At 37.1% G+C, this 72,089-nt stretch overlaps 3 protein-coding genes across 6 annotated transcripts in view; 1 reads left to right on the forward strand and 2 right to left on the reverse strand.

The window, feature by feature from the left end:
- Window positions 1–313: 313 nt before the first annotated feature.
- On the reverse strand, window positions 314–45,249 carry SCYL2 (SCY1 like pseudokinase 2). 4 transcript variants are annotated; one of them, XM_074902666.1, is made up of 19 exons: window positions 45,083–45,249; window positions 40,162–40,366; window positions 31,975–32,132; window positions 27,973–28,117; window positions 27,228–27,377; window positions 26,389–26,610; window positions 25,396–25,512; window positions 23,103–23,228; window positions 21,503–21,679; window positions 17,712–17,834; window positions 15,736–15,849; window positions 15,159–15,291; window positions 10,520–10,638; window positions 9,803–9,903; window positions 8,575–8,641; window positions 8,358–8,447; window positions 7,130–7,249; window positions 5,850–6,542; window positions 314–3,120 (listed from the first exon to the last, which is right to left on the reverse strand). In XM_074902666.1, exons 2-18 carry the CDS (start codon window positions 40,336–40,338, stop codon window positions 5,892–5,894), a joined length of 2,790 nt encoding a protein of 929 aa, XP_074758767.1. In that variant the 5' UTR covers window positions 40,339–40,366; window positions 45,083–45,249; the 3' UTR covers window positions 314–3,120; window positions 5,850–5,891. The 4 variants fall into 4 exon arrangements, with proteins under 4 accessions (XP_074758767.1, XP_074758768.1, XP_074758766.1 ...); XM_074902667.1 differs by adding an exon at window positions 17,964–17,975 and having other exon boundaries at window positions 314–6,542; XM_074902665.1 differs by having other exon boundaries at window positions 314–6,542.
- Window positions 45,250–45,330: 81 nt separating this feature from the next.
- Window positions 45,331–59,328, forward strand: DEPDC4 (DEP domain containing 4). Its single transcript, XM_074901469.1, has 9 exons — window positions 45,331–45,440; window positions 46,325–46,751; window positions 47,280–47,434; window positions 47,964–48,147; window positions 50,490–50,716; window positions 53,313–53,455; window positions 53,709–53,834; window positions 56,060–56,138; window positions 59,111–59,328. The coding sequence occupies exons 1-9, from the start codon at window positions 45,356–45,358 to the stop codon at window positions 59,326–59,328; spliced, it is 1,644 nt and encodes a 547-aa protein (XP_074757570.1). The 5' UTR covers window positions 45,331–45,355.
- A 4,606-nt stretch (window positions 59,329–63,934) lies between these two features.
- Window positions 63,935–72,089, reverse strand: part of ACTR6 (actin related protein 6) — a 9,410-nt gene continuing 1,255 nt past the window's right edge. The window contains exons 3-11 of the mRNA XM_074901470.1: window positions 70,691–70,759; window positions 69,232–69,355; window positions 68,301–68,436; window positions 68,154–68,210; window positions 67,354–67,452; window positions 67,089–67,167; window positions 66,237–66,408; window positions 65,197–65,335; window positions 63,935–64,423 (exon numbers count right to left, since the gene is read on the reverse strand). Of these exons, the coding sequence (XP_074757571.1) occupies window positions 64,294–64,423; window positions 65,197–65,335; window positions 66,237–66,408; window positions 67,089–67,167; window positions 67,354–67,452; window positions 68,154–68,210; window positions 68,301–68,436; window positions 69,232–69,355; window positions 70,691–70,759 (1,005 nt within the window). The 3' untranslated portion in view covers window positions 63,935–64,293. The remainder of the gene's footprint in view (window positions 64,424–65,196; window positions 65,336–66,236; window positions 66,409–67,088; window positions 67,168–67,353; window positions 67,453–68,153; window positions 68,211–68,300; window positions 68,437–69,231; window positions 69,356–70,690; window positions 70,760–72,089) is intronic.

Genomic DNA, 72,089 nt, shown 5'->3' on the forward strand with positions numbered 1-72,089 from the left:
TCTTTCTTCTACTCTCTCTCCTCAGCTGACAGTGATGGTTCTAAGCAGATCAGAGCTCGTATGTCTCATACTTGATCAATTTATACCATACAAAAAGCTGAGAACTAGCTTCCTGACAGCACTCGCTGGCAAACTAATCCTGACAAAGCTGTGTATCTTGAAATTCAGGTTTAGAGAAAGGACTGGTTTCTGGGTAAATGAGCCGTGAAAATGCAAATTGAGATCACTATGTGGCATCAGAACCCCAGATTCTAACATGGGTTTAGTGTGCTTTCAGAAAAAGTAAATGCTAATTTTAGAGACATCTAGTGCATCAGGTTTTCCCCAGGACTTTTATTATTTGCATGAAATTCGTATGTGATCACATTTTACAGATGTCTGGACAGCAGCAATCACTCTAAGAAATGAACTCAAAATTCCGTGAGATAAAATGTATTTCAAACAAAATATACAGTGATAAAGTTTTCTACATAAGTTACTATTAATTTTATGGAAATTTAAAATAAAAATACCTTCCAACATGAAAATATGAAAAGTTCATTTATTTCCATAGGCAACTTCATTCAGAGTACAAAGTGATATGAATTTCTCAAAACTGTCACTGTACCTTTTATATATTAACTGATCTAAAATAAGATACAAGAATAAATTTGCTTTTGAAGAGCTGTCCAATAAACCAGCTATGCACTAATGCCATGCTATGATAGTTTTATTTATGAATCACAGCTGACACTACAGTAACAACACTTTATAAACCTCATGAGAATTTTAATGTTTTACAATCAAAACATAAAACTGCCACTAGTACAGAGACTGTATGATTAGACAAATAAACAAGTATTAAATATTATGCACAAGGCCTGAGTTCACTATAACACATTTTGATTTACAACTTCATCTCAGAAATCTGTACAGCAGTTAGAAGTGTTTCAGAGAACTTAAAGACAATACAACTTCAGGGGCTTATTTGTTCTGTCGATACAAGTGTGAGGCCTGGAAGGCAAGAGGATTTGGTGTATGAAACTAAGGTTTTACTGCCTTGTGTAATTTCCTTGTAAAGCAGTCAAAACCTAATGGAAAGTAAGATACAAGGCAGGACCTCACTTGAAAATCAGCTAACTCATCTGAAATTCTCCAGATACGTTTCCTCACAGCTACTTCAGAGTAAAAGTTCACAATGAGTATATAAAATGCAGCATATCTCTTAACAAAGAACAAAAAAGGATCACATATACAACAGGGTATTTTTTCTGTACTCCCCTCTCCCTACATTTCTTTTATTGGAAATGGCACAAATCAGCGACATCCCACCCACCCCCAATAAAAAACACCTAATCAATAAACAAAGGTCACTCGAAAGTCCAAAAACTTCATCTGCAATGAGAGATCCAGTGTTCATAAACTTATGTTTTAAAAACTTTCCTTTTCTGCTCCAGTTATGTAGATATAGGCAGATTAAGCATGTAAATTTGGAATAGATAACAAAAGTATCATACAATTGTTAGCCTGTATGGAAGCCTTGTGGAATTTGATTCAAATCTAACTTCTCATTTAATCCTTGCTTTTTTGGTACAACTGAACTGAAAATATCTAAAATCCAGTAATCTATACACACACTTATCTATATACAGACACAGATAACATTGTAACAGAGGTTATAACACAATAGTTAACACACATTTTTCTTAGTTTAAAAGGCCATTGGGGTGTTAAAGTTCCACATAAATGTGAAAAAGGTGTTGCTAAAAATACAAAACTTAACAGAAAAGGAAAGTTTCAAATAATAAGACTTGAAATGTTGTGCACCTATACATCCAAAAATTCGGCCTTCTACTTGGGGTACTCAGCATCTGTACAGACCTATAAGGCCACAACTTTGACAGATTTCTAATTCACATCATCATTGAGAGAGGAAGACAGAGTATCTTCATTAAAAAAAACTAGGGCATTTTACCCATGTTATTAGTAAAATTTCTCTCCCCATCTCCCAGATAATTGGTGGACTCCTTTACCTTTCAAAAGACTCCTCTGATACTGTTGTCCTCCTGCATAAGCAGGTTCCACAGGCTGTTCTGTGCCTTACCGGTAACACTTGTGTGATGGAAAGGAACGAAAATCTGCTCCCTCCTCCACCCCTGAAATGACACTTGTGCCATTTCTCTGTTTCTCTCCTCTTGTGAGATTACTCTTATGACCTAGGGGCTTCTAAGCTTATCTGTAACTTGGTAGTTTCAAGGTTTCTCTGTCAGCCCCAGCAGAGAAGGTTTTTCAAGCCTCTTTAATAAAATCTTTCCAGCTAGCAGGATTAGTTTGTTTTCTGAGTTTTCAAGGATGCTTCAAAATCCTTTATACTTAAAAGCAAATAGAACCAACAGTTCTAATATGGAAAACACTGTCGTCTTGGTGCGGTCACGTTCATTGAGCATACACCAGAGCAGCCAAAGCACAACTGATGCTTATACTTAAGATGGGCAACTATATCCGCTTCTTTTCTCCTTCTGTAGTACACATAATACAGATAAATCAATTAAATAGGAACTTAGACCCTTCTCTTTACTTCTCTTTTACAAATTAATGTAAAGTAAACCAGGTGGTCTGGGCAGTTCAACCCAGACCCTGCTCTGATTTTCCCAATAGAATAAGGATCTGCTCGCACTGGGTAAGCACAGTGGGGGCACAGGCTGGAGGCTGTAAGATGATGATATAACCTGCCAGGCTTCCACATTTTTTCCTTTAAATTAGGTTGAATACAAAGGGAAGAAAATTTGTGTCATTTACAGTATTGTTCAAGGCATTGTAAAAAGAACGTATCAGATTACTTTTTCAGCAATTCAATTTCTTAATTTCTTTTTCAGTAATGCAATTTCTTAATCAGATACCAATTTCAAACCTATGTTGACCATTTTGTTTTGCATTAGGGCTAGAAAGTCCTGCTTCAGGCCAAGCTAGGTCTAACACTGCTTTCCATCCAAGTCCAGAAACAGAAGGCCCCTGGAATGCTCACATTTTGTAACATTGCCCCTTCTTCTTACTCCTTCCCATACAACTCGGATGTGAAGTACAACTGTTGCTCTCAAACAATGGTATTCACTCTGGCCACAGGATGAGTCTTCCAGCCTCCTGCAGGGACTCAGAATGATGACTTGTAAGTGGAGAGATCAACTGGACAAGGCTTCCTAAAGAAAAACTATTGTAGCAGGAGCCAAGTGGCACATGGTGACTTACCTCTTGCAACTCCTTTTTCCTCTAAGTTAAAAAGAAATAATCAGAAAACTTCACACCCACCCAGCTTCCTGATACACTAAGCAGGAAGCATCTACAAGGAAGAGGGATTTGACCCTCTCATTTTAACTGAAGTTATGTTTTTCTTTTTTATTCTTAAATAACTAGAAAATTTTGTTATAACTTAAAAGCAGCCTTTTCAGTTTTCATTGTTGTTATTCTTCTACTCTGGCCATTCTAAAAATTGCGGCAAACAAGAGAAATCAAAATAATGTTCGCAAATCTAAGTAGAAAAAAAAAAAGTATTACTTGAACCAGATAAAGATCTTATTCCATCACATTACCACCACAGAGAAAAGCCTCTCTTAATTTGAACTTGTAGGATTTTTTTTTGACTTTGTTATTACAAATTAGATTATGTTATCAGATAGCTCATGCCAAAAGCACATACCCCAAACCCCATAATTTCAGAGGTCTAGCATCTAAAATCTGTTCTTTGTTTTATTCCAGTTAATTTCCCCTCCAATCGGTTAAATTAAAATCCAGTTCTGAAAAGGCCCCAGTCCAGGGGGATCAGGGACTGAAACCCAGATCAAGACGCTGACATTCAAGACTGCCTTTATCATAGATGTATTAATTTAATACATTCTAGAGTCTTAACAGATGTTAATTTTAAATATAAACTTATCTTCCAAATAATTTAGAGGAATACAGATTCAAGTAATTCTTCAAAGGTTTGCCTTAAGTTACCCTAACAGAGTTGACATAGAAGAAGACATTAGTGTGAGAGTGTAGCGTACTAGTAAACGTAAATGAACTTAAATAGTTTAACAGTTCCAGTATCGTCTTAAGTTTACACAGATATCTTAACATAACCTACAATATCATGAATATTAACAGCACATAAGCATCACAATGTGTTAGGTATTTTTTTCTAAACCACAATTTCACTGGTCCCAGGTACTTTAAAATAATAGGACTAAGGCAGCAGCTATAATACATAAACAATTCTTTAAGAAATATGCTTAATGCTATTACTGCTTAGAACTGTGGAAATATAACAAAATACAAGTCATGTTTACAGCATAAGGCCCTTTGGTTTCTTAAGCAGCAAATGAAAGAACAATTTCTTCAGTGAAAGGCTTTGAAAAATAAAGCATGTAGGCTTTCAATAAAAAAGGTAACTAGTTCTTTCCTTCTCAAAATAGCCAGATAATTTTCAAAATAGTAGCTAAGAAAGCTCCTGAAATTCCTAGGAAAGAAAAAGTTAAAACCCAACAGAGGTGCCTGACAGAGCAGAGATTCTATCATGGGCAAGCTGAACATACACCTTCTGGGAAGTAGAAAAAACTACTGTTTGGTTTTCTGGAGAGCTTTATTAAATTTGGACTAATACAACAAAAAGGATATGAAATACCTATTTACCATATATTTTAGAGCTTATGAATCAAATTGAGAACCCACTTCATATTCCTCTACCCTTCACAAGAACTTGAGTTAAAACAAAATTAAAATGAAATAGTTTATTCTAGTCAAGGCAATTTATGGCAGTCTGCTTTTTCACACAACTATGAGCAACTTCAACGAGGCAACCCTTTTCCATCTTCTCAATGGAGCCAAAATCTATGAAGTAATTAAAGATATTTCTGTGTAACTAAACAGAGTCTGTTTAGCTACACAGAACTACTTAGTTACACAGTTGGGGCACTCAACATCCGAATTTTACAGAGAACATTCATTTTATGAGGTTCCATAACTACACATATTCATTTTTCACACCAGTTAGAAGCAGTATCAAATTAGTGAAAACACTGGAATATACAATAAATGTGATCAAGCCACCACAAATATTTGAAAATCCTGCATAAGTGGTATACTGCTTTTGCTATGGGACTGGTAACAAGTATTTGTCATTATCTAACAGGTTGTAAACCAGCACAACCACTGAAGCAGTGTTCTTACTCTGTCCTAAACTTGCACAAAACTTTAAAACAACTTCTTATGTCTCCTGAACCTTGTTGTAGTTTACTAGCACATTAATTTTAATTATCTTGTAAGAGAAGAAATACAAAATATTTTCTCTTCTTAGCCTCTTACACAGTTACTGGTTAGAGGTCTTTCTACGTAACATGGCTAACAAAACTTTCTGAGGCAGCGTAAGAATCTATGTTTTGCAAACTGTCATATGGCAAAATGACAGTCGGTGCCAAATTCAGGCAACACAAATCATCAATAAGACTTTAGCAGACATTGAAAGGACTGGCCTGCAGGATTTCATTCACTAGAGTTATTACCTCCTAGGAATTTTTGTTGAATTTAAGAAACAAAATTTTGTAGGAAATTTCATAGGAGTTGATTGAGTACACTTCTGAATAATTTTGCAATACTTAGGTGCTTCTTTTTTGATTGAATATATGCATCCTACCTTTAGTGCTCTGCTGTTCACTAAAGAGACAGGAAATCTTTAGCATGTAAGATGACTTTGCACTTACGCAATTCCACTGCAGTACCAGGTGAATGAAAAATCAAGTCTTTTTTCCAGTGCAAAAGTCTTTACTTTGCTGGGTTGAAAAAGTTTCCCCACGTCATGCTTTCACTAATCAAAAATAAGATGTTAATCAGCTTACCCATGATCCAAATTTCACTGATCTTTGAAAGGAGAAAACATTTTACCCAAAAAGATCTTTTAAGTCATTACTAGCTGAGCTGCTGTTTGTCATTGTGTTTGCTGGTTGTGTAAAGTTCTGAGGAGCAAAGAAAGGATTACCCTGTATACCAAAGCCAGGCTGTCCTATCATGTTCATCGGAGGTCCCAAGACCGAACTGCCCGCACTTGGGGACCCTTGTGGGGGTACAAACTGGTTAACCCACTGGCTTGATTTCTGTTGAGCCAACTGTTTCATACTAACTTTGGGTTTTTGAGGACCAAAAAGATTATCTAAAGCAGACATATCTGGAGGTCTGTTCTGTTGTGTCAGTGGAGAGATTGCAGATGCAGCATTCATAGGACTGTAATTTGGCATATTGGCAGTTGGTACAATGTTCATCTTGGTCGCTCCTGTTGCACTTGGACCACTGAAGAAATTCTGAGTTGTGGGACCAGCTCCCATACTGAATCCAGCAGTTTGAAAACCCATATTAGTATTTAGTCCATTTGTTATATTTCTCTTTGTGTTGTCAATAGGTGATGAAAACCCCATTCCAACACCCATAGAAGGGACAGAAGCGAAGCTGTTAGAAGACGCAACTTTAGCTTTGTTGATAGAATGGCTGGTCAAAGATGACATATTATCTATCAAGGTATCTGTCAAGTCTTTTGTCTGCAAAATACATAAAATGCAGTTAAATGCTTTTCCTGTACAAACACTCTAGCAACAGTCTTCATCACTGCTCCTGCAGAAGTGACATTAATTTTTGAGAAATCAGAATTTACTGCCTGGAATTGGGCATGAAATTTAATTGTACACAAAACCAATTGGGTTATTTTCATTCTTTGCTACTTAGAACTAATTGTTATGCAGCTTTATTTTGACAACTAAGACAACATATGAAGTACTATTGTGACATCTGCTTACATGTCCTATTCCTATCTCCAAGCCCCTTATATATTTAGTTAATACACTCTTGAGAGCAAAACCCTTTTTAATATGTGCTTTTTCCTTATCTAGAACAATGACCTTCCAATAATAATTATACCTTTGGAAACTCCTGCAATTTGAAAAATGGGAAATGTTGCTAATAATGCAAATGGAAGGCAGATTAAAATTTATTTCAGTTTTTTTCAGCTGTGCCATTGTGAAAACAAAGGTGACTTGCAGGAGAAAAAAATGCTAAATGCATACAGCACTTGAAAGGAAAAAGCATCACAAGTCCCATAGAAACACCGCAGTAGTTTGTTCTTTCTCACCTGCTTCACTGGAGGTGTTATTGCAGTTGCTTGTGGCTTAAGAGGTTGCTGGCTTTTAAGTTTCTGTGCCTGTTCTTGTTCTTTAGCTAACTTTTGCTTCTCTTCAAGTGTAAGTGATGCCTTTGAAAGGAAAAGTACTGACACTAAGTCACACAAAATGGTTATTCTTACTTTGGTATTTTTATTTCATAAATAGGTCTGTCATTTCAATAATACGTGGCAGAACAACACTTATTTATACGAAAGAGAAAGTGGATAAGCACAAAATCTATTACAATATTTATCAAATTGCTAAAAAGTACTTAAAGGAAACAAATATTAAAAGTAGCATAATGATAAATTTGAGCAGATCTCAAAGAGGTAACACAACAAAACCATTTTAGCTTTATTGTCTTATTGTTAGGCATAAGAAAAAGTGTTTTTCACAGGTTTTTTTATAGTTACCAACTAGCACATGATATAGAACTGCAATTGACCATGGAGTTGGAATGGGAATTTTATTTTAAGATTGGTTAAAAGGCTTTTCAGGATTTTAACTCTACTTTTGTTAATGATGGATAAAATCATAGAATCATTCTGCCTTAGTCTAAAATTAGTGAGAGGGTTCAGATAGCTAGAAACGTAAATGATAAAATGCATAGATTCTGGGGATCTATTTACATAATTAATAGCATTGAAATAATTTTACAGTAGTTCATGCTTACGTTTAATATTCTATGTCATGTCATGGTTTTTTCTTTGCTTCTTGTATTTATACTCATATTGACTGTTCATTTTCACTTAACTTTGAATTGTACTGTAAATGTTAGTCTCTGCTACCACAAAAAATTCTACATTTTATCTTCATCTCTGTAATTTTATCATAATGTTGCCTATTTGGATTTTCCTATCTAAATCTACTGCTTGTAGATTCACTACTGCTGTATTGAAATCTATAATTAAGGAGAATGAAAATGATCAAAAATTTATCATCCTAACTCCTGCCTTCTTTGTACAAAGCTGTTTTCAAGGAAAGGCTTTCACAGAAATTCAAGGATATGATTTGAACATTTTTCAGTGGACCTTCACAAGTGACTACGTATGGTGCTCTGCTATACAAATGAGGAGTTAGTTTTCCTTTAAAGCTTTAAACATGATAAATATTTACACGTACTCTTTTTATGCAAACGTATCAGCCTTGTATTAGATGAATGGACGTGACAGGATTCCAAAACAAAGTAAAACACACCTTTTTCTGTTTTGATGACATCTCATTCTCTTTACTATCAGATCCACTAGTTAAAAGATCAGTTCCACTAGTATTAAATACCTTGTCAATCTGTTTAAGTTTAAAGAAACAAAACTTAGTTATTTGAAACGTTGTAATTTAAGGTAACATAAATATTGACTAAGTAAATGTACATTTCAAATTTCTGTACATAACACAATAAAATATTGTCGCTTACCTGATTACTTGTACTATTAGATCTTGCCTCTTCAGACGCACTCATTTGGTTAGCTATATCCAAAGATCTATACAGTTCAGAGTATACATATTACAAAAAGATAACTATGTAGTCACATCCACAACACTAAATCAGCAATGCAGATTACTCTTCTGCATTTAAATAATACCAAAAAATTGCATTAGGAGAGCACTGCCATTTTAAAGAATGTCTGTAGGAGACTGGAAAAATGTTAATATTCTAAATTGTAAAGGTTTCCTAATGATCATTTCACATGGTCTTAGTTCCTCCTTTTTGAACTGGGTGACACAGACTCCGGGTAGCCCAAGTTAATTCCACTCAAAAATCGCACCTCATAATCAGACTCCATAAAATAGCTCTAAATGTCTTCAAATATTGCTGCCTTCTAAAAGGCTGCAATATTTATGTTTCTCCAGTATGTTTAATGTTCTCAAAAGCTACAGAAAAGCAACTTAGCATATAGAAGCAAGACATAAACTGTAAAAATTCATACTGAGCTCCACTAGTACATTTAATGAATTAATAAAAATTATTACAGAATCACAAAATCAGCTAGGTTGGAAGCGCTGACAGTTCCCAACTATACCATATCCCTCAGCGCTATGTCAACTCAACTCTTAAACACCTCCAGGGATGGGGACTCCACCACTGCCCTGGGCAGCCCATTCCAACACCTAACAACCTGTTCTGGAGAGAAATGCTTCCTAATATCCAGTCTAAACCTTCCCTGGCACAACTTCAGAACATTCCCTCTTGTTCTAGTGCTTATTACTTGCTTAAAGAAGCTCATCCCCAGCTCTCTGAAACCTCCTTTCAGGTAGCTGTAAAAGGCGATGAGGTCTCCCCTCAGCCTCCTCTTCTCCAGACTAAACACCCCCAGTTCCCTCAGCTGCTCCTCGTACGACCTGTGCTCCAGACCCTCTTTTTATTGATTCAAAAAAATAAACTGTGATTGAACCATATAAAAGTAAAGGATTTTACTCTATAAAGCCACTGACATCACCATACTATTATCACTCTAGGACTAAAAAAAAAAATCTTTGCTGACAACTGTGCTTATTTGAGGCTATTCTCAACTACTGAAGTAAGAATTACCGAGATTTTTTATTGTTGTGGCTAGAGTTTTCTCACTTTTGTTAAAAACTTAACTGAAATTTATCTCTGCTCACTTGTTCCTTCTTTAATACACATGTAAATAAACACTTACTTCTGTTGCTCTTGCATGACATGAAGTTGCTCAAGTTTTGTTTTATGCTCTGCCTCCAATCTGTTAAGCATATCTTTTATAACACAAATAAAAGAATTGAACTGTGAAAGAAATATACAAGAAGTTTGAATTTTGCAGTGATGTAATTCAGGCATGTATAACCTAAAAGGTTGTAATAAAACTTGTAATACACAGTGTCAGATAAACCTTAGATTTTTAAATAATTTATATTCCACCTTCACTATCTTCTGTTAGATACCCAACTACAAGCAAAGTATATACTGAAACAGTGAAAAGTATATGTCACTAACAAACAAGTGGGGAAACGCAGACAAAAAACCCCACAGATTAACATTACCAGATTAGATTGCACTTCTACATTATCTGCAACATTTACAAACAAGAACAAGGGAAGAAACATTAAAACTGTACTTTAGCTTTTAATTTGGATTTTAATTATATTAGTAGCTAACTGCTTTTGCAGGGTATTTGGAAGGTGATAGTATTAATTTTGAAATTTTAAAGTGAGTCAGTTAAATCCACTGAAAAATAACAAGATTTAGACATGCAAATACAGTAATACTGGAAGTTTTTTGGTTTTGTTTGTTTGCTTTTACAATAGACACAAACATATAGTAATGTATTAATTTTTCTCTGACAACAGTTTAAATCTCTACCAATTTATCAATGAAAAGCATGCAACAGTCACATTCCTACCTGATTGAGATTAAGATTGTTCTCAATACTAAGTGGAATCAGATGGGGCAATACTTTTCCTGCAAGCTGTTCTTTGGTAATTCCCAACTTCTTATGAGTAAACGTACATTTGTAAATACCTGACATACAACATCAAAACAGCAAAAATTGTTAAGTTTAGTACTCAATGTGAACAAAGTAGCACACTCTATATGTATAGGTCACCTGAACATACATTGTCTCTGTGTGCAAGCAGGGACAAAGATGATCAACAGAATCATAAAAGCTAAGTACTCATCCTCAGCACAAACATATTATAGCAAGAGGCTTTGCTAAAGTTCAGAAGAAGAGGATGTTCAAAGTAATACTTTGCAGCTCTGAAACCTGATATTAGGCAATGTATTGTCCTGGTCCATTATCTGAGAATATGCATCTTAGAATCTATCACAAGCAACTGAGTTACCACAAATTGACAAATCGCCACTAAAATATTAAACTGCATTAACTAGGGATGCGTTCTCTCCTGGCATACTTAAGTTTCTAGGAGTAACTATCACACTACTCTCTGATTGCATTTTACAAAGATTCTTACCTAAATGTTTGGGGCTGTGTTACACATAGGATCAGAAATCATGCATAGCCTTTATCTGTTCTAAAATCACAGAAAAAAGAATACTGGCAGGCACGAGGGACCCAGTGTTAAGCTTATAATTTCTGTAGCGTTTCTGACAGGAAGATTCCTCTAAATAGATTACATCTGGTGGCAAACACTGAACATACTAGTATAAAAGAAGCAGCAGCTTTCCACACTTTCTATGGTTAGTATTAGAACAGACCTGGCCAAAGAAGATTATCACACACAAGATGGAAAGTATTATGATTCCAGAAAAAAAGGAGAGCCAAAGTATATAAAATTGATTTCAGAGCATCATTTCCAAACTAAAGTTCACTTAGTCACGAGATACAAGTAGAATTCAGGGGTATCCAACTACAGTGAAAGATACGCTGTCCTCAGCTATAAATTAGTACTGATGGATGCCCTCTTGCTGATTTTGAGCAAACCAAAATAATGCTACCATCACCTATTACAGAATCACAGAAAAATCTAGTTTGGAAAAAACCTTGAAGATCATCCAGTCCAACTATTAACCTCACACTGACAGTTCCCAACTACACCAGATCCCTCAGTGCTATGTCGACTCTACTCTTAAACACCTCCAGGGATGGGGACTCCACCACCGCCCTGGGCAGCCCATTCCAACACCCAACAACCTGTTCTGGGAAGAAATATTTCCAAATATCCAGTCTAAACCTTTCCTGGCACAAGTTGAGGACATTCCCTCTTGTTCTAGCACTTATTACTTGCTTAAAGAGACTCATCCCCAGCTCTCTGAAACCTCCTTTCAGGTAGCTGTAAAAGGCGATGAGGTCTCCCCTCAGCCTCCTCTTCTCCAGACTAAACACCCCCAGTTCCCTCAGCTGCTCCCCATACGACCTGTGCTCCAGACCCTGCACCAGCTTCGTTGCCCTTCTCTGGACACGCTCGAGTCATTCAATGTCCTTTTTGTAGTGAGGGGCCCAAAACTGAACACAGGAATCGAGGTGCGGCCTCACCAGTGCAGAGTACAGGGGTCAGATCCCTTCCCTGTCCCTGCTGGCCACGCTATTGCTGACACAAGCCAGGATGCCATTGGCCTTCTTGGCCACCTGGGCACACTGCTGGCTCCTGTTCAGCCGGCTGTCAATCAACCCCCCCAGGTCCCTCTCTGACTGGCAGCTCTCCAGCCACTCCTCCCCAAGCCTGTAGCCATGCAGGGGGTTGTTGTGGCCCAAGGGCAGCCCCCGGCATTTGGCCTTATAGAAACTCCTCCAGCTGGCCTCAGCCCATGGCTCCAGCCTGTCCAGGTCTCTCTGCAGAGCCTTCCTACCCTCGAGCAGATCAACACTCCCACCCAGCTTGGTGTCATCTGCAAACTGACTGAGGGTGCACTCGATCCCCTCGTCTAGATCATCAATAAAGATGTTAAACAGGAGTGGCCCCAAAATCGAGCCCTGGGGGACACCACTCGTGACCAGCCACCAACTGGATTTAACTCCGTTCACCACAACACCTTGGGCCCGGCCATCCAGCCAGTTTTTTACCCAGATTTTTTTGCCCATCCAAGCCTCGACCAGCCAGTTTCACCAGGAGAATGCTGTGGGAAACGGTGTCAAAGGCCTTGCTAAAGTCAAGGTAAACAACATCCAAAGCCTTTCCCTCATCGAATAAGCAGGCTGCCCTGTTGTAGAAGGAGTCGAAGTTTAAAGGCCTGTAATTTCCTGGATCATCCTTCCGACCCTTCTTAGAGATGGGCATCACAGTGGCCAATTTCCAATCAGTTGGGACCTCCCCTGTCAGCCAGGATTGCTCATAAATGATAGAAAGTGGCCTGGTGACCACCCCAGCCAGCTCCTTCAGCACCCTCGGGTGTATCCCATCTGTTCCCATAGACTTGTGTACATCAATGCAGCAGGTCACTGACTATCTCCTCCTGGATTGCGGGGGGGTCATTCTCCAGTCTCTGTCTTCTGGCTGAGGAGGCTGGATTCCCTCAGTACAACTAGTCTTGATATTAAAGACTGAGGCAAAGAAGGCATTAAGCACCTCAGCCTTTTCCTCATCACTGGTTACCATGTTTCCTCCTGCATCTAGCAGGGGATGGAGGCTCTCCCTGGTCTTTTGCTGCTCACATACTATAGAAACATTTCTTGTTGTCCTTGATTGCTGAAGACAGATTAACCTCCATCTGGGCTTCAGATCTCCTGATTTCCACCCTGCATAGCCTCACAGCATCTTTGTAATCATGAGTGGCCCCTTCTTCCAAAGGCTGTAAACTCTCCTTTTCTCCCTGAGCTGCAGCCAAAGCTCCCTGTTCAGCCAGGGTGGTCTTCTCTGCCACCAGCTTCTCTTACAGCCCCTGAGGACAGCCTGCTCCTGTGCCATTAAGACTGACTTCTTAAAGATTGCCCAGCCTTCCTGGACCCCTGTACCCTTCAGGACCGTCTCCCAAGGGACCCTTTCAAGCAAATGCCCAAACAAGACAAAGTCAGCCCTCTGGAAGTCCAGGATGTGAGTTCTGCTGCCCCCTCTCCTGGCCTCTCCAAGAATAGAGAACTATATTACATCATGACCACTGTGCCCTAGTCAGCCTCCAACTGCCACATCATCCACCAGTCCTTCTCTGTTCACAAAGAGGAGATCCAGCAGGGCACCTTCTCTGGTTTGTTCCCTCACCAGCTGTGTCAAGAAGTTCTCCCACACATTCCAGGAATCTCCGGGATTGGTCCTGCTCTGCTGTGTTGTATTTCCAGCAGATGTCTGGGAAGTTAAAAGTCTCCCACAGGAACAAGGGCAAGTGATCGTGAGATTTCTCCCAAGTGGCTATAGAATATTTCATCCACCTCTCTGTCCTGGTTGGGTGGCCTATAGTAGACTCCTACTACAACATCTGACCTGTTGGCCTTCCCCCTAATTCTAACACAAACACACTCCACCCTGTCTTCACTACACTTGTGTTCAAAGCAATCATAACAGTCCCTAACATACAGCACCACCCCACCGCCTCTCCTTCCCTGTCTGTCCCTCCTAAAGAGCTTGTAGCCATCAGTTGGCACACTCCAGTCATGGGAGACATCCCACTGTATTTCTGTGATAGCCACGACATCATAATTTTCCTGTTTCATCACTGCTTCAAGCTCCTCCTGTTTGTTACCCATGCTGTGTGCATTGATATACATGCACTTCAGATGGGATGGAGTTTTGCCCCCTTCCCCTTTCAAATCTAGTTTAAACCTCTGTCAATGAGCCCAACTAACTCCTGCCAATTATTATTAGCATATTTGATGAGGGCTGCTGCCAGAACAGCTCAGAGTGTTACAAATGGTCTTTTGTCTAGAACTTTCATGTCAGTAAGAGAAACAGCTGCTGTCTTCCAGACTTGGCCATGCATTCACAACTCTTCCTTGGCAGTAACTCCGGTCATCTGGTCTCCCTGAGCCCTTTCAAGTTGTTAAAATCACACATCCTGAGTTAGGCAAGCAGCAGAGTGGCACTGAGTGTGAGGCCTCTCCTTCCAGAAGTAACAAGCCATTAGGTTTTGTTAACTATTTTGTGAAACCTCAGGCAGACTAAGCTCCATTTCAGTGCAAAGGCAGCCATGTTTGCTTAAATGTCCAAGAAAATGAGTCTAACAAAATCTGCAGTGAAGAGTAGTAGATCTGTAGACAACCACTTATAGTATCTGACAATTCAAGAGTAGTAAGAGAATGAAGCAGTAACATCTTAAAAGTTCCACGAGTATCTAAAAAAAGACAGATCATGTAATCTTCTGTGAAAAACAGCATCTGTCTGTGTGGACCACATGGTCTATGAAAGAGTCACAGCCCATGAACTGCAATGAGTACTCAGGACTGCACTGGGCCTTGAAGCCTATAAATATATATGTACTAGTGTTCGAAAGTACCAACAATATGAACAGGGGCATACTTAAGAACCAGAAACAGGAAGTTTTTAATAGTAAACTTTGTAAACACTATGTAAACACTACAATGATAATACAGAAAGTGTTCGGATTTACAAGATCAAAGCACAAAAAAGGAGAAAGTTGAAAGTATTAATTACCTAAAATTCCCATTAGCACTGCAGGTTCCTTGGATGGAATTTGTTGTAGAAAAGGTAAAATATCATCAAGCACAAACCATTTATCCAAGTACTCCAAAATCTTGCCTAAGCACACCAGTGAATTTACCCGGACCTGTGCAGTATGATAGGAATTAAACAAACTCTTTACTATATTTTTGCCTAAGAAAAAAATACAACCTCACAAACTCATACCTAGCTGAAAACAGGTGCTACCAAAACTACAACATTCATATCAGAAAATTCAAGACAAGCTAAAAAATCCCTCTTGTATCACAAAATGAAGATACATATAGTTACACACTGCTCAAAAACCCATTGGTTTTCTGCAGAACATTGTTAACATTATTGTGGAACACACTTCAATAATTTTTACAGTATTATTAACACAAGAATTTGTTAACTTTAAAAAATTTTTAAGAATAAAAAAGCAAATGGTGCTTTTGTATTTGTAAAAAGTAAAAGAGATCTCAAAAAGAAACAGAACACACTGATGGACTTTTCTTTAAAGACACAACAGCAAAAGGCCAAAGTAATTAAAGGTTATTAGGATACTTACAGCAAGAGAAGAAGTTTGCAAACATGCATTTTTAATTCTTGGAATTAAGGAATTTTTCATTGATGGGTAATCTATTAAATTGGCAAATGTAGGAATTATGTTTAGGCAAAGCTCCTAGAAAAAAAAACTCTGCATAAGTTTAAAAAGAAACATGCATGTTTATTATAAAATTAGTACTAATATTACTCAAGATCAAAATTAGCTTAAAATGTCTTCTTAAGTTTTCCTTTTAAAGAAATATTTAAGGCAATATGTGCAACTACACTGACCTTAATCTATCACACTCACTTAAAAATAGCTAGAATAATAAAGCATTATGATATGTATACAGAATCTTGAAAAATGGATTAAAAAGAGTATTCATAAATTTATAATAAAATGTTTGGATAGCATGAATATCACAAAACACATTTATATAAAAAACTTTTATTACATCAGACTAACATTTTCCTACGTAAGCCAAACAAATCTGAATGAGTACTATCAGCATCACTGCAGCAGAACAATGATAGGGTGAAAGATAAAAGAGCATATCAAGATTAAACATACTTAAGTAAGAGAGAAAAAAAAAATCCCATTTCAGTCCAATCTCAAAAAATAAGAGAGCGCAATATTAAGTATATGTTGCAAGTAATACCTGAGTAACCAAACTACTGACACAGGAAAAAAACCCTCACACTAGGTGTTTAGAAACAAAACCTTTTCTCCATAATATGCAAAGGCTTTGAAAGATAAAAGTCACATCTGTTTATCCAAATCCTTCTTTAAGAAATACTTTATTTATCTCTCCCTCACACTCCTGAATGCTTCTGGGAACTGGAAGTTAATTCCAGTAGAAGAATGGTTTAAAAAAAAAAAAAAAAAAAAAAAAGAACCTTAGAAAGCTAATGTACTGGTTTCAGCTGCGATAGTTAATTCTCTTTCTAGAAGGTGGTACAGTGTGTTTTGAATTTAGTGTGAGAGTAATACTGATAACACAGTGATGTTTTAGTTATTGCTAAGCAGTGCTATCCTAAATTAAGGATATTTCAGTTTCCCATGCTCTACCAGCGAGCAGGTGCACAGGAAGTTGGGAGGGAGCCCGGCCAGGACAGTTGACCCAAACTAGTCAAAGGGATATTGCATACCATAGAACATCATGCTCAGTATAGAAACTGGGGGGAGCTGGCTGGAAGGAGCAGATCGTGGATGAGGAACTGTCTGGGTATTGATCAGCAGGTGGTGAGCAACTGCATTGTGCATCACTTGGTTTTTTTTTCTTTGGTTTTATTTCTCTCTCTTTTTGTTATATCCCTTTTCATTACAAATATTACTATATTTTATTATTATTGTTATTATATTTTATTTTATTTATTAAACTGTCGTTCACGATTTTTTTTTTTTTTTTCTGATTCTCCTCCCCATCCCACTGAGAGGAGGGAGGAGTGAGCGAGCAGCCTTGTGGTGCTTAGTTGCCAGCTGGGCCTAAACCATGACAGCTAGAGAATGCATGAAGAGAAAAATGAAAATATGGATACATAAAAGTATTACCAGAAGGTGTATTAATATGATTTTACACCAAATCAGGTCTTCAAAAGGTAACTGTCAACACACATGTTCTTACCAGTAGGACCTCAGAACAAGCCACCTCTCACTGACTGGTAAGAGAATGCATGCCTGCGTAGTTTCTGCTGAACAGGCAATGTAGTATAAATGCACATGCAACTTTTTGCAATGGTGGCTATTAAGAACTTAGGATAAGAGCATTAGAACAACAGTCAAATGGGTCCTCCCTGGAAAATAATAGAACTAAATTTTTTTTTTACTAAAATAAATTTTCTTTAATAAAACACTCATCTCTTTCAACATTCAGAAATATTATACAGCTTTACACTTTCTCTTCCAAGTAAACAAACACATGAGTGTACAAAAAGTTGGCATGCCAATTTAAAGAAAAGAGAAAAAAAAGTTTTAAATAAAGGATGCAATTACTATACCTGGATCTGAATTGAAGGTGCTTCCAACGCTCTATAAACCATTGGTAGAACACTGTTCTTTATTTCATCTGGTGGAGTCTTTGTTAGAAGCAAGTCCATTTTTTGCAGGAAGATCAACAAGATCTATTAAAAAAAGGGCAATTCACAAGTCAAATTTTTAACTCCAGAAACATATACCGACAATTTAAAGCGTGTTTATCATATCATAAAAATTTCAAGTTTTCTTTTAACTTAGTAAATGTGATCACTTACCATGTTGCTTGCCTGAAGGCATGGAAGACAAAAAACACTGACATATTACTGCATTTTAAAAACAGCAAATATAAATCAAATGAAGTATGCATGTTCTAGACTAATCCTTCTGAAATATGAAATCATAATGACTAAGGAAGGAGTCTTGTTTCTATTTATAACATGTTGTTGTAAACAGGTCTTTTGTTAAAATCCACCCACAGAAAATCTTTATACACATCACTAAGCTAAACGTTCAAAAAACTATGGCTCAAATTCTGCCCTCAAAGCATTTGATCACAACTCCGTATATAAAAGCTGTATTCCACCTGTATCTAGAATCAAAATAGGGGCACAATGAAAGGAATATTACAGCTACTATATGGACACAAAATACCTGCATTCTATTTTACATGGAAATTCTATAGCATAAAATGAAAAATCCCAAACAAAAAAAATCCACACCGTGTTAACCTAAAAGGGAACACTAGAATAGCACATTTACATATTGGGATTCACCCTGCTTAGGCTTAGCCATCTAAAAATTAGCTGCTATTCTAAGTTACTCACCCAGACTCAGTCTCCAACAGAGAACTATGTAACTTGTAAGACTCAGGTCTCATCTCAGACAGGTGAGACAACTTGATACAGGTGATATTGACTATCCATTGACATCTAGACTCCTTTTAGAAAATAGGTTAGACTAGATGGATAAATTGTGGTGAATAGTATCACATTAATAATAAAGCAAAGTCTTTCTCATGAGGAAAGGATTTCAATTTTTAAGTCTAAAAATATGTAGCAATCTGTGCTTGTATGTCAAATAAACAGAAGCATCAAGTGTAGAAATACAAGTGTACCGAGACCACATTACAGGTTTCTTCCTTTCACCTGCTCTCCTCTACAGGGAAGAAAAATAAATTCTCTTAAACTGCAGCTAATGTGTGTTTTCATATTGTATATTTATAATTACCTAAACTGTACACATACATACAAACTCATTCATTCATTCATTCATTCCATGAACACTGATTCTGATGCAATATCCCCAAAATTGGGAGAATTAGGGCAAGATGGATGAGATCAGTTTTAAAGTTAAGATTTTATAATTATTCTTGAATAAAGAATTTTATTTATCCTAAACTTGGCTTTTTGAAGCATGCATGTGCTCATAACACTATTCTCTTGTCTAGCAACCCTGTAGTACTGTGGCATGACAGTTTATATGTTAAATATATAATAGTTTTGGAGAAGGATCATTTGATTGTTTTTGCAAGTTTGAAGAGGACATGAATAAAACCTGTTATTTAACAACTAGAAAAGCTCCTTTAAAATAAGAACCAGATGTCTGAACATGTAACACTACTTTTAAGTTAAAAATTATACGATATAGTCATTTAGATTTCACAGAAGCAGTTCAGCCTTTTTCCACTTGCTGTCAATGCTCTTCAACTAAGATAACATGAAGCTGAATCATTTTTTATTTTTCAGTCTTTAACTAGGATGTACTTCACACTGTTCCAATGAATCCCTTTCATTTTTAGTTTTCTAGGGTCATATGTGATAGTTCCTACTTAAATAGATAAAAGGTAAGATGTTATAGTCACAGACACACATGCCATCTAATAAGCAAGCAGCAGAAGTTGCACTCTAAATAATGCTAAAGAGGTGCTCATTCACTAATACAGAGCCCAGTGTTTGTTTGTCAGGGTACACTTTGGTATTAGAATAAGAATTTACAGCAAACTATAAGCTAACTCTCTATGGATTCCCCTAGATATAAATTAAGAATTTCTCTACACTGGGAAGCTATGTCAGCTAGGACGTTAATTTACAGGACGTCTCTTACTCCATGCTAACTCCAAGAGTACAATATGAATGAGTAGCTTAACTAAATACTGCATTTTCATATTATAAATTCCCTCATACAAAGACACTGTGAACACCGGATAACAATTTCTTCACACCGAATTATAGCAGCTTTCCTATGATACACTGACTCCCTAACTCATGTATCTATGAAAGCCAAGAAACAGGCCCCTTCTACAAATCTAAAACATCTTAGGAGAGTGTTTGGAAGAAACGCTGGCACCTTCCCCATTCACCCCTCTCCATGAGTTACAAACACACAGGAATTGGATGTTTTTGCCTTGCACAGTCAGACCTGGAATTCTGTCCTCTGAACCTTTATATTTTTTTCCTGAATTCCTCATATATTAACATTGAACATCTGTCCTAGATTACTTAAATTTTGCCATATAAAAAGACCACAGAAATAGCAGTGGAATAAGCCATCTAGTACTTAATATGCATTTAAAATGTCAATGTAACAATTGAATATATAGTATCTAGAAAGTGACAAAAAAACTTCACAAAGCTTGTTCTTTACAAGCTGACCCTAAGTCTGTATTTATCTTCCCTCATTTTTCAAGAAATAAAACAGCTTTTGTGCCCTTTATGTTCCAGATACAATTTTGTGACAAATTTTCTGAGGTTAAAAGTAGCAAAACACAATGTTATCTTTTAGGATGAAGCAGCACGAATAAGATGCTCACTGGCTTTTGGTTAGTTAGACATTTAATTTTTTTCAAAACAAGAACAAAGCTAACATAAAGCCTCAGTGTACCAAAAGTAAACAGCATTAAGTAGTTTTAATTTTCTGAGGTATTCTCAGTTACACTATTGTTCCCCCTTCCCCCTCCCCACTATAATGAGAGTTCTCTGATCCGGTTTTCTGAAACCCAGAAATAAAAGGTCTACTTATTGATTCCTGTGTTTATCTTGTCCGTTAAGTGCTCTGCAGAGAAATAACAGCATCAAGCAGTAAAACAAGGTGAGCTAGAAGGAATGCATAGCTACCTTTTATCTGTGGAAGCACAATGCCTAACTGCAACAAAATTCTCAGGAATCATCATGCATATGGTGTTGACAAAAGGATGCTTTGCTCATTTACAGTAATGATAATGTCTTACTACTTTTATGCAACTGAAAAAAAGTGCATTTTACTTACACAATACATTTGTCAAACGAAACAAATTTCACAAATTTGTCCACAGCTCTCAAATAAAAACTATTATCATCATCAATAAACAGCATTTTTAAGAGACTATCAAAGTTATAACTTTTTCCACCCCATGATCTCAGTGTCAGCAATATGAACAAGGTTCAGTTACTGGCAGAATATGTGCAAATATTGTACTGTACAACTCTGCTCAGATTGGCCAAGTAAGTGATAAAATGCTTACAAATATACCTTCTACAACCAACCAAAAATAAGAATTGAGTGGTAAATTAAATGTTTCCTTTTTTGCTAATCTAATCTCGGCTATAAATGCAAATATACCTTCAGAAAACCTATCTAAAAAAGCAGGGGTAGAGGCTTTGTGAATTTCCTGGAAAAAATCTTTTTTGTATAAATCAAGACTGACTGCCTGGAGAACTACAGAGCAGGTTGAGCAACCTGTGTGAAACTGGAAAAGGGAAACAGAACAATTAGTCATTTTTCTGGGAAAAAAAAAAAAACAAAGAGAAAAATTGTGATCTGAACAACATTAGCATACCTGGATTGGTTCTTGCTGCTTAAAAACAGGACCAAGATCAGGCAGAATGAGCCTGATATATTCTTCTTTGGTGCATTCCTCAGCAATTAGGAGAACATTAGGCAAGACAAAGGGTACCATATCAGGATTCACAAATTCAGAAGTCAAGCAAGGCAAAATTCGCTGAATTATAACACGCTAAAAGAAGAAAAACAAGCATGTATCACATTGTACTGTATTACAGTAAGTTACTATTGTGCCAGTTCAACAGCTTTTGTATTTACCTGATATTTATAAAAAAGCAGACAGATAATGATCAGTTGGGGACTCTTTATTTTCACAGTACACTCTAGCTAATTTACACTGTGCTACTTTGCTAACTTTTTTCTGTTTGCACTCAAAACATAACTGGAGACTATAACTGTGAAGGTCAACAAAAAGCAATTAACTGTACAGAAAATAAGACTTTCTGCCACATACATGATGAAAATCTATCTGCCTTCTGTAAAAAAGACCCTAAAAAGACCCTCTCCCCCACCCCCCCCATCAATTTTTCAGTATTATATCACTCACTGAACAAACATATAATCCTACTATACCTTCCCTGTAAAACTCCAAGTCCCCTAAATGGAATTCTTCTGATAACATAGGTATTTTACACTGTGGATGTCTACTGTAGAGTTAGACATCCTTAAATGCTTTTAAAATCAATAAAGAGAAATACACAGTTCAAGGGCACATGGTCCCTTTCCTCCTAAAATACACTTTCAAGACATAAAAAAATGTCCTAAAGATTAGGTTAGTCAGTGGCTGCCTAAAGTTAGGTGAAATACATCCCATCTATTTCCAAATTCAAAGCATCAATGATTTCTGATCAAAGAAAAATATTACTAAATTGGAGTATTAAATATGAAGTCTGAATTTTGCACTGTGTAGTTCAAAACAAAATTAAAAGAAATCAAATGCAGTGGTTGAGAAGCTCAGCTATTCTATTATGTAGCAATCTAATACTATTTTTATCTCACATATGCATTATGCCTTATACAAATTAAAAAATACCACAAAAGGAAGAGGAGTCAGACTAGACACAGTGTCTAACACTACACAGAGGAAATCTGTAACAACAGACATTTGCCTTTGAGGCTTCTGGGCACTGCTAGCACAAGAAAGTCTTTTGACGGAAGGAAGCTTTGCATCATTCAACATCAAAGTACTGCCTTGCTATGAAAAAACTTGAAGTAATCTTATTGGGAGAAAAGGTGGCAAGATGACATCAAAGAGCTACGATAGCATCTAGAAACAAAGGGAAAGCCTTGTAAGTGGAGAGAAGACAACACCCTTTCAAAGTGGGATGAACTACAAGAGGACATGCAAATGGTGGTTCCTTACACATACTGATAGCACAATTTGCCATTTTTTGTTTAAAGAATTATTGACAGCTGAGGAGTATTTCCACACCAACTATTTTGTAATCTCCCCTTCTTTTCTACTACTCTATTCTGAAGGTCTCATGGCAGTCTACTATGGTACAATGCTATAAAAAGTTCAGCATTCCAAGATTCAGAATGTTCAGTGATGTTCACATATTTTTAAACTATTTCAAGACATCATACAGACATACCTTAGGTAGCTTTGGCAGAACCTTTGGTAGCCCTTTAAAAAACTGTGATTTCTGAAGGTTATCCCTTTGGAATAATGAATCAAAATACTGAAGTGTCATTGCTCCTACATCATCGAAGAATGGTATCTAAAAATAAGATTAAAAGCTTTTGATCTGGAGGGAGACAACATTGACACTGTTACAAAGATTCCAAACTATAATCATCTATGTTTTCAATGCCCTATAGTAAACCTTGACAAAGATGTGCCTGCAACTAACAGTTAGAAAAGTACTTTTTAACATATTAAGTAGCAGAATATTCACAGATAAAGGTTGATTACTAAAATGTTTTCCTAGCATTTTAAAGAAACCCATGCATGTTATGTGTACCCAAGTTAACTTACTGTAGATTAAATAGTTTTTTGTCTACAAAAAAATGGAATGAAAAGTAAAAACCTTGATTAAAAGTTCTCCTAGGAATAATTATGCTATTTAATATTACAACAAAGGATTACCTCCTAGGCCATCCAGATCTGGCTATCATCTCTGGAAACTTATAATGAACCAACAAGCATTTATATGCAACAAATGTGTAATTATATAAATTTCTCTCTGCTGTTCAGACCCACTTGTAAATCCTGTCCACTATAATTTCTCACATGATCTCCCATGTTTGCATTACTTCAGCAAAGAAGGTACAGGCCTTCTTAAGTGTTGTGTAACAGGAAATATACATAGACCAGGCTTATAAAGATGGGACCAAGAAAACACCAGGGGGTTTCATTTATAGCCTGGTATATCATATTAATACTGATAGAGCTGCTTCATCATTAATGAAAGATTGATAAAAATACATGGTGATAACAAGATTGTTTATATAAAAATCCAGCCCCAAATAGTAACCTTTCAGTTAGCAAATGAACAAATAGAGAAGAAGTGTGTCTATCCCAGACCTACACAGACTGGAATGAAAAGTGCTGTATTCAAAAACTTCCATGGGTAAGATTCCTCCTTCCTGCTAGCTCTCAGTTTTAGGGAGGGACAGATCAAACCTCATGGGCTGACAATAGTTAAAGACAAGCATGGTCTCTCAGACTGTTTAGACACTTGTTTTCAGTTGAAAAATTTGTGCAAAACAAAAACATTTAAAGAAGCTCTGCTGTAAGGCAGAAAGAGAAGCCAGTAAGAGCAGGGCAACAAAGAAAAAAAGAATCAGAAACGCAGACTGAAGTAGGGTAATACAGAAGAAAATAATCTATCAGCAGAGAATTCAAGCTAGCCTGCACTGCAGACTTAAATTCTGTCTTCTAGATCACACACAGAATGTATGTGATCATGGAATTCTTCACAGGTTAACACAAACTAGTAAAAACTAGCAAGGTAAATGTGCCAATGTCAAGCTCCATTTTAGCTCATGTCATGCTGGCCATAACAAATTGCTTTCAGACTAAAGTTCTAGTATCTCTACCCTACAATTCAGTCTGTAGTGCACACGTGGTAAAAGAGACAATATAACAAGTTACAGATTTGTTTTCGTAGTCCTTCAGACAAGTGAGTTGATACTTGCGTAATATTTGCCAGTTTCCTCACTTGGCAGAACCCCTACCTATTCACTCACTATTTCTTCCAACTGTTAAGACACCAATTTCTCTCTCTACATACTATCATTTTATATGACAGGAAAAGAAGAAAATTGCTTAGCTAAGCAAACCTATAAGCAAGAACCTGAAAGGCTATCAGATATGACAAAATAGGGTGTAAGACAAAGGCAGAATCATGCTTTTAAGTTCTACTTTCAGATAGGAACGTGAAGGAAAAGTTTGTCAAATTAAAACTTAAGTTATTCTACTTGCAGTTAATTTTTGTTTTATTATGGCAAGTAAGCTCCAAATATATTTTAAGCTATTCTGCATATTTAAGAATACACCAAAAATCATAAGCCAAAAGTTAATTCTTACATTTATTGCCCTTTATCATTTCATGGCTTTAAAAATCCTTCAAATACAGTTTTAAAGACTGAATTGTATAAAAACTTAGCACAGAAAATACTTCCATCTGTATTGGAAAGCAACAAAATAGAGCTGCATTGAAAGATTATTCCAAATTTTGTCTCAGCACCTGCTTCTTCTCTATTAATAAAGGTCAGCGTAAGGACAACTTTTGGCATCAACTAACATCATTATTTCCAAAATAATATTTAACATTTGAACTAAAATAATTAATAGGAAAACACTTTAAAATAGCTCTATTGTTTCTACAAATCAAGCACTATTTTCCCTCTTTCCTATGGCTTCTGTATTTTCCATAAACTGACCTTAGTCATTTGATCTGCGTCTGGTCTCACTGCTGGAGCTACATTTAAGAGTAGCTTTACATGTTCACGCACCTCCTCTGGTATATTCTGAAGAGTATTGGAGCTTAAACGGCTCAGCTGCATAAGTAATTTAAGCACATGCACCATGAAGTCAGAAAATCCTGCATAAAACTATTTCCAATATACAACAGGACTACACTTTGTCCTCTTGATGGTTTCTCTACCCACACCCTTGGTACCCTCCCTTCTCCCCTTTTATAACCCATTTGCTCCTGATCCCTCATAGTCTTCTTGCTGTCTCCCAACAGCATACCTGCTTCAGGTCACATTTACCTATTTTCAACTTCTCACTGTGTTCAGATTATCAGAAAACACAAACTCAGTATTTTAAACATGTACATGTAATTATCTGAGGTGTTGTCTACACACATTAAAACACAGTACATACAGCTAAAGCAATGGGCACCCAAAGAAGTTATGACAAAGGAAACTTGCATATGAACACACATTATGTCAGCTGATCCAAGTAATTGTCTTCTGCTAATATTCACAGTCTGCAAAGAACGTGAAATAGCTGATAGCTGAGAGGATACCAACTGCAATGTCAAGTGATCAAATCACTCTAAACTCAGCCATCTTCAACAGTCCTACATAGGTCACTCACTGCTTTGTGTTTCACACCGTTAACCCCAACAGGTAAAGTATTTACTCCAGGAGACCAGCATTCAACAGGTTTACAGAGAAATCAAGTGAAAAATGAAATTTGTAGTTTATAAAGTGGGTACATGTAACCTTCTCTACACATATATTTATTTCCTGTATTTTGCTAGGATTCTTTTCTCTTGATATAAAAAACATCATGCAAGGCAAGATACCATCAGATTGCTTATGTTGGAACACCGGTGTTGTGTTCTAAATACTTAAATCTATTTTAAAACAGTAACTTTTCAAATATGGATATCAATGAATAACAGTCACAAATAGAACAAATACCTGATCCAGCTGTCTACTAAAACTTTTATAAATATCCTGCTTGTTGACCTCAAAAATTGGTTTCCCTTTATTAAACACTGCATACATAACAGCTCCTAGAGAGTACATGTCACTGGCTGTCTCACAGCTCACAGAGAGAATATATTCTGGTGCCAGATATTCAGGATTTGGAAGACACAAGGATGGCAAGTTTGGATCCCACTCCTTACAAGGGAACTTTGGCTACAAAAGAAGTAAAATAAAGTACATTTATTAGCAATTTTTGAACAACATTTTAAATAAGAAACTCAAGCAGCAAAAAAGAATTAATCCACTCAAATCTGGTTCTGAATGAAACAGAAATGGAGTAAGGCAAAACTATTAAGAATCTGTGTCTATAGCTTAGAGTGATTAGCTGATGTAGTTAAGTCTGAATATTAAAGTTGGGAAGTGTAATGTAAAATCAAAGCACTGCTGTAAGAGGGAAACATGAGCTATGATGGGAATTCATTTTAGGAGTTAGCAACCAGGCAATGGGTAGATGCAAGAGACTAAATTAGGTAGCTTTGCATGGCATCCAACACGCAGGTGAGCAGAAGTGGCACAGGCTTCAGTCTCTGTCTGAAACCATCACTAGACTATTTTGACTCCACTGAGCCAACTCAGGCTTTTTTTCTGTGATGACCAAAGGTAGCATTTCAGTCCAGACCTGTGCCAGATGTTTATAAACTTCCTGCCAACAAAATATAAAGGTAAATATTAAATAAATGATTCTGTATTGGAATGCAAGGTCATGAAACTGGTTTCAGACAAAGATCTGAATTTGAAATTTAATGATGATAAATACAAAAATCTATTACCTCCTGTTCAGATGGATTTGTTGACTGGATACAAAAATCAAAGCCCATAATTTTCCATGCTCCACTCTTATTCAAAATTATATTTTCAGGAGTAATATTTCCATGGACCATTTTCACACTGCTGTGCAAAAATGACAAGCCTTCAGAAACCTGTTAATAAAAGATCATTATTTCAGGTTAAATATTTCCCCAATTATCCTACAACATTTACAAAAATTCTGTTCCTGTGGTTGTGGTTAAATTGGTAAGTTAACTAAGACACAATTTTTCACCACAATTTTAGGCTACGTCTTAAAAATTATGTATGAAGGAAATTAAACACAGATGAGTAATCAGCAGATGAGATTACTAATGCTGACCAACTATCACAGCATAAGAACAAAAGCGCTTTTCAAAGTTTATCAACATATTCACCAAATAAAACATGGAAGCTACTATTCCTCCACAGAAGGTAAAGAAAAGATTCACATATGGGAGAGACAGCTGTAGCACAGACATTTATACAGAAAATAAAAATTAACTCAATTTTGTATTTTCCATGTCAGAGTAAACAAAACCAGTAGCAACTTAGAGCCTCCTATGTTCATCTTCTCTTATACTTACAGTGATCAGGGCACTATCATCTCTGACTTGCCAATCATTTAATTTACTATAGGCAGACAAAACTTTGGCAGTTTACAAACGGTGTAAAACAATCATTAATACTAAAAGAACAAGAAAATTATAAGGACAACCTATGTCATACCTGAAGCAAACCATATTTAGTCTCCACATCATAAAGTTTGTATTCTTTAATGTCAGATGGTAAAGGAGAAGGTAGGTTGTCCCAGCTGCCAAGAACATTAGCTAAACTTGCACAGATTGGTTCTGTACAAAATGCCAAGCAATCCCTGTAGAGGAAATACATACCAACATTTCTTGTGAATGAATGTAATAAATCTCTTGTCTGTGAACAAAGAACCATACAAACATATTATACATTACCAGAGCACTTGGTGCTACCTACAACCATGTTATATTACAGGGTTTGAATCCTTATTAGTATATAGAGTGTAGTATATAGAGTATATAGTAGTATATAGAGAAAATATATACATAAAATATAAAAAGAAATATATAAATATGTGAAGTATTCAAAACCATTAGAATTTTTATTATATTCTGTAACATTCATATGTATCATTAATGATCCACACAATGCTTCATAAAAAGTCTTCACAAAACAATGGTTTTCTTCTCTGATCTGGGAAAATCAAATAATTCTTACTACTATTAAACTTGCAAAATCAGGCTTTTAGCTGTGCCTAAAACTCACACATCCCTCATTGAAGCAATACTTACCATGGTCAGTCAATGATCAGAAACAAAATTAATATAATGTAAGGTAGTACCTGAATATTCCTCTACTTTGCAAATGAAGAGGTGCAAACACAAATATGCTTGTTGTATGAACTGCAGTTTGTACGTGAAGTGACTGTTTTCTACTTTATTTTATCTATTATTTTCTTCAAGAAAAACTACAGGTCTTGCTTATGCATTTTTTTGTCAATGGTGTTGGAAAAACATAGATGAAGCAAACTGCCACACAAAGTGTATAAAACTGTAAAGGGTTGTAACACTGTGCCTCAAAATTTCAGATTTCTAAATCCAGAAAATAATGTACGTCTCACAATGTTTCACAAACTTCATGTAACGTAGACAGAGTCATTCTTTACATCCACATGCTTCATACTGGTCTACACAGCGCAGGAGGCCCCAGACAGTCATTGCATCTCACTTTTTAATTGTTTTAAAGTTTTTCTGGAGAAAGCATTACACAGATGGTAGCACACATACCTGGTTTAAGGATGAGTTATTCATGAGAACACTAAATACTGAAATACTGCATCAGTATGAACACAGAAAACTGAAATTAAGTAACAGTAATATATATTTTTTAATTTAAAGTTATAGGCAAGAAGACAGAAGCCTAACTTTTTGCTCATTCCCTAAAAATGTCACAGAAGACACAACGCCTCAGCATGAATCTACCACATAGTTTTTATGTATCTTAATAATCAGTAAGCTTGCTCTTTAAAGGAAAATAAGGCTGATGAAACACGCAAACCTCTTATTATTCATCCAGATTTTAGTTTTACTTTAATTTTATCTACTGCCTTTCTGAAGGAAAAATAACTAAAAATTAAAATACATTGCATCATAGATGTCAGCCAACCTTACAGGATGTCTTTGCTTTGTTTCCTTCCTCCCTACCATTCTGTTAATGCCAGCCCTTTCATGTTTCTATTAACACAGCTAGGGCTATAATACTTGTTTATGTAGTAATCACAAGAAAGAATCAGAGCACAGACAAACAGTGTCCTTCATTTTCAATCTGACTTCAACCTTACCACAGAGTTTATATATTTAGTTATGGTTAAGGCAATAGATGATAGAAAATACCTAGGCTAGGGAATAGTTATTCAGTGGTTTTCATAACATACATTCTCTGATTTCTGTTGTTTTGAGGGAATAAAAAGATGTCTGTTTATTTTTTACTCTAGAAGCTAATTAAATAAGGACCCAATCCACAGTAAAGGAAGGACGGGGCAAATCTAATTAAAGCAATTGAATACTGCAGAAGCTAATGTCTACCATACAGTGCAGCTTCTTTAACAGTTCCCTGAATAATAGCAAAAATGAAATTCAGAGTAACATAATAAAAAGAAAACAAGTTAAAAATAAAAGTGATGACCAAAATGCATATGCTCTGGGGAAGACTGCAACAGATGGAATGTCTAGCAAATTAAGTATCTAGGACTCTTTCCACTATTACTATTTTTAATGGGTTGTAATGACATTAAGAGTGAACTTGTAATTTGTCTTTTTTATAGTTTTCTCCAATAACAAGTTAAATATAGAATAATATTGCTCATCTGTCATTCAAGACCAGTTTTAAGTAAATAGATTGTATTTATAGTAAATATTTAATATAAATATTCATTATATAAATGCATGTAAAAATGTATACATCAGATAATATATATTTATAATAAATATTATTACATTAAATACCAATAATCTGGAGTAAAAACATTCTACTAATAGTGGAAAAGCCTCCTACAAACTAGGATCAGAAAGGTATGGCCTTTCTTTCTATATCTACTTCAGCTGTGGCAGGCACACCAAATATCTTTTTGCTCCACAGAGGAGGAATAAAGGGTGACTTGCAAGCAGTTCAACCCAACGGTATGTTACTTTGGAGACACGAAAAAAAGACCAGGTACAGTCTAGCCAGAAGGAGTCCGTGACAACTTTCATCAAGAATAAGCGCTCTGGGAAAGACCTCCAATTCTAAAGAAATCTTACAGCATGCCTGCACAAGGTTACACACACAAATATTCTAAGCACACTTTTCTTTTATGAACTCCTTCCAAAATGTTCCATCAGTTTCTGGCACTGCAAGCAAATGGACGGGTTTTGTGCTACTGGTGTTTCTACCAGTAGCTGAGTATGGAAAGAAAAACAATTGGAGTAAAGCCCAGGACATTTCTAAAAACTCACAAATGATATAAGTACACTGTTAATTTTACTCAAAAGACAAATTCTTTACAAGAACACCACCAAAGCTTTCTTAACACTCCAAGGTATGAATCTTAGCCTTTTCTTCTGAAGAGTTCAGGAAAAAAATAATTATAGATGCAGTTGCTGAGTCAATCAAAACACTGTGACAATTTTAGGAGAAAGCCTTGGATCTCCTCTGGAATTCACCTGCATACACTATGACTGAGGTAACTCCAGGCCCTTTAGCGTGTAATAGTTTATTTACTGTTGTAGAGAACTGAGAGCTGTCTTCAATTACCTAATTAATCTTCCTTAGGCTTTTGTGAGGGGCATACTGAACCACAGGGGCAATGACAGCTTTGAACACTTGTTAATTCAAAATGTTATTTTGTACTGGAGGAAAGATATATATGAATATGCAAGTGTCATTTAATCCAAGAAATCCTTCCCAAAGTAGGCATCACAAAGATGAAGAAGCATTCCTACAGTATTCTCAGCTCCTAAAACCCAATACATTTGGAAAAATGGAGGTTACAGACACAATCAAAAGTGTAGAAGTTTGAAAGGTAGTGTTTATAAATCTTTATTAGGCTACCATTTAGAAAAACTGCTTTGGAAAAAAAACCTTCATGATCTTCCTCAGTAAAGTGAGGATCAGCTTTGTATTTTAACACGAAACCTTCATTTTATTTGTTAGATTTTAGTGTGTTGTTATCACTACAGTTGAATCATAAGATTAACCCATTATTGTGCATAGTGGCCAACCTTACATAAATCAAATAAGCACTACCAAACCACACTGAATTTTGTCTCCCTCAATTGGCATGAGCACCTTTTAAACACATAAGCAGCCACAATACATACAATTTACCTAAAATCTCCAATCTTACATGCACTAAGTACATACATCTCATAAATGGAACCAATTTATGAACAACCTTTTGAAAGAAAACAATTTTTAAGAGAATTCTTCAAAAGTGAAATTAATTGAACTACCAAATTTTCATGCTTTAAGGGTCATGTGTAGCCTTATAGCTACAACTGGACTAAGATCATGCAATAGATTATTAATTAGATTCACACCAGAAATGTATCCTATGGCTTTGAATCTCATCAGATGTATGTGTTGAATGTTCCAGATATTTTATGTCCAATAACAAAACAATGATTAAGAAAGTCTGTTCTCAACTTCACTACATCTTACCTGGATTCTTCCAATGGATGTTGAACAGTAAGTAGTCGAGGGTGTCGAAGCCTGGTTAGTTGTTGAACACCTCGTTTTAACGAATCAATAATCTGATCCTTTTCAAATTTTTGATACTTGTCTATTAGCTTTTTATCAAAGACAAAAACAGCCACTTCCTAAAAATAAGCGACAAAATTCACTCAGTATATAACATAGCCAAAAAACAAGCCTATACACCATTACATATACACACACATTTTTTGAATCAACAGTACAATCCCACCAATGCAGTAAGTATTTCAACGTGTATGTATATATACACATATTGTCCATACTTTACCCCAGTCATAATCACATAATCACACAGGTTACTGTATATAACCTCTGGAATATATATTTCAAGATTTAAGGTACTTCTGTTCCTTATAGCTTACAAATAGTTAATACATAAACTATAACCACTATCTACAAACTGAAAAAGCAGCAGATCCACGGGACAGAAATCAGCTTGATTTTAGGTAGATGAAAGCATTTACATCAACTATGAACAATTAAAATATTCTGAGCATATATGCATTCATTTGGCATGAAATATACCAAGTGGCACTTTATTAGACCAGACTCTGTCTCAGTGTTCTGCTCCAAACCTGAAACTAGACATTCATGAAAGATAATTTATAGTCACAGTAATCAACTAACCTGATCAGACCATTCACATGATAAAACATTAAGAATTTGTTAATGCTTAAACATGTGTAAAAAGAAGACCCAGAAATGCAGTAGATGTTAAAACCAGAGAAAATAGTTCTTTCAATCAACTTCTGCAAACAGTGTGGGAGAAAATGAAAAAATGTGTATGAAACTTTGAAATTTCAGAGGTGGATGTGAAATAAAAAGTTAGATTACGTCACTATCTTGGAAGCCATTAAAGAGAAATAAATCAATTAAAAAAAAAAAAAAAGGAATTTAAAACTCTGCAATGAAACAGAGACTTTCTTAAACTCCTACAACAGCACTATGAATAATAATAAAGGTTAGAAACCAGCAGAAAATGTGAAAACACAGCTTTCAGTCCCAAGAGGAAATCTATGCTCTTGTACTGCATTTTATAACTATTATTCTAATTAAAATATCACAAGAACAGTTAAATTATTGATTTTTTTTAAAAAGACTTCTAGAAATAGACTATATAAAAAAAGAAATTCAGTCCAATACACAAAAAATTGGTTTATACTTTTTAGGTGGTACCTGTTTCATTAAACCATTAGCAGTTGAACGTCTATAATTCAAGTAAGTACACTTTTCCTGCTTTTATCCACACCAGCTCTCTTCTCCAACTCTTAAGTGTGATGGATCAAACATTAACATTGACACAAGGCGGGAAAGAACCAATGACAGGGGATGGAAGACATACACTATACCCACTATTTAAAAAATACACCTTTTCCACTACAAAATGTGAATGTATTGAGCAGTACGTGACCAATAACAAGTTCAAACTAATACAACACTTCTGAAAGAACTTCTGTTTAACAGCAAGTCAAAAAAATCAGAAAGTGAATATTTAAATTGGATAGTATGGGACACCAGCTATGGTTTGAATATTTTATGATGGCTATAAATAAGTTCTATTGGTGCTTTCTGCAATCTTGCATAGTTTGTTTGAAGTTTGATAGAACTTTTACAGATCCAAAATTAGCTCACATATAGTATGTATATGAAACTGTAGTATTCTAGGTATGAAAATGATTGTTATCCCATTGATTTTGTAGACTTAGTTATGGTGGACTGTCAAAAATCAAAATCATTTGAGCTGCGTGACAACCTGCTTTCACCACCTTCATTTTCATGGAACATATCTGATACAAGAAGAAAGGACCCAGCGATCTCTGAACACTAAAATGTTAAATGTGTTCTGATACTAATAATTCAAAATATGGCATACTGAAATTCAATTCTATAATCAGCACTGCTTTTTATATGCAAAATGCCACATCAATAATATAATATCTTAACCCCCATAGGTCACCAGATATTATTGTACAGAAGAATGAAGTGACAGCCGAGTCATGGGCCACAGAACACATTCTCAATGCACAAAAATTACAGAAACCATATAGTAAGCTTGGAAACATTTAAAAGTGTTCACAGTTTTACGCTGTGTGAACCACATAACTCTGTCAAATCTTGACTATGAACACATTAATCCCGTTTCTCCTTTTCTGTTTTACAAGAACTGATGTTCAACCCCCAAAAGGAGGGCTACCAACTGTAGTTGACAGAGATTCCATTTCCTGTACTTACTTTCATGGAAACTTACTGAGATGAAAGGCTGCAAAAGCTTACTTCTTTCCACAGAAAGCTCTAGGGGAGCTTCCACTTTTTTCATTTCATAGTTCTGAAGGAAGAATAGCTTCCTCTTGAAGATGACTACTTATTTAATTCTGCAGTTGTGTTACAATTCCAACTTTGTGACATAAAAACAAATTTAACATAAAAAGACTAAAATATATTAAAAAATATGATGGTTCTCCACAAAAAATGAAAAAGTAGAAACAAAACAACCCTTATCTTTAATGACACAAACATAATTTCATTTGTTATGTGATAGGAAGTATATACACCTTGCTCAACATGCTCTTGCCTCAACACAGTATACTGGTAACATTACTACCTGGGTTAGGAGGTATGAACAAGTATGTAGAGGACTAGACTGGCCAATCAAGAGATCTAAGTTTAAATCTCAGTTCTGCTCACAAATATGACATAATCCGCACCTTGTGTCTCACCTCCCACATGTTTAAGCCAAGTGCTTTACTTCAAAGTGGCATTAGGTAAAGCTCAGTGATTACAGTGGGACAGCTGTATATTATGTGTACTTTGTAAATATTTGCCAGGATTTAGACCTTCAAGAAAACACATGTTGTTACTGTCAAGAATTTAGAACTTTTAACACGAATCACTGAAAAGATCAGTGTTTATGTTCTACAATGCTTTTGCTAAGGAATTAAATGTCACCTGTGCAAACAGGAGTAAGCATTGTCCACAACATGTAAGACACAGGGCATGATTAAACTGGGATATAATCATATTAACACATCTAGAACACTTTTAGACACTGAACAGAAAGTGTAAATCAGTTCTCTTTAATTGTGCTTGTGTATTTCAGGGGAATCCTGTTGACCATTGCCCCAAAGACCTGGTAGTCACTAACAAACCCCTTCATAAAGCTTTTTTATTCTTATAGTTTTAATCACTAAATGCCCCAATTTCCTTTTCCCAGATTCTTTGGGAGTTTTCCTTTGTACTGAGTCTGGTTGAGATGGAGTTAACTTTCTTCATAGCATCCCATATGGTGCTGCATTTTAGATTTGTGGCTATAAGTGTTGATAACACACCAATGTTTTGGCTGTCATTGAACTTGTCTCATACAGGGTGAAGGCTTTCTCTTTTTCCCACTCTGCCCCTGCAGCAAGTAGGCCATGGGTAGGCAGGAGACTGGGATGGGACAGCGTCAGGACTGCCAACCGGAACTGGCCAAAGGGCTATTCCATATCATATAACATCATGCTCAGTGATAAAAAGTAGGGTAGAGGAAGAAGTAGTGGGGTTTTGGCTTCCAAGGTGGCTGTTGTTTGGAGACTAGCTTGACCATCAGTCTGCCTGTGGGATGTGGTAAGCAATTTCCTTTTGCTGGTTCCACACCCCCCCCTTCCTTCACCTATTAAATTGTCTAAATCTTGACCTATGAGTTTTCTTGGGTTTCTTCTTCCTATTTTCTTCCCTTGTCCTTCTGGGGGTGGGGAAGTGAGTGAGTAGCTGTGTGGGTGCTTGGTTGCTGGTCAGCGTCAACCCATCACATCCTCCCAAGTCCGTTTGCAATCCTGCGTTCCTTATGAAAAATACACCAACAGTTTAAAATATGTGTCCTTATTTACCCACGTAAACACCTTATAAACCAAAGAAAATGCAACCCCCCTGCTCCTATCTTAGCCATTGTAACTGCTAAAAAAAACCAAACCAAAAACCAAAAAGAAAGGGAGGAAGGAAGAAAGAGAGAGAAATACCTCCCTAACCCAAAAAAAGGCCACCAGGAAACTGAGGCATGTCATGCTTTCTCTCCTGCCCCTAAGAGGAAGGCAGGAATTCAGAACACACTGAGTGTCTGGTTTCAGCTGGGATAGAGTTAATTTTCTTCTTAGTAGCTGGTACAGTGCTGTAGTTTGGATTTAGTGTGAGATTAATGTTGGTAACACCCTGATGTTTTAGTTGTTAAGTAGCACTTATGTTAGGGATTTTTTCCGTTTCCCATGCTCTGCCAGCAAGCAGGTGCACAAGAAGCTGGGAGGGAGTTGGGCCAGGATAGCTGACCCAAACTAGCCAAGTGCATATTCCATACCATAGAGCATCATGCTCAGTATAGAAACTGGGGAAAATTGGTCAGGAGGGGCAGATAGCTGCTCCAGCATTGGTCACTGGATGGTGAGCTGTTGCATTGTCTATCACTTGTCTTTGGTTTTACTTCTCTCTCTTTTTATTATAATCCTTTTCATTATTATTATGTTAGCTATTATTACATTTTATTTTATTTATTAAATCATTCTCATCTCAACCAATGAGTTTAACTTTTTATTGATTCTCCTCCTCATCCACCTGGGAGAGAGGAGGAGTGCGCAAGCAGCGTCATGGTGCTTAGTTGCTGGCTGGGGTTAAACCACGACACAGGGTTTTTGTGTTGAAAAAGATGTATACAAAATGATAAAGTATTTCTAAATTAAAGGCTCTAAAAGCTGTGGAAACGTAATGATACCGGAATAGCAATACTTCTTCCTATTCATCTCATTCCATACTGAGAAAGCACATATTAACAGTATTTGTAAAACATGCAAGCGCTGTAGTGATGAATATGACAGAAACTCAAATCCTTCTATTTTCAATGGCACTTTGACTAGTGTGGAGTAATAATGCCAGAGAACCAATAAGGAAGGGAAAAAAAAACATCAAAAAGAAATTTAATAATTAGAGTTCACCATCTATCCTGGTATAGTGAATGATGTAGTGCTCTCGTGGAAAAAAAATAAATTAAATGTTAAAGATTAAATCATGAACATAAAAGCAAAGGAGATTTTAAAGTAGCAGTCAGAATGGTTGATTTTAGAAATTTTGTTTTCCCTTTCATTTTTTTTTCCCTATTTTACCCATATGCACTCACACATTTTTTTAATGAATAATCAAATGTTACTTGATATGCAAACACATGATGTTTTACCAAAGCCTCCTACTGTTCAAAGGAAAATAGTCTCTGAACTAAAATACTGGAAAGCACTCTGATATTACTCTGGTCTTTTGCCAGAAAAAGATTTTCCTCCAGCTTTTGGGGGGTTTTAGAAGCTTGCCAATTTTTTTTTATAACACTACTTTCCCATCAGTTTGTTTCAGTCATAAACTATACAACTATTTCAGTTTTAAAATTAATTAGCATTTAAAGCTCAAATAGTAGGAAGCTTTCATTTCAAAGCAACTGTATGCGGAGCCAAACCAACAGAAAGGTGACTTACTTACCATTAATACATTTAGTACTACCACAAGAAAAGTTAAACACAACTACAGTGGTCTTGAAGTGCAAACCATTACCTTGTGAATTCTGCTAGTTTTTACAACTGAGCTGCCAACAAGAACATTAAGTGACCTTCCCCTCTTTATTTATGATGATACTTTCTAAGCAGAAGAAAGGATGTATTATGTCATATTATGCCAGAAAAAAATGTAAGTGCATAAAGACTAAGTTAACAAATCCAAGACAAGCAGAAATACATATTGTAAAATTAGCAACATGCTACTTCATGTGTACATGTACACCCAGACTCTTAACTCTTTCAAACAAACAGCAGCAAATCAGCTATCAAATAGCACCAGATAAACACACGCACACAGGTAAGTAATTTCCTCACATTCTGCTAGGTTGTTATTCAGTCACCTACAAAGTAAGCAAGAAAAGACAAGACACATTAAAAAAAAAAGAAAAGCATAAAGATTCAAAAATCCAGGAAAACCAGGAAGGCAAGAATCAGGCAGAACTCTGAAAAGAGGAATAAAATCATACATATCTACTGTCACCAGAGAAGGAATATTTGTAACTGTGAACTGACTTAAAGGAACCAAATTAATGCATATTGAAATCTTAACTTCAGCTGACCAACTTCCGTAAGGCTGCTGGGTACCATTTGTCCTGAGAACAAAGATTTCTGATCAGCTCTACTGCTGTAATGCTAAAACTCCCAATTTAACTATTTTATCTGGCTACAATGACTTAAATTATTACTTGTGTTGTTGTAAAGTGACAACAACACAGGCAATTAAGCTCTTACATCCCACTTGTGTGATTACAATACACGTTTACTGCAAAACAGCTAAGTGCTCGTAGCTTCAAATTAGATATACGCACTAGAATACAGCAAATATGTGCATCACTTCACAAAGTGACTGCTGCCACTTGGAAAATGACAGCAGCCACTTCCATATTGCCCAGCCAACATTCAAAAGGTACATGCCAAAGAAAAAATAGCAGATATATTGCAATACAACAACATAAACTGTTTGTATTGCTGCGTGGTTTTATTTTGTAATGGCAAACTGCATGTTGACACGATGTTACCAAACTGGTAGTATTAATAATGAATGGTAATTGCATGTCAAATCACCAGCCATCTAAAACTCCCTGCAGTAAAACTTCTGCTGTATTTTTAATGACTAATGATGGGATATAAACATACAGACATTAATCAGGGTTTACAGAGATACTGCAGGATCCCATGTGGTAACACCCGAACTAAAACTGCAAAATCAGTGGTCAGAACACCCATTCAAAGCTTGAAAAACATGATGGACGGGAACCAAGTTACATACACTCCGTCAAACAGGCACTGAAAGAAACTTGCTACAACTCTCCAGACCTTAAAACTATACCTGCTACAGGTCAAATGCTTACTGGACACAGAGATTATATAAAACCTATCAAAATTACCATACTTTCAATGTTATCACTCCTTTGTATAGTTGAATAAGGCCAAAAACCCCTCCAATTGGTACACTGGGTAAATTCAGTAAATACTAGATGTACACAGTTCTGCAACATCTAGAAAGTGAGAATATGGCAAAAGATTGTGTCACAATCAGATCACACATTCTCCACAGATTATTTATTCTGCATAGTATATTTCTTCTCCATTTGCTACAGTTTATTTTCCTACCACCTAACAGATCACCTGTATGTTTTCCAAAGTTATTCCTTTGTATCAATTTCTTTTCTGTACATCTGTAGCAAGCTGATTCCTTGTCTAAGTGACTTCACATCACTTCAGCAAGAGTTTAACTGAAGGCCATAACTTATGAATACTTCTGTTTACTCGCTGAAAATTCATTTCCTCTCCAAGTCTGAAAAAAGACTTTTCACATTTCTCCAGTACAACAAAATCATTTTCTATAATAACAGTTCTTAAATTCTGCACCTGGCAAACCTTCTTCCAAAGTTGCAATCCCACTTTCATTTACACATGTGACTTCAAGTGAGTCAAAAGTTTACATACTAGTGCTCTAACCCCTAATACTTTAATGAAACTAAAAGGGAATGATACTCATCTGAAAGCAGCACAGGGAAGGCACAACTTACTTCCTCCACAACCTCCTCCTCCTTTATTTACCCCATGCCTTCCTGTTACTATAACTCATGACTTAACATTTCTAACCCCTCAATTTCTGTATGGCCGCTGAGCAAAAAACTACAGTCTCTTTTGCTGAGAACAAATGACAGCATACTTCACAATTATTTTAAACTTAAAAAAACCGGTACTGCTAACAAATAAAGTTGCAAGGTAAATTGAGGAACTGATCCATGTTAAAACCAACTTCTTCCTTCTTGTCAGATCACTTTTAACTCAGATTAATTCTTGATCTTGGTCTCAGATTGTATGATATGAATGCAGAACCACTTTTTTCTCCAGCAGTGAAGGCTTAAAGCAGTTATCACCTATATAGCTGAGAGCATTATATTTAAATGATGTTGAGTTCTTCATTTTATTTTACTTACAGTACTACCCTTAGGATTAGTCTGCCCTGTTGGGTTTAATTTTTAAATGCTACTTACCAACTGCTACCTATCACTGTTATCTAATGCTTATAAACTTAAGTATTTACTTGGCAACTCACCTGTTTTGTTGATTTTTTAGTTCCATTAAATATCTTCCAAGCAAGACCATTACCACCACTGGCAATATGTCGGCCAACATCAAATTCCCTAGTAACAGGATTTCCCATGACTGCACTGGTGACATCAGCCGTTACCTTTGTAACGGTACTCTTCAATTTATTCAGCATGGACTCCATTGTCTCAGCTGTGCACCAATGTATTATCCTACAAAGACAAGAAAAAAAAGCTTCACAGGCCTCTCGTAATTTCTGTTAACGTAAGACACGTTGAAAATTGTAACATCTAACCAATGATCCAATAGGATACAGGAGTAACCCACAAAAAGAATACTGAAATATAACTTCCAGTGCTTTGCAGTTATACATATTCACACTGCATACATGTATCCGTGTGTGCATGCCTGGGGATTATATGTCATTGCTTCTAGTCCTCAAAAACTCCTGAATCTCTTGATTAGACCTAACAAAGCAATTAAAGACTGAGAAATACAACCATTTCTTGCAAACAGGTAAATGAATAAAGAAGGGCATCTGTAAACTGCTCCCATGGAGCACACAGCCTCTATATCAGTATCAACCAACAAAGAGAACCAAATCTGAACGAAACCAGGCTTGAATTCCAGTGCTCTTGAAGATACCCATTTTCTGAAGGGATTGCTTAAGACTCCAGACCAGCAAAAGAATAGATGTGTATTATACAGAAGACATGTAAAAAATGTATTCTTTCCTACACTGTGTTTATCAAAATACAAGCTCAAAATTCAGTATTTTACCTATCAGATTGCTGACATTACTATTTGTATAAGTATTAATGAACTTATATATTAATCAGTTGCTGCAGGGGAAGGAAACAATAAATGATCTTTTTATGTTTTATTTTAACAAAATTGTACAAGAAAGTTTTACATCACCTTGCAAATTTAAGAGCTAAAAGACTGTGGCACCTTATAATTTCATTCATCTTCCCCTATACTGTGTAATTCCACAGATTCCGAAATTGTCCTAATTCGTTTAAAAAAATCCGACTTGCTTATTCTGCCAGATAGAAGTTCTAAAGTCTATGTCCCATTTATACAATTGTCTCTCTGATACTGGATACACAAGAAAGAATAAAGATGGGAAAGAGTGAAAAAAAGAGATAGACATTCATCTTCCTTATTGGTGTGAGCAAAGATGAAGAGAGAATGCAAGAAGAAATGATTCCCTGGAATCAGTATTACATGATATATTCAGAAGCAACCCTTAATGATATTTCTTCATTTTCTCTTTTAAATAAGGTGTTAAGACTATTATTTCTTCAACCAATAGTAAAATAAACCTATGACATCATCAACTGTACTGAAATCTGCAGAAACCCTATTTTCAATCATAGCCTTATTTGTCATATACTCAACTCACTGGCACATAATTTGTGTAAAAATACTTCTCTGAAAAATAGAGAATGTTATTCCTGTTCAAATGGAAGAGAAGATTCTTCTGTGATAAAGATGTTTGCCAAGTCATGGTAAGAAGGACAAAAGAAGCAAAGGGCACTAACAAATAATCCAGTGAGCACTGGGACTAACCAGCCCCAATGTCCTAATCAGATGTGGGGTGCTTGCTTGTACAAATTGAAGCTCTTCCCACGGTATTATATACATTTATAAAGCAATGTTCTGGTCTGCATACATTCGCTGGTGTCTATTAATATATGCATTTATACCACAGCTTTTTCCACATTCAAGACACAGATGGAGTCTACTTCCTCTTCAGAGCTCCTTATCCTCACAGAAACTGTAGCAATTTATTTCTGACACCTGCATACCTCAAACTTGACTGAATTCAATCACACTAAAGTTATTTGGACAGACACACATTAGTATTAAACTGGAAAGATAGACTTTTCTAACAGTGGTAATAAACTTACTAAATTTCTTAAAATGTTATACAAGTTACTGAACAATTCACTCCAGTGTAGATATGTGTAACACAATTAACCTAGTCCTAAGGAAACTCCAGCATGGTGCTGGAAGCAACACAACTATGCTGCTCTATCTTGACTACTGTTGCAGTTATATCCCACCTTCAGTATTCTTCCATGGTGAAATGAAAAAATACACTAATGCATAATACACTGTGGCTCCACAGATATTTCCCAAATTTCCATGTCACCCGAGTGACACAACTTTGTGCTACTAAATGAAGAACACACTAGGCATTTTAAGAAAATATATTATAAAAAAGAAAGGTATCTGGCTGCACAGGCCTCAATCTTGCAAATACTCCACTTTAAAGTAACCATGGCTCCAACAGCACTACTCAGGAGCAGAACCAGGTATGACTGCAAGCATGTTCAGGATGGAGTTGGTCTTAATTATGGGTATGGGGACTGTGAGCTTTAGATACGAGAAGTTGAGTCAAATACAATGAGATAATCTTAAGAACTATTATGTACTTGTTGAAGAACATAGCTGGAAATACATTACAGAAACAAAATTCCTTCACTAAGTAATTTTACTAGAGTATCTGACATTTTATCACAATATATTAATTTTACTTTATGACTTGTGTTGTGGAAAAACGCATGCAATTCCTAACTGTGCAGCCCGAGACCAAACAGCTTTTAGACAGTGGCTAACATCCGTGTATAAAGGAACTTTTCATTAACCTAATAAGTAGGTAAAAACAAGGATTATGGAGTATTCTTAATAGGAGCTATAAGTATTTCCAGCTCTCAGAGATTTTATTCTGCAGCTCTTCCATGAGGCAAACTCTATATGCTAAAAGACTATAAAATCAATCCTAATAAGTTTAACATAACCACAGATCTAATTTATTTGTTTCTAAATCTTTTGCTTTTTGCACTGTCTCACTCCCAGTCATCAAACCTCCTCTAGTGTCAATGCAAGACAATCTTGTGTTTGAACTCTCAAAACTAAAGGGATGCTTTGCAGAATTAATTGTGGAGATATTATGAAGAAAATGCACGTGCATGCATGTTCAAATTCTTTTGTATAAATCTGAAAGGGATATTCTCTGTACAGGTGGTGGAAAAATGGCATAGTATTGATTAAATCAGAAATGCCCTCTGCTGTGGGTAACAGACTAACAGCAGTGAGAAGCATGGAAAAACCACTAGGTGAGAATGTTAACAGCATTCCACTGTCTGAAGGATTAGGAATTAAAAATCAAGCCTGGATTTTAAGTTTACATCCATCTAACACTGTGTATTTGTAGAAATTCTCATGTCAACATTTGGACTGTCATCTCAAATAGCATATTTTGCTTTGTAAAAATGATAATTACCAACTTCAGTAAAAACTCAATGTATGTCAACAGGAAGAATGTACCTAGAAAATCCATGCAAAAGAAATATTATTATTTTGGGTAGTATCTATGATACCACAAATCACGATGATTTAACCGTATCCGAAACATGCAACTTTAGTTCTCAATTGTATGAAAACTGGTTTGGTCAGTTAACTATTTATAGAAAAAATAACAACCACAAGAGAATAAAGACAGTCACCCACAATGAAACTTTCATTTCAAGTTAAAGGGTAATAAATGAGAAAAGTACTGAATCTTAAGAGTTACAATGTTCAGACAAGCAACATAGGAAATGCAGTAAATGTTCAAGAACTTTGTTTTTTTCCTGTTTGAATTCCATGGGTAACAGTAATGCTACTAAGTCCATGAAACCTGAAACTGACCCTAAAAACAAGTTCAGTTGGTCAATGTGTTGTTTTCATTAATTTCCCTCACAATCAATAATGGTCTTTATGCTGATCTACATCAGCAACAATACCTCAGCACAGCAACAATCACTTGCCAAGGTAGTAAGCAACAGCCAACATGAAAATAAGAAATGAGGCAAAACATTCAAAATATTGAAATAACGATAAATCCAAAACAAGGATTCCTCACCATTCTTTAATTCTCACTCGTGTAAAACAACTGCATGATTTAAAACTATTAATTTATCCTTAATCTAATTCATAGCTTAACCTGATGTATGGATACATATGCACACTGTACAGCAGCGCATCACACACTCTGACAGTATTTTGACCTGTAACAAGCTGGGAATTCCCCTTTGTGAACCAAGGCAGCTGGCAGGTGCATCAGTACTTCATGCCACCCAAACTTCCACCCTATCCACTGACCCAAACAACGACGAATTCACAGAAGAAATAGGTGCTGAAACAACCTAGTCTCACCAAACAAAAAAAAAAAAAAAAATTCAGGCACAATCAACCTTTTACACTTATTACAAAAACAACAGGAGTATTCAAATGCAGTGATGCACAGTGCATGGTGCAGCTGTGCTCACTGTCACCTTCACGATTTTTATTCAGCATTTCGGTACCGAGCTGCAACTGAAACCCTACCAAAAACTCACGGAACGAGATCGATGCACGGGGACCCGTCTGTCACCTGCTGGCAGGCGAAACCTAACCTAAGCTATATGCCGCACAAACGCCTGGATTGTCTCTTGCGGGCCAGTCCTCTCGGACAAAGTATTTTCTGCTACTGACAGCGAGACCGGACTCGCAGCGCGGAACCCCCTCAGCGGGGCGCGGGGAATCCCCTTTCCCGCTGCCCGAAGGGCCGGTGACTGCTCGCTGCTCCGCGGGGCGGCTGGGAAGGAGCCCGACCGGGGCGGGCGGCGGCCGCGGTCAGAGGTGAGCGGCGCTGGCGGGCAAGTGACCCGCGATCCGCCGCCTCCCGCGGCTCCGCGCTCCCTGCCAGGCCTTGCTCGCGCAACGATCGCGCCTCCACGGCGGCCCCGTCCCCTCCACCCCCCAGCGCCGAGCTCTCGGGAGGCGGGACCGCCAGCCCCAGCCCCTGCGGAGCCACCGGGCCCTGCCCTGGCCCGCGCAGCGGCACTAGGCCACGGACAGCCGCTCCTGCCCCGGGGCGCCGCGGACAGGCCTCTTACCTGAGCCGGCGGGAAGCTGCCGGCGCAGCGCCCGGCTACCCGTCGCCCTGTGGGCCGGGCGGGCCGCCTGTCACGCCGGCCCCGTCTCCCGCTTCGGCCCCGTCCCGCTCCAGCTACTCCATAGCGACGGGGACGGCGCCGGGGCAGAGGGCGGCCGGAGCCCGCCTCACTTCCGCCCCGGAGGGGCGGCGCTGGGGCGGCGGCCGGGGGAGGCGGAGGAGGGCGGGAAGTGATGCACGCTCCCGGCTTCCGCCGGCGGCCCCGGCCGCCCTTATGGCGGGTTATTTGACTCCGCGCTTCAGGAGGCTTCGAAGTCAGAGCGAGTTAGGGCCGCGGCGGGGGAGCGGGCGGCGGCGAGGTGGGGGAAGAGTCATCGCCGTCTCTCCGCAGCGGCGGGGGCTCTCCGAGGGGGCTGGCGCGTGCCCGCCGGTTGGACGGGTGCCTCCGGCTGCCGGGGCCGCGGGGGGCTGCTGGCGGGCGGGAGCGAGCGAGCGAGCGAGTGAGTGAGGGCATCGGCAGCTCCGCAGGGTAGAGAGGAGCTCCCCCTCCCCCATAAGTCGTGGTTCGGGGGAGGCCCGGCTGGTGGGGCTGTTGGGAGCAAAGGGTTGAGGGGCAGGCGGCGTTAATGTAGTGTAAATGGTGGGCTGTCGTCTGCTGAGCTGAGTGAGAGGGGTAGGTGGGGGAGAAACGGGACTGGAGGAGCATCTCCCCTAGGTGAGGCTGGGAGAGCTGGGGCTACCGAGCCTGGAGGAGAGAACGCTCAGGGGGATCTCATCAGTGTCTGCATGTACCTGAAAGGAGACTGCAAAGAGGACGGAGCCAGGCTTTTCTAGTGGTGCCCAGGGAGGTTGTGGGTGCTCCACCTTTGGAGATACTCAAAAACTGTCTGGGCATGGTTCTGGGCAACCAGCTCTGGGTGGTCCTGCTTGACCAGGGGAGGTTGGACCCAGAGGTCCCTGCAAGCTTCAGATTGTGTCGTGAATTAATGTGTATGTGTGGTAATAACAAAAAACCCTTTCTTGCCTGTTTTTAGTGTCTTTTTGTTCTCTTCCATTGACTCTACCTTAGTGGGTGTGAGTCAACTTAGAAGGAGACTGATTCATGAAGTGTTATCTTTCTCTCTAAGCTGATTTCTGAAGAATTTAAAACAAAATTATATATATAATTTCACAGACTAAAAATATTTTTTAAATGATAAAGTTTTATAAACATCTGTAAAATGTTCATATAAATATTTTGCAGATTGTGATGGCCCTTTTCAAGCAACTCAGCTGTGGAATAGTATTATTCATGCTCTTCACAGTCAGGTGGAAATCAAAAGACGTAGACAACATCTGAAAATATATAAAAACTGTTTCACTGGCTCAAATGCTGTTGATGTGGTACTGAGCCATCTTATGCAAAGCATGTACCTAAGCTGCAATGATATTTCTCGGCTGAAGGGAGTCCGTGTATGCCAAGCATTGATGGATCACAAGGTGTTTGAGCCAGTTGGAGCAAAACTTCACTTATTCAAGAATGAGAAAGAAACAGAGTTTGAAGACACAAACACTAGTCTATATAAATTTGTAAATAGCAGTCTTACTCCGCTTCTTCCAAGAAAGAATAAAGACAATGAGAGCTTGTCTCCTGAGCAGATCTGCAAACAGAAAACAAAAAGATGTTCCAAGTGAGTTACTCTGAACTATTCTGATTATTTTTTTTTTAAAGTTAAGGTGGGTTAACTGTAGATGAAGTTGTGTCAGTCTAACCCAAGTATTGGAGACTTTTGAAACCTATTTGCAGGTTTTGAGAAATGTCAAGCCTAAATTGCAGATGCAACCTAATATTTCTTGGTAATACTAAACTGCTTTGTTCTGTCCTTTGTTATTTAGAATAGAGTCTGGCACAGTATCATAAGCCTAGGAATCATTTTAGTTTGCAATCAGTTGTGCTGGAATCTGAGAATCAGTGTGAATGAGCTACTTGCTGGAAGCTGGTAAAAGAAACGGAACTAATAAACAGTACTTGAAATTAGTATCCTTGCCCTTTCCACAAAGCAGATGTGAATGATTGGTTTTCTAGCAGCAGAGGAGACCCCAGATACAATGAAGCCCTAAAGTCCTGATTTAACAGCAGTTTAGGAAGTCACAGAAAGATAAATGTGTCCTGATCATATTTGTTATACATCTGTTTTGTTTTTTTCTTTCCCCCCAAGCAAAACAAATTGTGAAACAACGCTTTCAAACCCTTTAGCATTAGAAGCCGCCAATAAAAAGGGGGTAGAGGAGCTTCTTCGATCAATAAATATTAATGGATCTTTACCTGCAAAGATCATTGTTAATGAACCAACTCATCTGCTTTCAAAAAGAGGTGAGGATTGAATTTTTCTTTTTAAAACTTGATTGTTCTTCTATGTATCTACTTGAAGTACATAATTTCTGTTAAACACTACCCCTCAGAGTCCTAAATTTAACATGTCACTAATGACAAAATAGCTAAATGAGTGCTAAATGGATAAATGCTCATAGTAAGTAAACTGAAGAAAACAAAACAGGATTAAGTTTTTGCAGGATGGTGCTATTCTATTCATGCAAAAGGAAATAGTTAAGAGTAAGTACATCTGTACTGTGTAATTCCTTTGCTATTCACTTCTATTTTCTTGTACGTATTACTAATTAGAACAGGTTATTACTAATTCTGATATGGTGAGGGAGATGTTTTCTTTAAAGCCTTCGTTCTTAGCATTCCTATTTTGATCCCTTCTTCTCCAACATGGGAACTTCACATTGTGCTGTTTTCCTTGCTTTCTTTGAACACTTAAAACATTCAACGGAGTTTAGTAATGTTTTACATGAGATCTTATTTCTGAGGGTGTGTTTTTGTTTGTGTATGGTATCAGTAATAGAAGATGTCTGGAAACAGCAAGCTCTGCTACGACTGCTGCAGTTAATTGATGTTCCGCTTCTAGAAGATATTTTGGTGTCTTCAGTGAAGACAAAACGGGACTGTTTTGGCAAAGAAGACCTGATTATCTCAAATACTTTCCTGGACAGAGAGATTACATGTAGCTTAAACTTGCCTGAGTAAGTTATGCATCTATAAAATGGATTTGTTAGTAAATTCTTTATTTTACTCTTGATCAAAGATTTGTGTTAAGTGACTTTCATACTTGTAGGCAGGGGTGGCATTAATGTACCTTCCTTTGACTTCTGAAAAGAAGTGGTAAGAGACTTCACAGAAAGTGTATGTTTAGGATTGGATGTTTGAGGATTTTAAGTATACATTAACAGTTTAACCTCAAATGTTGAAAACACTCTTAGTTTCTAGAGCAGACACTTCACTCTTAGGTCTCTATAATGGATATAATGGATATTAGAACTCGAAAACAGTTATTCTGATGCTTTTTGTTTGTTTGTCACAGTTCCTGGTGGTGGTGCTGTGAAGACATAAAGTCAATAAAGCATCTGTTGTAAGCCACAGAAAATGAGATGCTAAGCTGTAGAACTGAAGAATGCTTATATCATGAGACTGTAAAAGAGAAAGTGGCTGCATGTTGTCAGCGCTATTTTCCTTAAATATTCTCTTTTTTTTGTAGTGTTCCTATTGATTGCACTTGGGCTGATCTCTATCTTGGCATGTACTTTTAATGAGTATGTCAAGGCATGTCTCCTCATGAATGTATCTCTTAGTAATGCTTATTTCTGTCAAATCAATACAACTTTTATCTGTGAGACTGAGGTCCATCTGTGTACCCAAAGAAACTCTTTCTTACAGTTTTTACATATTCTTTCTTCAAGGAGAAAATATTTTTGTATATGTTTGGAGTCTTGATATAAGTTAATGAAACTCCTGCTTCCAAACTAGGTTTATGGCTGGATAGCATCTTAACTCCATGGCTTTTTCCTCCCAGAATGACTTAATGAACTCTGTTTCTTTTGAGCTTTCTACTTCTGTTGTACTTGATTTTTGGGTGGTTGTTGGATTTATGTCTCTTAAAATATCCATATGTGGTTCTTACTCTGTATTATTCTGTGTTAAACATTTCTAACCTTTGGGTCTTTGCTAATATATCAGATGAGTGTTAAGAAAATTAAATGCTTGCTTTATTCTACAATTACTTAAGTGGAGGGCTTGAGTAGCATCTTTGTAGTCAGTATATTATTTAGGACTGTCTTAAAGCATGCCTGAAAAATGGAAAATTCTACGTATGAAGAACGGCCACCAGTATTGCAAGTAGTCATAGGATTAATTGACCCCAATATGAAGGCAGGGGAGTAATCATAATTTATATCTCAAATTTTCTGTCTTCAGTTTTCATGTAGGTACTTAAAAATTGTAATCAAATCTTGCTTGCAATGATTGCACTGCTCATGGGAACATAACTAAAGAGAGGGCATGATCCTATTTCTACTTCACTGTGTTACTCCATTTATGCATCCAGGAGTTATCTAATCCTTGTTGGCTGCAGCAGCTGTAATAAAAGTTCGATTATCTAGCTGTCCAGCAGCCAGTTCAAAATCTTTGTTTCTTCTCTCCATGCAAAAATAAGATTCTGTGGATCTTGAATAATAATCGCATTTTCTCAGAAGTTACTGATTCAATTTGTTTTATATCAAGAGAGTCAGATAAAAATAATTTTCCCTCTGCCTCCCACAGTTCTATAGTTTTAGATTTATTCTGTACAAAATGTTTAGATTTATTCTGTACAAAATGTTTAGATTTATTCTGTACAAAATGTTTAGATTTATTCTGTACAAAATGTTTAGATTTATTCTGTACAAAATGTACAAAATGTTAATGACTTTTTCCTCTGACCTTCCAGCCTCTTTGAACAGTGAGTTGCCTACCTGAATTTTAGGTTCTCCTTACACTTTGTCTCCCTAGTTAAGGGTTACAGGTAACAAATGCTTGAGAAAACTCTTGCCTTTATAGTAGGTCATATAATAAACTGCTTCCAGTCTTCTGGAATTTTAAACTATTTTTATTTTTCTCTGTTTTCAAACTAATTGTCTTGTTTCTCTTCTGTAAAGATGCAGTGCCTTGCTTTTTCACCCTGGTTAGCCCTGGTGGGTTTTCATTGTGTGTGTTGGACTTATAGTGGGGTGATGTTTGATTTTTAAATCCTAGCTGAATCAGGCAAGTGTCCTGGGGTCAGTGGCAATCTGGCATGACTGCAGCTTGTTCTGCTCTGGGCATACCTCAGGTATATTGTCTGTAGCATATGAAAACCATGGAAGTTGCTGATTTTGAGCAGGTCCTTGAACTACTGTAGTGAAATAAGTTACATAAACTTGTTGCTTATTAAGTTTAATGCTGTGGTTCAAATATGTGAGTGGTTATTTCTATCTAATTTTCTTTAAAGGATTATATAAGAATAGGCAGAGCATTTTAAAGTAAGCACTAAAACTAACTTTTCCTTCTACAGGCTTGACAAATGGCTCTATGCTGCAATTGAATGCTTGGAGTATTTCCCAGACCAATTCATAGTGATGGTTAGTCAGCAGCTACCTCAAAGCACTAACAAACCCAGCAGTCTGAGTACATACAAGAAGATTCTTTTTGACATTATAATAAAGTATTATAGTCAAAAGAAGGACTCCCTTCTTGGCACTCAGGATCTTGCTATTCATTCAGGAATTATAGAACTTATAGGTAAGAGCAACCTGAAACAAAAAATACAAGTGAAAGATGTATAAAGGATATAACTTATTAAGCATTAATTGACTGAATCCAAACACCATTTGCAGTGCTGTTACAGATAATACTTTAATTTATAGGTTGGAAGGGAATGCTCGAGGTCACTAGTCAGAACCTCTGCTCAAGACAAGGACAAATTTCAAAGTTAGATTCTAAGTTGCTTAGGGCCTGGTCCAACTGAATTTTGAAAATCTTCAGGGATAGAGATTTGCCAACCTCTGTGGATAAGCTGTTTCAATATATAAGTACTCTCATGGTGAAAATTTCTTGCTGCTAGTCAGAATTTCCCTTATTGCTGCTTGTGAATAATCAGATAAAAGTAAAATCATTGCTATAAAGTTTTCTTGTTAACCAGAATAAGGTTTTTTAAGTTTTGGCCTTAGGGCTTTTTTAGTAACAGAAGCTATTTAAAATGATGAAAGGGACTTTTGAGATTGTGATTTCCCCCCAAAAAAGAGCTGCCTGCATATACTCACAAGTAAAACTGAAGGGTTTAATTTAAATACAAGTTTAAGATTAATCCTGCCCTAAATAGGCCTGTTACTACTTCAGTTCTGTAGGGTTTATGGAATGTTGTCAAAAGTTTCAGATTTTAGAGAACTATGACAAGCTTACTGGCACAGGAGCACAGTTGTCTATGTAAAAATCGGAGCAGAGTGGTGGATCCTGTAGCCAGAACATCATGAAAATACAAAAAGGCAGTATTTTTATCAGTAGTATTTTGCTAAGGAGGAAAAAAATTAAATTATAATAGAAAGTGTGAAATGGAAACTATTGCAAAATTACATCATCCATCCACAAAAAAAGAATGCTAATTTGAAATAACTGACTTAGCCATCGGTAAGTTATGCTAAATGTTCACTTTAAAGATGTTACAGTTCATCTATGCATATATATTCATATAAACTAATATTATAGACTATTACTAGATTAGAGAATCAAACCAGCCAAATCTGTAGGCAAGGAAAAGACAGTGTTATAATTCTGCTGAACTGCTTGTTAGGTATCTGCTTGGTCTAAACTACATGACCTGTGACTGTCCATGGCTATTCTGCTTTCTTATTCTTGCTTTAATTTTGTCATCTTTCCAACTTGAGTAGGACTATCTCACAAGCAGTTTCTAACGCTTTTTGATGAAGTGGTAGCCGTAATTTTTATCACTAGCAAATTATTCTCTGTTTCAATCTATTAGTTTGTGTTGGGTCCTCAGCTGTGTTCTAGTTCATACTAGATCACTGTTAGGAGATTGTCCTTAACTATTTTACAACCATTTTGGATTCTAACAGTTTTCAAGTAGAATCCAGTGCACTTAACCTTACTTTGTTTTTAAAGTGCTGCTGTTCTGACTAGTGCAAGAGAGAGCTCAAACTAGCTATGAACATCTACACATTCAAAACACTTTCAAAATTAATTTGAGAAGTGCTGCAGTTATCTAAAGTACAATTTAATTTTGTTATCAATATAGATACAGTTATAACTATATTTTCCTCAGTTGTTAAACAGTTTAAGATGGCTGATAATACAGCTCTGTTGTGAGGGCAAACATGTTGCTGTGCTTGTTGCCTCTAAAATGAAGAGATCTAGAATATTTTACTTATGTTACAGATTAATGCAGTTGGTCAAACTAGTCTATGTGGTTTATTGAACCTTTTTATGTTGGAACTTTTTTTTTCCTACAAGCTTTAATCACAGATCAGAGAAACTTGAACTTTTATCTAGAAATTATTTAACTTCCTGCCTTCATATTTACACTTTTATCTGGCTTGATGATGTCCTTTGGCAATTGTCTTTCTTGCTTTTTTCTACCCTTCTTTTGGAAAGGGGTCACACTGTTTTGGTGTTCTTTTTAAACAAAGGTGGTTTCAAATGGCTTGTGGTACACCCCTGAAAGTCCTGGATTATTTCGTGTAGAATATAACCTCTGTCCCAGTAATAGGACAGACACCAGAAAATCATATGTAGGTTCTATTCCTGTATCTGTCCTCATCTTGCTCTTACCTTGGCTTTTTGATAGTTCCTTACTTGCAAAGTAAAGAAAACTAGAATTATCATCTAAAAGGGTTTTTATACGCAATTATTTCCTCTTTATGACACTTCCTTGAGAAATTTATCACCTAATGGATTTAAAAAGGGTGTGTGTGAAAGGACACCAACCGACCAACAACAAAAAAAAACAAACGAAAAACCTAAAAAGAACCAAAACAAGAAACCCAAACAAACAAACAAAACCTCAAGCAATGAGAAAGAATATTTCAGCTCATTAATTACTGAGATGAGTCCTGAAATGTAATACAGCATAATAATGCCCTGTATATATTGTCCAAGTACATCTCTTTCCCTGACTAGCTGTGGGACTAAGGTTTTAAGCTTGTATTGATTAAATTATATATTGAGTCTTGTCAAAAGATTTTAGAAGTTACTGAGATAATCTGCTTTGTTTGGAGGGACACCCCCCCCCCCCCAAAATAGCATTAATATTGGACTTTAAATATATGTCCTTGACTCTGAAAATGAACAATTGCACTGGATACACTGTTTTACTCCACTGCAGAAAAAGGAAAAACGGATCAAGCTCTAGAGGCATCACAACTTTATGTAAAATTGTTAGCACCAAATATCCGAGAAGAACTACATAGGCTCCTGACATTCATAGCCATTGCATCTAAATCTGAGGGCTACAAATTACAAAAACAAGTAAGTATCTGTTATATTTAGTGTGGGAAATAGTACTTTCCTATAGTAGAGCTAACTTTTTTTCCCAGAGTTAGAAGTATTGTTTATTGCCTTCCGGTGTGATTTGTTTTAAAACAAATATCAAGATGTTCTTCCCACTGATAGCATCCTGTTAAACTTAATCTTTGCTGGCTAAGTAAATCTAATGCTATTTATTTGCAATGCCATTTACACTGCAAGTAAACCTAATGTTGAATCTGGGTTCTTTTTCTAGTTTGATAACAGATCGGTGATCATCAGGACTTGCACAAAGTTTATCTTACAAAATAAGACATTGTCAAAACCCCAGGCGGAACTGCTGACCCAGTTTCTGATGGACAGTCACTCTGAGCTCTTCAAGGTAGCATTTTCTTTACCTCATTGACTTTGTCATTTTAAATGTTAAATGCCATGACATGCCTTTTTGGAGATGAGAGTGGTCTGAGGAACAGAGTTTAATATTCCATCTGTTACAGTCAAGTAGGGCAAGAAACTATTTCAGACTGGGGACAGCTTTTTGAGAGCTTTGCAATCCTTTATGTTTATCCTCTCCCTTTATTTGCATCATTTGTGTTAAGAAAATATTTAAAATATTAAGAAATTATTATTGAGGCCTTTTGACACCTTGTTTCTGATGGCTGTCTAATCAATTTTTAGGCTTCTTAGTGTCTGTCTTCTTTAGAAGTCAGCTGACATACTCGAGTGATACATAAGATGGCATGCTCTGTGCCCCAGCATACATGTACAGCTTTGACAACTCTTAAGAGTTCCTTTTGGTATATTAAAATTTTAACTAAAATAAAGAAAATAGAAAGGACATTTCATTTTGTGGTTCTATTTGTTTCATTTGATCAGTTATGTAAAGGTACAGATATATTTTATAGTCTCTTTTATTTATGTTTCATCACACTGTCACATGTGAAAAAATGCAACCTTTCCAGACCCTATACTCACTTTCTGATTTCAGCCAGTGCATTTAAGTTGTGATGCCTTGCTGTTTTCCTCAGCTATAAAATTCATTAAAGCACTAAACTAGATAGAGATTAACTAATTATCTCAGCTGTTGTAAGATAGCTGTAAAATGCTCTAGACATTTATTGTCTAGTTGCAAATAAGCCTCACAGAAACACTGATTTGGTTTCAGTAAAATATTATTTTTAGTTCTTATAAAATACATTCATTTCCACTTCTGACCTTAACTAAAGAGACATGGGAGGTATTTTTTTTATAAGCTCCAATTTAGTTTGAAAGTATAAAGTGGTTGCTGTGAGTTTTGTATGTGCTAATATACAACCAAAACCAAATACTTTTTTTTTCTGTTATTATTAAGGGTTCTGACACAAGGGTTAGGGCTTTGATTTATGATTGGAGTTGGAGCCAGATCTGACAGATGAAGTCCCCACTGTTTCATAGCAGTGACGACAGAGTGGATGGTGGCTTTCTCTTTGCCATTCAGAGGGACCTTGACAGTCTTGAGAGGCGAGCTTATGCAAACCTCATGAAGTCCAACAAGGCCAAGTGCAAGGTCCTGCACATGGGTCAGGGCAATCCCATGCACAAATACAGGCTGGGAGATGAGTGGATTGAGAGCAGCCCTGTGGAGAAGGACTTGGGGGTATTAGTGGATGGAAAACTGGTTGAGTCAGCAATGTGCACTCACAGCCCAGAACTGTATCCTGGGCTGCATCAAGAGAAGTGTGGCCAGCAGGTCGAGAGAGGTGATTCTCTCCCTCTGCTCTGCTCTTGTGAGACCCCACCTGGAGTACTGTGTCCAGCTCTGGAGCTCCCAATATAAGAAAGACAGGGACCTGCTTGAGTGGGTCCAGAAGAGGGACACAAAGATGATCAGGGGTCTGATGACAGACTGAGAGACTGGGGGTTGTTCAGCCTGGAGAAGGGAAGGCGCTGGGGAGACCTTATAGCAGCCTTCCAGTACTTAAAGGGGGCCTACAGGAAAGATGGGGAAAGACTCTTTATGAAGGAGTGTAGTGATAGGACAAGGGGTAACAGCTTTAAACTGGAAGAGGGCAGACTTAGATTAGATATAAGGAAGAAATTCTCTACTGTGAGGGTGGTGAGACACTGGAACAGGTTGCCCAGAGAAGCTGTGGATGCCCCCTGCCTGGCAGTGTTCAAGGTCAGGTGGGACGGGGCTTTGAGCAACCTGGTCTAGTGGAAGGTGTCCCTGCCCATGGCAGGGGGGTTGGAACTAGGTGATCTTTAAGGTCTCTTCCAACTGAAGCCATTCTGGGATTCTTTCACATCTGCAGTTGAGAGCCTTTTTTATTACATAATCTGAAGAGTTCAAGGCCTGCGCTACAGTTTTTGCTATAGTTCAGTGGAAAACAACATCTAGAACATCTTGCTTCCTGTGTCTTTTGCCAGAAATATCAGGAATAAACATATGTATATGTGTTTTAGTGCAATTTTTTGAGAGATTTTGAATGTATACCTAAATAAATGTAAGTATAGATTCTTTTGCAGTTAATTACGTGATTTTAAAATTGATCATCTGAAAGCTTTAGATTTTCAAAATACAGAGATATTGGTTTTGTAACTTTTTTCTTTGATGGATTGTATTTTCAGACTCCTTTAACTCTTCTGGAACTAACTAGTAGGAGACTTGAGAGTTTGCTAGAAGGACAAGATCCAGATATTGATTCAGGTAGATGATGTGATATGCACTTTTATATAAATCTTTCTATAAAAATCAGTTTATCATCAGTTGACTATAATTTTGTATAGACTATGTTATTTTTTTTATTAGAAGTTAAACATTTAAGCAACTAGTGGCTAATTCACCAAATACTTAAATTATCTGCTATAAGCAAAACACCTTTGAATATTAGAGAACATGAATTCTATTATCTAGTTTGAACACATTACAAAATTTTTCTACTAAGTAATTACTCTGGAGAAATTAATGCAAAATGTGTTTACTGAAGAGACTTGCTTATAAATTGGTTTGTGAATTTGATGTAATTTTATATTTAGGAACAGTATTCTTATATTTCTGCTACAAAACACCTAAAATTCTCACAGAACTCAGTAGTTTGAGGTTCTAATAGATGTCTTGAGCACAGACCTTGATTGTTTAGTGTTTTGAAGAACTTTCTTCCTTTTCTGGATAAGCACAAAGTTTATTAAGAACTGAAGACTCATAGGAGAGTAATGTAGCCTAAAAGGAAGGCATTTGATACTTGGTGTTGTCCTGGTTTCAGCTGGGTTAGAGTTAATTTTCTTTCTAATAGCTGGTACAGTGCTGTGGTTTGGATTTAGTGTGAGAATAATGTAGGTAACACAGTGATGTTTTAGTTGTGGCTAAGCAGTGCTGATCTTAAATTAAGGATATTTCAGTTTTCCATGCTCTGCCAGCAAGCAGGTGCACAAGAAGCTGGGAGGGAGCCTGGCCAGAACAGCTGACCCGAACTAGCCAAAGGGATATTCCATACCATAGAGCGTCATGCTCAGTATAGAAACTGGGCGGGTGGATCGCTGCTCAGGTTATCAGTCAGCGAGTGGTGAGCAATTGCATTGTGCATCACTTGGCTTTTCTGGGTTTTAGTTCTCTTTTTGTTATATTCCTTTTCATTATTATTATTTTTTTTATTATGGTTTTATTATCATTGCTATTATTACAATTTATTTTAGTTTAGTTATTAAACTGTTCTTATCTCAACCCACAAGCTTTACTTTTTTTTGATACTTCTGCCTATCCTACTGGGAGGGGGAGGAGCAAGCAAGCAAGTGGCTGTGTGGTGCTTAGCTGCTGGCTGGGGTTAAACCATGACAGGTGTGTACGTGGGATGAGTGTTTTCCAGCTCATTTCTTTTACAGGCTAACATTCCATCTGGCCTTGCTGCCAAAAATATCTTTCAGCACTGTGATTAAAAGGGTTGGCTTAAATAATTTAATTTCTCTTTGACTCTAGCTTCTTCCTTTTGACTTCTGTATTGCCAGTGCACTATGTGCTTAAACACTGAAGAGAAACCATTAGGGAACTGAATATTACTGTTATTGTGCTGTTTAATAGTATATTTAGTAGAGCAGCTGAGAAGTAGTTTTGGTACAGAATCTTTTACTATCTGTGTTGTGCTCTGGAATGTGTCCAAATTGCTTCCAGTTCATTGTTCTGAGCATTGCATCTTGTGTAGCCAAAGAATACAGAGATGAGCAACAGAGGAAGGAGTTGCCTGTCTGCAGTGTTCTTTGAGCCTGCGTGGTCTCCATCAGTATGTAGAACAGACAACTGAAGTACAAACCCCGTGCTATATTGTCCCTACTAAGTTCTGGACTTTCAATCTGTAAATGCATATAGATTCCATCTACTTGTTGAAATAGCTAGTTTGATCTGATTGTAGGCTCTGTAGCATGGCATATACCCGTGTGCCTCATAATCTGTTGTCATTTTCCCTTTTCTCATGGAGGAGACAGGAGGAAAATCTTTCCTGAGAGCTACTGAGCATTCTTAGCTGGTGAACTTCTGAAGTGCAGGTGGGAGCAGGAGGGAAGGCTGGGGGGCCCTGCTAAGAAAAGGAGTCTATCTGTTGCAGGAAGGTAATCATTAGGTCTGCTGGAAATAAACATTCCTAAAAACACTGAGGGAACTCTGGGGTTGGTTTTAATCTGCTAAGCCCCTAGAAACCACTGGACTAAAGGATCCCCACTGAAGTTTTAAGAGTTAATCTCTTTGCCAGAAGTTGTTCAGCTTTCCCTTTTAAAAGAGATGTTTCCTTGATCTGACTCTACTAAACCATAAAAAGTATTTCACGTTTGGTGTTTGACAGCATCATTGTAATAGAAGGGAAGGACACATCCACATGAAAATTTTGGTAGCTCAGGTTACCCCTCTCTGTGTGAAGCCTTAAGAAGGTGGTGTTTGTACAGAAGAAATAGATTTATTTTTTTTTTTTCCCCTCCAGGCAATTAACATTTGTTCAACACCTTGCTCACTAAGGTGTGGAGTAGCTGAATTGCCAGAACTCACCTGCCCAATGATGGGGCTTGAATCCTTGCAGGACAGTACTCTACTGCATAGGTTCACAAGATTTTTATAGCTAAACATTGCTTAAGTTGCGTATCTCTCAAGCTCCAGTTCCTTGCTCTGCCCTCACCATGAACTGCTGCCTGTTCCATCACCTCTGTTTCAGGTGCCCAAACTGTACTGAGCTGTCTAGTCACCTAGAAGTTCCTGATTTGTATTCCTGAATTCAGAGGTGTGCTTCAGAAGCAACTGTTTCTCCAAAGTATTTATTTACTTGCTTTATGTACTGGGCCTTGCAATGGATCTGAGTCACTCACGGGGAGTCACTGGGTTATGACAACTGCAAACTGCCATTCTTGTCATGTAGTATTCTTCATTATGGCTTCTCTTTGCAAGAACTGTATTGGCTCTTTGTCTTGCAGGCTTTTGCAATACAAAATCATCCTTGATACTGCAATTGTAACTGCTTTTCAATTTTATTTTTGCAATTAATGTTTAGATGTTTGTCCATGCTCTGTGGACAGATTGTTTGTAGAGAATAGTAATCTCTTCTGAACTGGAATACCAATATACCTATGTTTCTGATCATATTTTTGAATCAGGCTCTTATATGATGCATTAAACTTAATCTGAACTTCTGATTTCTTACAAAGGCTTCACCTTCTGTCAGCGCGTGACAACTAAAGAATATGAAGATGAAAAACAACAAACAAATCAGTATCTTCTTGCATTGGTTCAAGAGATGGACAGTGACCCTGCTATTCCTTTGAAGCAGAAGAAGAAAATAATTAAAGAATTCCAAAAATACCACTCTCTCGTCTATTGTAGTGGTTGTAAAACTACATGTGATTTTTGTACTCTAAATGGTTAGACATGAATATAGCCTTTTTTAAAAAAAAAAAAAAAAGGTGGGATGCATATGAAAATTGTTTATGGTACAAAACACTTTCTTCTTACATCTTTACATCTTCAGTTACAGGAAACTACAACTATTGAAATTACTATGCTGCTAAAAAGCATTAATTCTAATTAATGATTCTTTTAAGCAACATGTACTTAATCACTTTTGAGTTAGTAATAATGGTATACTGCTTGTGCTGCTTTGAGTTCAGGGTTTGGCACTTTTTTTCCTTCTGTCCCATGACCCCATGGCTTTCTAGCTGAGCCACTTCTACATTCAGAACCATGCTTGGGTTCATAAACGGTAAGGTTTTTAATCTTTTCTATCTGTAGTTCATAATCTAACTGTAATCTAATTTTAAACAGCAGATTGACTCCTATGAGTACTGTAAAAGTGTACAAAGTGTCTCAAAAATGTTAGGAGCCAGTCAGTGGGTTTTGCATGTGTGGCAGGCAAAATTCATTAGGCAGGGGAGCTGTGTGTGCTTGCAGTCAGTAATTATAGCATGTTACTCCTTCCCCACTCAAACTGAGCTGCTGCTAATCTGACAGTTAACCAAAAGCAAGTAAGAAATTGCGTTTTGAGTAAATTGAGGAATAATAATCTTGGCTTAGATCTCTTGATGTACTTAATGTTTTTTAACATGAGGATACTTTGCTAGTATCCAATTATTTGTCATAAAAACTTTGAATAGTATTTATGGATTCATAGGTCAAAGCTAGAAAGCACATTGGCCTATCTTGACACATTGGAAGTTAACTGTATCTTAACAAGGATATGTTGATTCAAATCATTAAATAAATATGCAATATGATGTTAAATTACTACTTCTGTCCTCATGACAGACATTTGATCGTGTTGTGGACATGGAAACAGAATTGAGATTAGAAGAGATGTCTGGTCTAGTCCTACCACCCAGATGAAAGTGGTGTCAGTTAGTGCGGGCTCCTCAGGGCCTTTTCCAGTTGAGTTTAGAGTATCTTCAAGGATGCCATACCCTCTCAGGTGAGTCTAGTCCAGAGCTTGACCAGCCTCACAGTATTTCAAAGAAACAACAAAACAAAAAATACACCTCACGTTATGTTTAGGTAGAACTTTTTGCATGCTCATTGCCTCCTGTCCTTTCACTGAGCACCACCAAGAAATACTGGGCTGGGTCTTCTTAACTCCTCCTCTGAGCCTTCTCTTCTCAAGACTAAACAATTGCAGCTCTCTCAGCCTCTTCCTTGTGTGACAGATGATCCAATCCCTTATTTTCATGGCATTCTTGCTGGACTAGCTCCACCATGATCATGATTTTTTATTGTGAATATGCTGCTTTAGGTATCTACATCCTCAACTGCTCTTCAGATGTGTGGTCAAGTTACCTGGATACCAAAGTTTTCTGAAAACAAGCTGTTTTCTTTTCTAAATTTAAATGGTTAGACTATTAGATATAACCAACTGTGTGTACAGGTAGTAGGTTGTGTTAACTTGCATATTTCAAATAGGCTTATTTGCCTGACCTGATCCTATTAGAAGTCAGGGAATGTAATTGACTCTGTCCACGCATCCCTGTTTATGCACTCGTTATTTAACAGTGATTGTCCAGTGTAAAATAAATCATTTCTGGAGGAGGAAAAAAGACCCAGGTTTCACCTTTCATAGGTGAATGCCCCAATTACAAGACTACAGGGCCATATATCCTTTTCCTAACATTGTGTGGGGGATTTTGGTCATTGTTCCAGAAAAGGGAGCATGTACAGAAGTAGGTTATTGAGAATGGTAAACAGGAAAGTATTTCCTGATTTAAGTGCTTCTGGTGTTGAGTAGTGGGAGAAGGGGATTTTAGTTTGGATTTTTTCTCTTTCTCTTCAGTCACTTCACTTGGTCTCACTCCAAGTACTGAACCTGGTAACTAGATGGACTGGGAACTGCTTTGGGAAAAACTCTATTTTTTTAAAAGATTCTTGCACTTTGTGACTTGATTAGAATTTTCCTGTGCTAATTTAAAGATGATAATAAAGCATTGCATAAAAGTGGTGAATCAGTCTATCATTTCATAGTGCTGTCATAAGGAAGAGGCAGCTCAGTGGGTATAGAACCAGGTATCAAACAGTAAGGAAATGCCTCAAGTGGGCAGCGGGCTAGCAATTCTCCATAGCTGCCAGGTGCTTTCCTCCAGTTCATGGGACAAGAAGTCAAGATTGATCTAGTTCTGCAAAGGAAATGGGAGGTTGAGAACACTTCTATTCAGCTACCCTGTCAGGAGGATCTACTAATTTTTAATCTCCTGTTGAAATAAATGTGATCTTTTATACTGAAATATAAGGGCCTGCTGAACAGAACAGGTTTGGTGAACTACAGGTGACTGGTTTTTATTGTTACACCTTCAGTTACATTCCAAAATTAGGAAAACTTTGTTGGAATTTAGAAAGTTCCGTCACTTATTTTTAACAATATTTGACACAGAATTATCTGATGGGGAAACTTGGACCTCTCACTCATTTCCATTTATGATTTCTAGGATAGAGCTATTACATTAATTGCCAGTATGAATTTGTATTTGAAGTATAAAATTTCTGGAGAGTTTAGTCAAGGTACTTTCCAGTGCAGTCTTATCAAAGAACAAGTGAGGGCACCTTCAAAGGAAGGAGCCTTCTATTCATAGACCATTCATGTTTGCTCCTACCAAGGAAGAGGTTCATTGTTGCTTTTATGGGAACAATGTCAACATTTCCTTATTTTAAGTTCCACCTAAAGCATGCTGATAATTTTGTGAAGCAGTTACTAAAAAAACTGGAAGTTGTACACAGGTGGCTATCAAAATAACAGTGTGCTAGACTTACAGATGTCCTGTGTTTTCTTACATAGAGTAATACAGCAGCTGTATCCAAGAATTTGTAGGTGGTCTCATGCGTGAATACCCTGGTTGCCTCCTGTGTGGCTCCTGTAGCTATGAACAGAAGGAGAAGGGTACCTCTGCCATTCCTTTCAGCAGGTGAGACTGGAGGAAAGATGCCGTGAGCTGTCAGTCCAAAGTCAAAAAGATCATATTCAAGAAGAAAGATCATCTGAGAAAACTATTTAATTGGGGAAGCTCTCCCATTCTCTGGAGTGCTGGCTTCTCTTGTATATTGCCCATATATGTGTGTGTGACGCGTGTGTGTGACGCGTGTGTGTGACGCGTATTTATGACGCGTATTTATGACGCGTATTTATGACGCGTATTTATGACACGTATGAGAGAGAGAGAGGAGAGGGAGAGGAGAGAGAGAGAGAGAGGAGAGGAGAGAGAGAGAGAGAGGAGAGGAGAGAGAGAGGAGAGGAGAGGGAGAGAGAGAGAGAGGAGAGGGAGAGAGGAGAGGAGAGAGAGAGGAGAGGGAGAGGAGAGAGGGAGAGAGAGAGAGAGAGAGAGAGAGAGGAGAGAGAGATATATATATCTCCTGTCGCCTGAGTAGCAACAGGAGCAACTCACAGGAATCTGGAATGTTGATCAGAACAACCTGGCTCTAAGTCCATGTGTTTATCTGAAGTTGAAAAGAGATGGAAGACAGACATGGGAGTATCTCTGTATCTTACTGCTTCCAGTGAGCCCAGGGGCCGGTGGCGTACACAGTGTTACCATTGTTCACAGCTCTGACCATTCAATTACATCAAGTACCCTTGGGTCACAGGTTGTCACAAATAACAATTTTTCAGAAGATAAAAGGATCTAGTGGTGCTTCAGAGTGCCCCTCTCTGGACCTCATCCAGGATCACTGGAGGGGCCTGAAGTCCAGTAAAACCTCTGCTTAGGCCTGCCATCAACTGCCCAAGTCAGGCAGTGCCTTTAGTTCCAAGCTAGGTAAGTGTACTTACTGGTTTTACTTAAGGGCAGACAAGAGAGGGAATATGATACTTCAGCTGAGACTAGGATACTCTGGTACAAATCTGAGGCTACCAATCACCAGTCCAACTAAAAGGGCAATTTCCCTGAGGCCACAACCTGCATCAGGCCAAGATCAGTGTCAGCACCCATGTGACCATGCCTGCCCCTGTCCTGGCAGACAGGCTGGCCAGGTGGGGCACCCCCTATAGCGCTGCCCTCCAAGGCTTCCACCTGGCTCTTGGCTCATCCTGTTGTTCTTTTCCCTCCTGCCTGCAGTGCTGCAGAGTGATGGCCACAGTAACAGCTTCTCATGCCACCTTTGCTCTGTCAACAGAACAGGCTGGGGCATTTGTAATGATCAGAATGCATGGATAGGACAGAGGTGGGTTATCCAGGACACAGCTGCAAGCTTCGCTCACCTCAGACAGCTTCTGATGTCACCTCTCCCGAAAGGTGAGGGGAGCGGCAGGAAACTTAATTGTTCAGCAGTTGTTTAAAACAAAAGCCAACAAAAATCCCCCCCAAACCCCTTTTTAAAATATAACTGTTCAAATTACTCTTTCCTCAAAGTCTACGTATACTGTCAATACCAGTGGTCACATTTCAAGTACATTCCTCTCATGGCTATTCACTGAAACAACCAAAAATAAAACTCACTTATCTCTTTTCAGTATAGGCAATCTCAGACATTTTGAGATGTGTTTAATGTCCATTCAACTGCATGCAGGACTTAGAGTAATGTTAATTTTACCAAAAAAAATTAAAATCCTTATTTCTTCTCACTATGTATTAGTGTCACACCAGTACAAGCATTCAATATTTTTATTGTCTCAAGCATCGAGGTTTTCTGCAATACAAATACAATGAAGCTATCAGTAAAATATGTTAACATAATGAAAAGTCAATGAACATATTATTTCATAGTACTGGGCTTGTAAAACTTTATTTTTAAACTCTGCAAATTTTTTTTTCCCAACCCACTTAAATACAGGAAAGCTAAAACACAATCCTAACTGACAGGTTGTAGTTCAAAGAGTTCCATTCTGAGTAAAACAATGGAATAACAATGTATCCAACAATGCTACCTATATATCAAATTTCTCTTCACAGATATTGTGTCCATGTTCTTCATAATCTTCTCTAGTTACTACCATGTCTTCAAAATCATCATTTTCAGAAATGAGCTTCCCACCTTCCCAAGAATAAGTAATAGGGCTGAAAAATGAACAGTTATTGTTACTCATCTGTACGTTCATTTCAAATAGAAGTATGCAGTGATGATTTCCAATACTTTTATTTAGCCATACCTATTTAAAAGATACATTTTTGATTGTTAAATCAAACCATCCAGTGCCAAAGTTTGAAATTTTAGCAGGGATAACTGACTTTGATTTTTATATAAAGCAAGTGCCTCTCTGGGGGCAGGTGTGAAGAGGGCAGGAAGTGGCTATGTCTTTATATTTACTTTGCACAGATAATTATTCTTTAATATTTCAAAATACTCTTTAATAATACTTTTTAAAAGTGAAGATTTTTTTGTACTTTCAAGATATACTTGTTTTGTCTCAACTGTATATTCTCTGCAAAGATGTTACCCCTTCCAAATCCCTGAAGTGGCTATAATGACATGGCAGTTCAGACGCTGAAAATCCTTCTACGTAAAAGACTAAACTCTAATCTTGCATACTTATGTATCTACTTAATGACAACACAGCCTTATTTACCTGTTTACGATAAAAAACCTGATCCTGAAAACACTTACTTATATGCTTAACTTTATTAGCCAAAGTACAGGGCAAGCAGGTGGTCTCAAACTTACTTGGTTTGTCTGAAAAATACACTGATTTAAAACATTCTTCCTGTACAGCTTTGGTTAACTTAATACTTAAATTAAATTCTTTACTCTATCTTTTTAATCAGCAAAAGAAATCCTACTTTATAGTTTGCTCTGCTAGGACAAAGCTTGTTTTGTACAGTTCAGAACTTACTTTTCAGGAAGAACAACAGAAACATCATAATCAGTTGGAGTAAGACATCGAACTTCAGAATAAACCCTATCTCTGAAGCCTGGAAAAAGGGTGTTTCCTCCAGTCAGAACTATGTTCTTGAAGAAATGAGGCTGCATTTCTGTAAAATAAGGAAGTAAATCTGTAGTTAAGAGACTGAATATATATTTAAAGGTATTTTTCTCAATTTTGTTATGAATTGGAACAGAAGAAATATGCATAGACGAATTTTATGATTATCTAACAATCATGAGTTAAACAGTTTCATAGAGAAATACAAAAGCGTGATCAATCACCCTCTTTTCCTTTTGATTTTTAGAATTTGGCATTGATAACTAGTGGTTTTTTATACTGTCTATTAAATTTCATGTTTGTCAACACAATTCCCCTTTCAAAAGGGATTTTAAATGCTACAATTTTTTTAACAGTACAAAATAATAGCCTCAATGCTGCCATACTTATGTGGTATCATAAAACCTATGAAATTCTTCTTTGTAGTAAGAACATTATTTACACATACATCATTTATAAAATGAAAGTTTCAGTATTACTTCTGACAAGCACAGCAGTCAGAAAGGTTTTATACTTTGATGCTTAAATTACTGAGTTTGGTCAGTTTCATTTTTATCGTCTTCCAGTGAAGAAAGATACTTCAACACACAGGTAAAACTAAATTCAAGTATGTTCCATCATCAGTGTCAAAGACAGGTAGGTCATGTTAGAAAAGGATGTTAAGAAGAATGAAATCTACAGCAATTAACTGAAACAAGAGTAGAAACCAATCAATGAATCACCACAAAACTGTGTTTGCTTAACAATCTTGTAGACAACCAGTTCTTGAATATATGACATACACCAGAAGACAGCAGAGTTCACAACAACTTAGTAACTGGCATATTGAGTGTACTAACTTCTTAAGACACTTTGGATGCTTAAAAAAACCCAAACTAAAACAAACAGAAAAAAAACCCAAACCAACACAACACCCTACACACACTTTTCAAAATACTTCGAGGTTATACCTTCAGGTAAATTCTGAATAGAGTAAACAATGGCTTCAGGAATTCCCATCTCTTGAATACCAATATCCGAAGGATGGAAGAGTATTTCTGGAACTGCAAATCTTTCATTTGTTAGACGAAGTATTTGTTCACCAGTCTTGTATTTTCCACTTAACACCATCTCTTCCCTTGGCTAAATTAAAGACATGAATAGTAGCCACTGCTTAAGAAAAGAAACTACATCCTAGAGTATTCAGCTCATCTTTTTCATGTACTGCAGAATAGGCAGTATATTCTATGTTAAGTTGTATTATCAACAAATCTTTTAAGAATACTACATACTCTGGTATTAAATCTGAAATTACTTTCCTCTTATTTTGCTTTAGGCAAAACTGCAGATATACATGAGAGTGGCCTTAAAATAATGGGTCTCCTTTTGAAACTATGTCAAATTCAGTAAATGAGATAAATTGTTTAATTGTCTTCACTGATATGAAGACTCTTAAGGCTCATCTACAACATGACTTTGAACCTTCTACCTATTAGGGTATTTAAATTCAGAGAGACTTACAAAAAAAGTATCAAAGCAAAGAAAACATTTTGCAACAACTTTAAAAAAACCCCAACAATAATGATATGGATAGGTAGTATGACAGAGCACAAGCATAGAAAGCTACAAGTATTAAATAACAGAACACAAAATGCTATGCTGGAAAAATATTTAAATCTCAACTTCCTAAGGAAAACTTTAATGCATAGCATAGAAAGAAGTTACAATACAGCATTAGAAAGAAGAAAGTCCTTTTAACCTCTCTACTAGACTTGCGCAGGGGAATAGTCCAAAAAATACTTCAAAAACCATACTATCATTACCTTACAAAATCCTTTTTTGATTGTGCTGAAGTCTGGCAAAACATAATCTACCATTACAGTATTTTCCTCTCCTTTCAATCTGAAAGAGAAGAATGTAAAATACAACAGAATAAAGACTAAGTCTGAATCCCAAATATTTTATACTGACAAGACTTCATATGACTTAAATGGAAAGTTCTCTGATTAACAGTATAGTTTTATTTGTTTGTACCAACAGATTATTCAGAAGTACCAACTTTTACATTTAGTACCATTGTAAACATACTTGGCAATGTCCATGTCCTTGTAAAAGTCTTGAGAAACATAACACACATCTTCTTTCACTTGATTAATTACATGTGTTTCATCCATAACATGTAGCTGCCTGTGAAAAACAAAAACCAAAACCACATAAGTTTAAGAATAATTAAGTCTTAGCATTACCTGTCCAGTTTTTCACTGGAGATGAGCAACCACAGTTTTCAAATCACAGAAAGTTATTGTCTCAGTATCTTAAAACTTGTATTCAATTTACAAAAGGATTCCTGGCCTGCTGGACTTCAGTATTTTCCTATTTCACAGTTCAATAAATACAAACATCTACTTGCATTTGCCTAATGTCTTCATATCAAGTATAGCCACAATCCTGCAATTAGCTCTACTAGCAAAGACCTTTACCTAGATAAAGTTCAAAGGTAAAGGTTCCTAATGAAAAGTTGATCCTACTGAATTTTATTTGTGGTATTGATAGAATCAGCAAACTGACTGATGATCTACTGAGACATCTCACTGAAACCTCTCAGAAAACATGCAAGGACTTCAGTAACTTGTGAACACACAGGTAACCTGAACAACTTCAAAAGTGCTGGCACTTTAAAAACAGCCTAATTCTTCAAAGAGCTTAAGCTCACCTTAATTCATCTTGAGCTTAAGATCAAGATCGCAGCTAGCAGATTATAACCGATAAAAATTCCCTTCTCCTTTAAACAGCACTTAATCTAAAATTCACAGAACCAGTAACAATATCCCCACAAACTTCTAGCTCATTTCATATCAGGTCTCAAGATGATGATCAGCATGCTTTACCTGTAAGAGATTATCTCCTTCAGATGGTTGGTTAAGAGTTTTCCTCCAACATTAATCCTACAGAAAAGGAGTAACACAAGGAATTCTGTCATTATTAACTTCAGGCATAGCAAACAATTCTTCTAGAAAATATATACAGCAGTTTACCTGATGATTGCCTCTTTCTTCTTTTTACTTCTACAATAAGGTACGATGTGTGTAAAAGAGTATCCACTGTCCACAATGATACAGCATAGCTCAGATGGATTATCCCGGAAATACCTGTGTGCACTAAGAGCTCCAGCTGCAATATAGAAAATGTCATTCAATTTTTATATGAATATACACTTTTAGAATCTACATTGATACAAAAGTATACTTGCTTCATATTTAAATGCCTTTGACAGACTTTCAAAACCTCATTACATAATACTACAGCAAACACATGAGTTAATTTTTACAGCGGATAAAATTAAGTATTGTATATGACTCCTTTTATTCTTTTTCAATAATTCGAGTCCATATTCAGTTTCCTCTCCTAAAGTCCAAACAGACTGATCACACCATAATTTATCAAGCCTATCTGGAGTATCCTATGTCCAGCTACCTTTCAGAAGAGTTGTGATGTTATTTACATATTCCCTGTTAGACACAATACATATCATGATTGTAATACTGCATTTTATTTGCTAATAAAACCAAACAAAAACCCAACCCCTGAAAAAAAGGAAAGCTATCAGAGACTTCATGCAAATTTTTGATACACTTTCTCAAATGCTATCCTGTTTCAAAATCCATCTGTTACCCCTATCATCCTGATCCACAAATCTCCTTGAACTATATACCATGACATTCTTAAGAATATAACTGGAATTTCTAAAAAAAAAAAAAAAAAAAAAAAAAAAAAAAAGTTTAAACCAGTTAAGAGTACATATAGGAGCATATTACTCAAGAGCCAGGAATGAAACTAAGTCATTTCTTCACTATCTTTATACATGCATGTGTATGCATATGCATGTAGGCATGCTTATTTATTTGTTTATTTATTTACAAGGTTAACCTTCAAAATGTATAAATGCAAACTAGGAGACAGACTCACCATTTACTCTAAGAACTGCTTGAAATTGATATTCTTCAAATAGAATTTCATTCATGGATTCTTGTATTGAACTGAAGTTAAAATAGGGTTCGGTAATAATAATATTGGTATCTACAAAATCTACCTATGAAAAACAGATTAAGAATGTTATTACACAAAACTTAGAAATTCATACTGCATTACCATATTTTCTAGCAGTTGAAGATCATGTAAATTTGAAGACGTGGTTACCACTTGCCCTATTTGCAGAAGCTAGGCTTCAAAAGTTTTAAGTTTTTTAAAGACTTCATGAGCAGTCATACAACTTTATCAAATTAATGAGTAAAAACATAATAGAAGGGAACACCTTCATATATATTATGCTTCTGTTATGATCCTTACAAATTGTAATCCAACATTTTAAAGAGATACCCATAAAGGAACACTATAATACTGAGGTAAAATACTTTACACTAATCCTGTCAACTACAGAAAGGTAAGTCTCTGCAACAGTTCAGCATTTGCATCACAAAATTACTTATCTAACAACCAAAGATGAAGTCCTGCACAAAGCAGAATCAATAATAAAATTCCCAGAGACCTCTAATGAGGCTAGCAAAAGATCCTGGACTTTCTGCATTTACTGATAACTAAAATCCCTCAGAGGGTTACTTCAATCATAACTCGATATGGCCCTAAACATATTACCAGCTGTATCTCTCTATAGTCTTCACTCATGACAAAGAATTAAAAACAAGTTCTCTTCGAAACCATGACTAAATTGAATCTAGTTCCAAAACTAAAATGAAAGCTAAGTATCAAAAGCCAGCACTGTGTAGTTTTGTGTACGGAGACTAAGATAATTTGAGGCATTACTTTCACTCTCAGTACCATTCTGCCTCCTAGATGTTACAAAACCCAAAAACTTTCAGAGTATATAATATTTTTTTTAAAGAAAAAAATAAAAGGGAAGCCTTACTACACTTCTTGTGCTAAATCCAGTTCATGCAATAAATAAGAAAAATTAAGTATGAGGTATTTTTATTTCATACATTCAACTTACTCATAGGTAGAAAATACTTAGCCAAAGATGGTTACTCAATGTATATGTCTTCTGGCCTACTGACTGAGCTCACCACTCTTTTACATCTAAAGTTTCTTTATCTCTAAACCACACTGTATCTGTCTATAATTAATTTTTACTAACTTGAACTTAGTTATATTGATGTGAATTTCTTAACATATGTGAACTGGACTCACTATGAATACACATAAAACTTTAAATGTTTCTTAAATTCCTACACTAGAGCTAGAAGTAAAAATTTTCTTCAGTTTGCAAAAAACCAAATCCCCGTGATTTCTAATTAAAGGCACTTTCAAATAAACAGTAAGCTCACCAGTTCTATTTTCTGTATTTATGTTAATTCCATTAGTCAGTATTTAACCTATACAAAATCTGTAATTAAAAAAAGGCTCTTACTTGATACATTTCTTTTCCAAAAAGATAATCCCAAACCTGTCTCTGGACATCCCAGTTTACCAAGTAACCCTGTAGGAATTCAGAAAAAAAATAACACTGTTTAGAAAATAAAATCATACTTAAAAAAAATACTACACATCATAAAATGTCAAATGATTGATAAACTGGTAATATAAAGAAATCTGAGAGTAAAAATGTCTAAATTCACATTTCTATGCCAAGAAGTAAATGTTACATAGGATAAAGAATGTTACAAATATTCCCCATCGATGTTAATTATTACACTATAAAACCAATGTAAATTGTGTTTCCTGTATACATTATTCTCTTTTGACAAAAACCTGTCAGTCTGACCTCTGTGCCAGGGAAGGTTATGGAGCTGATCATCCTGAGTGCCATCACATGGCATCTACAGGACAAACAGGTGATCAGGCCCAGTCAGCATGGGTTTATGAAAGCTTCACTAACCCAACCTCCTTCTATGACAAGGTGACCTGCTTACTGGATGAGGGAAAGGCTGTGCATGTTGTTTATCTAGACTTTAGTAAAGCCTTTGATACCGTTTCCATTTCCCACAGCATTCTCCTGGAGAAACTGGTTGCACGAGTTGTGGTGAACAGAGTTAAATCCAGTTGGCGGCCGGTCATGAGTGGTGTCCCCCAGGGCTCAGTACTGAGGCCAGCTCTGTTCCTTATCTTTATCAATGATCTGACCGAGGGGATGGAGCACACTCTCACATGATGGACCACACCAAACTAGGTGGGAGTGTTGATCTGCTCGAGGGTAGGGAGGCTCTGCAGAGAGACCTGGACAGGCTGGAGCCATGGGCTGAGGCCAACTGGAGGAGTTTCAATAAGGCCAAATGCCGGGGGCTGCCCTTGGGCCACAACAACCCCCAGCAGCGCTACAGGCTTGGGGAGGAGTGGCTGGAGAGCTGCCAGAGAGGGACCTGGGGGGGTTGATTGACAGCCAGCTGAACAGGAGCCAGCAGTGTGCCCAGGGGGCCAAGAAATCAATGGCATCCTGGCTTGTGTCAGCAATAGCGTGGCCAGCAGGGACAGGGAAGGGATCTGACCCCTGTTCTCAGCACTGGTGAGGCTGCACCTCGATTCCTGTGTTCAGTTTTGGGCCCCTCACTACAAAAATACATTGAGGTGCTTAAGTGTGTCCAAAAAAGAAGAACAACACTGGTGAAGGGTCCAGAGAACAAGCTTTACAAGGAGCAGCTCAGGGAACTGTGGTCGTTTAGCCTGGAGAAAAGGAGGCTGAGGGGAGACAACTACCTGAAAGGACATTATAGTCAGGTGGGTGTTGGTCTCTCCTCCCATAGCAAGTGTTAGAAGAAGAGGAAATGGCCTCAAGTTGCACCAGGGGAGGTTTAGATTGAGTATTAGGAAAA

This window comes from Athene noctua, chromosome 3 (genome assembly GCF_965140245.1).
Source record: "Athene noctua chromosome 3, bAthNoc1.hap1.1, whole genome shotgun sequence".
In the NCBI taxonomy this organism is placed as follows: domain Eukaryota; kingdom Metazoa; phylum Chordata; class Aves; order Strigiformes; family Strigidae; genus Athene; species Athene noctua.

What these genes read in the sequence shown, in the direction of transcription:
- SCYL2 (XM_074902667.1), bottom strand. Translation starts at nt 40,338, where the DNA reads ATGGAGTCCATGCTGAATAAATTGAAGAGTACCGTTACAAAGGTAACG. An exon ending in CAAATCCATCTGAACAGGAG is followed by an intron (nt 26,611 to 27,227) that starts GTAATAGATTTT and finishes CTTCTTTTGTAG; the next exon opens with CCAAAGTTCCCTTGTAAGGA. An exon ending in TTCTGCCAAAGCTACCTAAG is followed by an intron (nt 21,680 to 23,102) that starts GTATGTCTGTAT and finishes TTCTTCTTTTAG; the next exon opens with CGTGTTATAATTCAGCGAAT.
- DEPDC4 (XM_074901469.1), top strand. Translation starts at nt 45,356, where the DNA reads ATGGCGGGTTATTTGACTCCGCGCTTCAGGAGGCTTCGAAGTCAGAGC. An exon ending in AGGAATTATAGAACTTATAG is followed by an intron (nt 50,717 to 53,312) that starts GTAAGAGCAACC and finishes ACTCCACTGCAG; the next exon opens with AAAAAGGAAAAACGGATCAA. An exon ending in AGATCCAGATATTGATTCAG is followed by an intron (nt 56,139 to 59,110) that starts GTAGATGATGTG and finishes TTTCTTACAAAG; the next exon opens with GCTTCACCTTCTGTCAGCGC.